The sequence below is a fragment of the Lactuca virosa genome, chromosome 6 (genome assembly GCF_052849685.1).
Source record: "Lactuca virosa cultivar CGN04683 chromosome 6, Lactuca_virosa_CGN04683_v6, whole genome shotgun sequence".
Taxonomy (NCBI): Eukaryota; Viridiplantae; Streptophyta; class Magnoliopsida; order Asterales; family Asteraceae; genus Lactuca; species Lactuca virosa.
In genome coordinates, this window is record NC_136431.1 from 165424472 (window position 1) to 165496560 (window position 72089).

The 72089-nt window shown below is 34.4% G+C and overlaps 2 protein-coding genes and 1 pseudogene across 2 annotated transcripts; all 3 read left to right on the top strand.

Annotated features, from left to right (window-relative positions):
• Nucleotides 1–7592: 7592 nt before the first annotated feature.
• On the top strand, nucleotides 7593–11763 carry LOC145120224 (S-adenosyl-L-methionine-dependent methyltransferases superfamily protein). The gene is made up of 9 exons (XM_079056034.1): nucleotides 7593–7851; nucleotides 8766–8879; nucleotides 8964–9032; nucleotides 9201–9220; nucleotides 9568–9620; nucleotides 9742–9772; nucleotides 9864–9942; nucleotides 11052–11191; nucleotides 11627–11763. Exons 1-9 carry the CDS (start codon nucleotides 7680–7682, stop codon nucleotides 11630–11632), a joined length of 684 nt encoding a protein of 227 aa, XP_078912160.1. The 5' UTR covers nucleotides 7593–7679; the 3' UTR covers nucleotides 11633–11763.
• A 3802-nt stretch (nucleotides 11764–15565) lies between these two features.
• LOC145122051 (putative DUF21 domain-containing protein At3g13070, chloroplastic) lies at nucleotides 15566–18955 on the top strand (annotated as a pseudogene).
• A 2933-nt stretch (nucleotides 18956–21888) lies between these two features.
• LOC145118883 (RING/U-box superfamily protein) lies at nucleotides 21889–25987 on the top strand. Its single transcript, XM_079054543.1, has 3 exons — nucleotides 21889–22200; nucleotides 22539–22621; nucleotides 25428–25987. Exons 1-3 carry the CDS (start codon nucleotides 21976–21978, stop codon nucleotides 25807–25809), a joined length of 690 nt encoding a protein of 229 aa, XP_078910669.1. The 5' UTR covers nucleotides 21889–21975; the 3' UTR covers nucleotides 25810–25987.
• The last annotated feature ends 46102 nt before the right edge of the window (nucleotides 25988–72089 follow it).

Here is a 72089-nt window from a genome sequence, read left to right on the forward strand (position 1 = left end):
CTTAAAACTCCTTAGAATGACCTTTTTCAAGGCTAGAAGGCAAAAATATTTCGGGTTGTCACACTTTTCAAAAGAAAGTTGGATTGTACTTAGACAATTTTGAGGGGATGAGTGAACTACATGGGACAATGTATGGATACTTTTTTTCACACTTTAAAATTGAAAACCCAATCGACATGCCACAATAATTTCCACACATTGCGACTTGGGAGGAGTTGTGGGGAGTCAATGATATGGGATTATGTACGAGTGGAGGGCATAGTGATGACGAGGACGAATGATGACTATCCTTTTATTATTGACATTTTATTTTATTTTGTTTTAATGTGTAAACTGGATGATACGGTTTGCTTCTTTACTTTACTCTAGGAATTTTGTCAAACTTTTTTTGTGCAGATTATAATTTATCGTACAAGAGAAATGTAAGTCGAGAGCGAGAGTAGACATATAGAGCAACAATTTGTCATAAGTGTGGGGTACGGAGAAAGAAGTCGTTTTTACAAAAAACAAAAAAGAATTGTTTTGTGAAAAATATGGAAATGTTGTTTGCGATGATTGCCACAACATGGTCGACACTTTCTCACGCCTTAGAAACTTCACAAGTCATGATAGGACGTAATTATCCTAGTTGCCACGACGTGGTCGACAATTCCCATGCTGTAACATCCCAAAATTCAAGACCAAAAATTTCATTTTTAATTAGGTTATTATAAAACCAACAGTATAAAAACATCCCATGTCAAAACCAAAGTGTGAATAATCAAAGCATGTTATCATAAAACAATATCAGAGTGTAATCCCAAAGATCTCATGTGCGGAAAACATGGTGTGATGTGCTGCGATCAAGCCGGCTCCTTTCCTTTGAAAACGAAGTACCTGAAACCAAAACTGTAAACTGTAAGCACAAAGCTTAGTGAGTTCCCCCATCATACCACATACCATATAACAAACATACTGTCAGGAAATTATGGGGTGCCTGACCTACCCATGTCAAGCCATTCTGGGGTACTTGACTTACCCGGGTCAAGCCGTTCTGGGGTGCTTGACTTACCCATGTCAAGCCATTATGGGGTGCTTGACTTACCCGTCGGTTTATCTCAACCGACTACTGGGGACTATTTCACCCCCTACCACTACCACATAAGAACATAACATAAACATACTGCTAGGCATGCATGGGTAATGACTACCCCTTCGGTATCTTTCAACCGATATCTGGGGACTATTTCACCCCTACTACTACTAGCACATATAATAGAGCATCCTAGCACATGAAGCATATCAGATAGTAGCAAACCTAGATAATTATCACAAAGACAATCATCTAGCAAACAACTCCTACTAGTGGGCCGACATTGTGGCCGTAGACCCACTTCTACTGGAAGGTAACTCACCTCACACTGCTGAAGTCCCGCAGACCCAACCCCAGCTGCTGGATGACAGGTTCCCGAACTGTCAACATCAAAATAACACCCAATTAATAATTGGGTTCCAATACATAACCATAAGACCATGCTTGGGGTAAAAGACTGATTTACCCCAATCTTAGCTTGATCCAAGCCCAAGGCCCAATCCAAAGGCCCAAAAGTCAACTATGAGTCAAAGCCCGCATATGGACCAAATTTCCAAATTGGGCCCAAACCTTTACATGGTTTCACTCTAAGGCCCAACCATTTATTCCAGTCCAACATTTGACATTCTAATGGCCCAATATCATATAATCAGTAAGGCCCAAACTATGGCCCATATATGGCCCAATTTTCCAAATTGGGCCCAAACCCCTTACATAGGCCTTACCCTAAAGCCCATTAAATTATTCTAGTCCATATGATTATTGTTGGATGGCCCATTAATAATCCAATTACCAAAGCCCAATGGAAAGGCCCAACTCAAGGGCCAAGTGAAATTAGGGTTTTCACATAAAATGATGATTAGGGTTAAGTGTTCCTACTTAACCCATTAAGGACTTAATCCATCAAGTCCAATATTGCTTAAGGTTGATTGAAAATGATTATTAATTAATATATTAAGTTTAGTGAATAATTTAAGTGCGGGTCCTGATCAAATTCCCAAAATTAGGGTTTCACATAAAATGACAACTAGGGTTAAGTGTTTCTCACTTAACCCATTAAGGACTTAATTCATTAAGTCCATCATTCTTTTAAATAAATCATATGGGGTGATTGGGCTTTATACCCAATTCGCATTCCAGTGGCCCAAATGTGAGTCCCGATAAGTCCAAGGCCTATAAATCTAATATTAGGGTTTTCTAAACCCTAATTAGGGTTTCCAACCCCATCTTAGCCCAATAGGCCCAATAGCTAGGTCTTTTGATCAATTAGGGTTCATTAGGCCCATTCGGGTTTAGTCCCTTTGTCCAAACATCCCAAACGAGTCACAATACAAACGAGGCACACCGCCACCCGACACGGCGGCCGGTGGTGGTTTTGAGTTTCTTTCCATTATTCCATTTTTTTGTTACAATTTACAATGAAAATACCAAAAGCAACACACACTAACTAACATTAACACACACATGGCGGCACATGGTGGCGGTGGCTTTTCCATGAACTCCAGCTAAACAAAACGCCCAAACACACACACTTCAAAAATAGTACACACTCCAGCCACCCACCTGGTGGCTCACGACGGCGACAAGAACGAATTTAGGATGGCAGCCACCACCTCACGGTGGTGGCGGTGATTTCTTTGGTTCCCAGTCAAACAGCCACACCCACGAAATAACACAAACCACTCGAACTTGAAGCAACAGCGCACTCGCACCCACGTGAGGCATGAACATGGCAGTCCTTGGGGCGATAAGCGATAACCGGAGCAACATGAGAGTTGCACAGGCGGTGGCGGGTCGAGGCTGGAACATAGCACATGAGGACAGGAAGCAGCAGTGGTCATTGGCGGCAGAAGGTAGCGGTGGGACCGCCGTTGAAGTAGTAGTGGTGATGCTCGATGGTACTGTGTCATTCCGGCGACGTGAGTTGTAGCGGCAACAGTGGAGAGAAGCGGTGGAACTATCGGCGGTGGCTGAGACTTCGACGGCAGGAGGGGTAGCGGTGGTCTTTGTCAGCCAGAGCATGGAAGTAGACGGGTGGTGCGGCGACTGGAAGAGGGAGGCATAAGGGTGGTGGTTGTGAGAGTGTTTAGGGTTAGGGTTGGTACCGGGGGTGACAGGTTTAAATACCCCGATCCCTTAACTAGTTTCCATAATTCCGAAAGTAGCTCCTCCTTTCCCCATTTCTTTCAAAATAAATCCAATATTTTCCATTTAAACCCTCAGCATTAAAATCCATTACAACTTAGGTACAAAATTTACCAAACAGCCCCCTATCCCCCAAAAATCTATTCAAATGAAGTCCCATAAATTCCCATTTAATCCCTGCCTTGAATAATACTTACAAAGTAAGTCCGGATTTTACACTTTAATCCCCGCCTTCTAAAATTATGACAGTTAACTCCTCGAGACCAACACATTGCTATATAATTATTAATTTTAGGGCTTTTATCCGTTTATTAATTAATTTATTTATTTATTTAATAAACGGGGTGTTACACATGCCGTGGGGGATTGCTTATTCGTGAAAATGCTTCGAAATTCTCCTACGTGGTTGACACTTTCCCACAAGGAAGCAGACCTCCAATTTTCAGTTTACAAATAAAGATGATGATATTTATCCCACAACTATTGATTCAATCTCGCTACTACTAACCCAAGGGAGTCTGTTCCCTTTTCTCCCTTTTTATTGTTTTTATTATCTTTTTCATACAATGAGGACATTGTATGAACTAAGTGTGGGGTAGGGGGTCGAAAAAGGATCTTCAAGCATAAAAGGTGAAACATGCTAGAAATTTAAAATTTATTGATAGGCTTGCAAAAAACAGTCTAACTTTAGTAAATATAGTCATTTTTTATACTATTTCATTATGGCTAGTTTGCTAGTGTTGTGCAGGATGATTCGATGCAAACTCTAAGATTTAGTCGAGCCAGTATGTTATAGTGTATTTGTGGCTTCTCAGTCTTAGTGAAATCATGAGACAAAAATGAAACCTTATGTAGTTTGAGGGACATAAAAAGTTTAGCATCATGTACCAGAATTGTATCCAGGAAAGCTTATGTAGTCATTGCACTCTAGACTAATACATTTAACTAATAAGGATTGAAGTTAAGTTCCCTTGCTTAAGCATATGTTTTTCTTTTTTAGTTTTGATAGAAAAAAAAGTGAGTTATTAAACAAAAAAGAGAAAAGAAATAGAAAAGAAAAAAAATTGCCAAAGTTTGTTGAGTGAATAAGAGCTTACAAAGTATGAAGATCAAGAATTATGAAGAAAGTTCAAAAGTTACAAATTTTAAAGATTCAATTTGAAGAAAGTGAAGAATAAGGCAAAATTGCCAAAAGCCTAAGGCGTATTATTCGAAGTTTTAATTTTTCATTCTAGGTTATTTTACCATATGTATGCTTGAGAACTTAGTCAGAAATTACCTTGAGGTCAAGAAAGTTTTCTGAGGATATATTCAGAGGGATGCATAAAATGATTGTTATTCAAAATAAGTTGGAAGCATTTATGAGAATCGTGAGTATTTAGGGCTTGGGAAGTAATTAGGTTTTAGACACAAATACATGCATTGAGGTGATGTGTAATTAGCGAGTTCAATTTGGATTGTTTTGTGTGATGTTGGTAGGCAATGTTCTATGTGATGTATTAAAATAAGTTTTGCTTGAGGGCAAGCAAAATGCAAGTGTGGGGTATTTTGATATTGTCATATTTAAAGTCAACTCTTGCTTGCAAAAGGACTTCAAATCTTCATGTTGTGAAAGTTGCAACACTTAAACCATTAAGACTATAATTAAGCCCAAAACCAAAAGTAGAAGCTTATGGTTGGGATTACGGTCTTAAATGGTTAAGTTATCTTTAAGGAGGTCATTTCTTCATCTCATTACATTTAAAAAGAAATACAACTAGTTTAACTAATTTACTACAACAAATCAACAAATGAAAAAAAAATACATATTTATCTATTACATCTTATGAATAAATAAATATCAACCAAACACAACACAAAGGTCCAAATGGCTTGTTTATACACAACAACATCTCAAATATTATAATAAACAACTCTTTGTTTTTTCTATGACAACTTTTATATAACCAAATGCATGAAAAATGGTTATATATAAAAATAAACAATTTTAACCAAGAAGTTGCCAAAGAAGACAAATATGGATTTTTCTTAACAAAAAGAAAACCATACTTGTTTTCCAAAAACCAAAGATCATCAAACATAAAAAATCATTCTAACATATAAAAGATGGCTCTAATACCACTGAAGGGTTTTGATACAAAATATAAGTTTGTTTTTTTTATAAAAAACGCAACGGAAGACTTAAAAAAATAACAAGTTTATTTTTAGTTTATAACAAAACCAAACCATCAAAGATCCATTTATAGAGGTTAGATTGAAATAAAAACAACCAAAGAGTTTTTAAAATGATAACCTTTGAAGCCTTTGAACCCACTTGGTTTTGGGGTGTTGATGAAGATAGCAAAAAATCAAAGAACATGATTTTCTCTATGTGTATCCACCATCAAGAGTAAGACACTTGGAATGCTCGTTTCTTCTTGTATTCTTGAGTGTCTTAAGACTTTAAGTGTTTAACTCAAATAAGCACTAAAGGAGAAAACTCAAGAGAGCTTCTAATCTTGCAACAAGCTTCAAAAGACAACAAGAAGAGGAAGAGTAGAGAGGATTCGACCATAGAGAGAAAAGAAGAGATTTCACTAGCAAAACTTGCCAAAAACTCATGCAAAACACTTTCTTATATACCCGTACAAGGTAAGGGCCTTATAATAAAATACTCTAAAATATTTGTAGCCTTTAGAAGCATGGGGAGACAAAGCATAGAGGTTGACAAGCAACCTCCATATTACTTTATTAATTTTGGTCGTACTTCTCAAAAATGGATGGATTCTTTAATTTTTATAAACTCTAAGTTTATAAAATATAAAATTTGTCTTTAGGTAAAAGACAAAAGAATCCACCTAGTCCAAAAGATTGTGCATGACTTATTAATTCATACCATAAGAAATAATAACTAGTTATACTCTCTTATAATTATTATTTTCACAAAAAAATTATTATTCCCTAATTAAAATACAAGAATTGATATTATTTATTAATAATTATATTAATAATAAATATACAAAATATGCAAACTTGATAAATGTATGACCGTATAGGATCATATATTATTAGCAATATCAGTCCATAATTATTCTTGAGATTATAGATTCAACAAATAGTATATGTCGAATGAAATGAGACCAAGTCAAAATACAATTTATCACTTGGATTGATCTGAGAATGATAATTAGGGCTAAATTGTAAAGACTACATGGACTTGTAAAAAAATTAATTACATTTTATACTCACTACTATATATACTATCTAATAAAGTAAATCGATGGAAATACAACCGGTTACATAATGACACATAAGAGAGCATGCATGATATAATTATAACAAACAAGCCCTGACTAACATATTCCATGTTAGTGCGTGACAACTCGTCTTCTGTAAAATACCAAAAGGAGCAAATCTTATGACAACCACATCATATTAGAAATTCAACATTATTAACTTGTTATCTTTTGATATCATATAAGCTAATCTAAACATTTTTTTTTAAAAAAAAAACTTCGTTTTACTATCACATAAGCCAATAAACAATTTTACATAAAAACATAGGTTATTTTAAATAAGTAATTCCAAACACTCCCTAACATTATCCAAAACAAAGATAATGGGACCTCCTAACTCAAAACCCCTTCTTTAATATTTGACTTAGCAAACAATGTTATTCGTCAGATAATCTCCATAAATCAATAACACTGTGAATCTTTTAAGTTTTTTAGAAATTTAGTCATGAAATCCACATTAATATGACCCGACTTGCAAATTAGGATCTTGACACACTTATGCCATAAAATCCATAATCACATGACCCTACTTCCAAATCAAAATCTATGTACACTTACGGACATCAAATTTCATTTGCGACCACCGCTAATTCAACTTTAAATCATGGTACATCTTCATGCTCCTGGGATGGATATAGTATTCAAATTTATGGTCATCATCTAATAACAAACCTCGAACATCCTCATGTTTTGATACACGAAAAACAAGACACTCAACCCACATATGTTAGTTGCTTATCTTACATAATCTTCATGTCATGTTTTGTCATCCTCAGAAACTACATGCTAATCCAAACATCCTAGGAAAACATCCTCAGAAACTACATGCTAATCCAAACATCTAGGACACCTTTTTTCCTAAGGCATACTATGAAAACATCATTGTTCGGACCCCACAACATCTACGTGTCGTATTTTTGTATTTAGGACTTCTATTTCCATCTAAAGAAGAAAACTTTGAACTAAATATTAATGACATTCCATGTAATTAATGTTGTTTATGGGAACTGTTGAGATTTTCATGATTTAATATTTTATTTATGGGAAATGACAAATATACCCGTCTTCGGATAGAGTTACTAATAACAAGAAAGGGGAAAAGTACGGACTACAGTTAATTTAAAGGGATCTTACATTCTTACTCCTCTTCAATTTCGATCACCGGAGTACTTCATCGACGAAGCCAAATGACTCAAGCTTATGGAGAGGCATGGTATTGGGACAAACGATACGAAAAGGAATCAACAGGAACTTTCGATTGGTACCAAAAGTATGAATCTCTGGCGCCGCTTCTACATCTCTACGTCCCTCAAACGACTGCTCACCGGCGAATCCTTGTCGTCGGTTGCGGAAATTCTTGTAATTTACACCACATCTCTCTTCATTTTACTGATTTTTGTGCTCGTCTTATTGGATCAAAGAAATAATTATTCCGATACCTATATGATATATCCACTGTTACTTTGATTCATTTTTTGATCGGCTAATTATGTATTAGCCAAAATTGAATTGTAGTTACGCGTAATTGTATACCGACGATGTGATTTTTGTCTAGGAAAAAGTTTTGTATGAAATTCTTCTTTTTAATCCATTTATATTGTAGAGTTGTACAAGATTCATTAGAACACTGGTTGTAATTAGGAATTGTGAACAAAATACCATGAGCTTTATGTAATTGATTGCACATATAGTATAGCCCTAGATAATTGAGATTTGATGATGAGATTGAATGTGAGTTGGACACTATATTTTGGGATTAGTTCCATTTAGCCTCATAATTGGCATCTTCATCGATTTAAGCATATGATATTTCTTGCTTTATGTTAAGGGCTATCAAAAATGTAGAGGACGCACTTTCCATGGACCTTGTTGAGTCAAAAATGTCAGATGCTAAGGTGACAAGAAAGTAGCACTAAAAGAAAACACATTCGCATCATTGTTTTTATCACACCATATAAATTGAATATACAAAATACATGCAAATCACTTTATTTCAGTAAAAAGCAACATACTTTACTGTTTTACTAATATAGGAAATGCACTTTGCTTTAATCCATTATAACAATTCACTTACCTTTCTTTACTAATAATAGCAATATATAACATGAAACTTATAAGCATTTTACAAGTTTTGCTATTGCCCACAATTTGTCCAAAAGAATATGATACATGTTATTCTATGTTGTTGATTTATTGATCTTGTTTGCTATATCTAGACATTATATTCCCTCTTTTATTTTTCTAAACTTATATTGATATATACTTGTTTGCAGCATTTAGTGAAGGCATGAGCAACGATGATTATACAAATATTGTGAATATTGATATATCATCTGTGGTTATTGAAGCAATGCAAAAGAAATACTCTGATTCCCCTCATCTTAAATGTACATTCTTCTCATAATATATGCAAAACACATGATTTTTTCTTCCCATTTAGCTTCTTTTTTTGGATTCATTGGCTTTATCAGATATTGAAATGGATGTTACACATATGAAAGCTTTTGAAGATGGTTCTTTTGATGCAGTTATTGACAAAGGTGAATCTTTCTTCTCCAATTTTTTTATTTAATTATTAAGATATGGTACTTTGAAAAATCTACCTAAATGCCATTACAACTGCCTTAAGTGGTTTTTTCTTTTTTATTTTTAGCATAAAATCATCATATTTGACATCTAATGTCTTCTTTTTCATATGCTTCTTCCAGGAACCTTGGACTCTCTTCTGGTGAGTTTCCTTTTTTTTTTTTTTGTGTTTCTAATTTAACCACTTTAACTATTTTCTATAGTGATTAAATCAAGTTACCCCCTTTTTTTACCATTTAAGAACCCCATTTTTCCTGATTAAACCTCAACTTTATTTTTTTTCCTGAAAAAGACCTTGCCTTTGTTAATTTTTTTTCCATCTGGCCCTTTTAGTAATTTTTTTTTTCCGAAAAAGCTTGTAAAATGTGAGGTTCAGAAAAAACTAAAAAAGTTGAGGTTTTGATGAGATCAACCCTTTTTTGAATTATGTCACTTAATTATTTTTTTCATTAATCACACTAATAATGGAAAGTCTCTTACAACATACAGTGTGGTCACAATTCAAAAACAAATGCAGCCAAGATGCTTGATGAGGTGGAAAGGTATATCGAAACAACTTTTATGTATTTTTTATTACTTAAAAAAAAAATTCTACTTTTGCAAATTTATTGGTTTTCCATTTTGATATGTTGATATATTGAAGCAGTTGATGACAAACTATAGGGTCCTGAAGAAGGGAGGAGTTTATATTCTGGTAAATAACTAATTGGTGCTGAGTATTAAAGATTTTCAAATAGTGACACACGACTATTTAAAAAAAATAAAAATAAAATAAAATATTGCAGATAACATATGGAATTCCAGCTTATCGACTACGTTTGTTAAGAGAATCACATTCATGGGCTATAAAGCTTCATGTCATAGGTAGTTTTTATAATATCTGTTTGAAGTTTTATAATTTATAGCAATCTACTTTTATATATTTGCTTATTATAGAATCCTACTTTCATTTTTATTACAACATTTTACATGGTAAGATCTAGGGTTAACTACTTAAAAGACCCTATATATATTGGTTTTTTTTTTCTAAGGAAACCCTTATGTTTTTCCATTTTTTTCAGGGTTAATCTCATAAAAGACCTTATATTTTGTGTTTTTTTTTTCGGATTAAACCTCAACTTTATTTTTTTCATGAAAAAGACCTTGCATTTTTTCATTTTTTTCGATCTGGCCCTTTGTCATTTTCTCAAAAAAAAGTTGTAAAATGTGAGGGTTTTTTTCAGGAAAAACTAAAAAAGTTGAGAATTTATTTGGAAACATTTAGAAGGTTGAGGGGTTTTTTTGGAAAAAAAAGACAAAGTTGAGGGTTTTTTAGGAAAAAAATGAAATAATATAAGGTCCTTTTTCATGAAAAAAATGAATATGAGGTTTAATCTGGAAAAACCACAAAATATAAGATCTTTTATGAGATTAACCTTTTTTTTCTATTTGGCACTTACATTTTTCCATTTCTTTTAATTTAAAACTTACATTTTTTTTTTCTTTTTTTAGGGTCCCTTACATTTTTCTATTTTTTGTGATTAAACCTCAACTTAATTTTTTTTTTCCTAAAATCCCTTACATCATTGATCATTGTGTAAAACCGGGAGATTACCAGTAAACCTTGCTAAAAGGGCCAAACCGAAAAAAATGTAAATATGTAAGGGTTTTTTTAGAAAAAAAAAAAAGTAAAGTGGAGGTTTAATCCTGGAAAAACCCAATATACAGGGTCTTTTATATAATTAACACTAAAAACTACCTTATTATAGCAAAGTTATATCCATCCAAAGCAATTTTCAATGTATAATGTGGTAATTAGAAAAAGAATTGAAAGTACAATGCTATAATTGGGTAGAGTAAATTTTTTTTTTAAAAGTAGATCTTGTAATAGAAAGATATTAAAGTAGGATGATATAATAAACAAATAAAAGGAAACAAGTTGTTTAGTTTTGGATTATATTTAAAAATGTGAGTGAAATTGTGTTTGGACACAGATAAACTTCTCCCGGGAGAATGTTCAAAGCATGAGACGTGGGAGCTAACTTGTCCTATTCCACTTAATAGTGATGGAAGCTTTAGGGAAAGTGGGCCCCTTGAGAACATGGATGTCCACTACATCTATGTTTGTACCAAGGTTAGCCTAATCACATCACATCACACAACACAACACAACAGATTGTATTGTGTTAGACATGCATCAGATTGGGATTACGATGTTAATATAACAAAAATTGCAATTTTTTGTGCCAACCAAAAAAGGTAGGGGCACGAAATCGCTCTCATGCTCTCGTATGTGCGAAAAGACGTAAATATCCTCTGCATCCTCATCCTTGAAAATAGCCCTAGAAAGCTTGTTGAGTCATGTCTTGTGTTCACAACACAGGACATGGTAAGACTGGACAAGCTTTTGAGGGATCTTTTTTATGATAAGGATGAGGAGGTCATTTATGTCTTTTGCACATCTTTTTGGGTGCAATTTTTGTTTAATTGACATCCATTGCATGTCAAATTCAGTAGAAGTTTGTTTAATGTTTTTACAGCATGATAATGGTTATAATTTTGAGTGTAGGTGTAAAGGGAGAAACAAATTTAAAGAGTTTGTTGAACACAAACAGCGTTCTTGTCTGTAATGAGGTTTGCTTAATTAATAAATACCGGATTCAACAATATATGTAAGTCGTGATATGTGATATGTCCGTTTTCATATTTTCGTTATCATTATTATTTTATTATATTATCTATAGTTGGTAATTTTGACTCATTATGTTTTATTTCTAACGGGTTATATGAGTTAAGCTTAAATATTTAGCTAAAAAGATGGGTTAAATGGACATTAAGATGAATATGAATGAAAAGGTATTTATTATTAAGAGGTGACATTTTAACTCCCCTAAAATTTAATTACTTGTTGTCATAATAAATGTTTCCTTAAAGATCAAACACTTTTCCATTAAAGATTTGATTTGAATAGGTGCAATGTATGAATTCTGAATTGTGTGAAGCAAAAATGCAAATAGAAATATAGCAAGAAAGTATTGGTTGCAATCTGGACAAAAATAACTCCGTTTAACCAGTTAAATACATAAAAAAGATGTTAACTATTATGTTGGTTTATAAATAGGTTGATTTGTTTAATTAAACAGATTAAAATTTTATATCTGACCCAACTTATGTAAGCAAACGGGTTAAGAATTCACAAACCAATCCAATTTTTTTAGTAAATTGATTGAAATCGGGTTGATTTGTTTATTTTTTTTTTCTTTCAGCACAACGTATTTAATAAATGGGTTAAATTCGGGTTCACCCATATAGTATTCTAAAAAACCCTTAAAAATTATAATCCTTCAAATAAAATTACATTAAATTTAAAAACTTCAATACTTATTTAAATTTGAAAATAATACGACCATAAGTCTATAAATTCATAACACAAACACAAATCAAGTGTTTATAACTATAAAACATTATAAATGTTTAAATTCTACGCAACTCGACTTTCATTTTCACAACTAGGCAACTCGACTTTCATTATAAATGTTTAATTTTTAAATTCTACGCAACTCGACTTTCATTTTCACAAACTAGGCTTTCAATAATGGTTACTATCTTGCATTCTTTGAGAAATTAAAACTAATCAAAATATAATAATCCATTAAACAATAATACTAAATAAATATAAATATAAATTAAAAATTATTTAAAAATATTAAACGAGTTTGCGGGTTGTAAACAAGTTCGAAATTTCAACCCTTACTCAACATATTTAATGAAACATGTTAGACGAGTTGATCTATTCAATTAAATGGGTTAAAAAATCTATTTAATTAAACAAGTTCGAAATTTGTAAGTTGTTATTTCCCCTCCTCCAGTCACTTGCTAGAGGTTGGTCTTATTACTATATTCGCCGGTTCCAAAAAAAAAAATCTTAACCCAACTTACTAATTATTGGGTTGAGTTCAAATTCGGAATGCCAGCCCTAGTATATACATGATGGAAAAGTTTTGAGAATTTCGTTAGATTTATTATTTTTTTTCAAAAAAAAAACAAACTTTTACCTATTACTTGTTATTTCAGCCCCTAATAAGTAATTTATTTTTTTCCTACATAAAAGACCCTTTTATTTTGTATTTTTATCTATTTTTTTTTGAAAATAAACATAACTTTAACATATTCATTGTTATTTCATTAATGGAGCTCGTTGCCAACAACTAACCCTATACTACTCTAACTTGCGTGCCTTATAAGCATTGATCACCTAAAAAAATAACTTATTTTAAAACCATAAGTCACGTTTATTCTTCAAGATAGAAACATAAACTTAGTAAAAAATATTGAAATGAATTTTTGTTATTGTAAGGATGAAGCTCGTCTACTTTCCTCTTGTACCAAGCTGTTTCCACAAAATTGAGTCTATTTTTAAATGTTGTCCCAAGACTATTTTCACAATGTTTAATAGTATGTTTACTCCGTCAGTTTTTCCAAGTAAGTTTTTTTTTTCTTTTACCTTTAAGCTTATTTTATCTCAAGTGTTTATCAATGTTTTACAATAACTACTATATTTATTTGAAATTGGATGTAAGGAGGGTCTAAGAACCGATTATAATCGAAATCATTCTACACGAAACTGTTTTTTTTAACTGGTGTTTAAAAAACCGAAACCAGATCAAACGAGTATATGTGTACCTTTACCATTGGGACATGAAGTAAACAAATGAGCTTCATCCTCATAATAACATAATTTGATTTCAACATTCCCTACTAAGTTTATATTTTTAACTTTAAAAAGAAGTCATTTCAAGGGACCCAATATCGTGTAGGAGAAAAAAAAGCAGAAATGTTATCTAGATCTTTAGAATCAATTATTCTTTTAGGTGATCAATGTTTAGGGTGTATGTGAATTAGGAGATATAAGTTTATATGTTGGTAACATGTTCCATTAATAAAATAATACGGAATATCTTAAATTAAGTTTATTTTGAAAAGAAAAAAAATTAGGTTTAAAAGGAAAAAAAATGCAAAATATAGTCTTTTTATGGGAAAAGAACTCAATTATATGTTGCAAGTTGCAAACCTTATTGAGGCTGAAATAACAAGTATTAGATATAAATTGGTTCTTTTAAAAAAAATCTAAAAAAAAGTCTTTTATGGAAAAATGTCTTAATATTATTGGTAATAAATATGCACGTAGATTGCAAGTGAATAAGGCTGAGGGGTGTCGTAAAGGGTTTACCGATGTCACCTACATTCCACAAAAGATTTAATGTTTTGCCTATGAAAATTTTGTGTATTAGGGTATGGTGCTGAAGATTCTCACAGGTAAAGAGGGAGGAAGAGAGAATGAGTTTCAATGGCAAAAGATGAGATAGTGGTGGAAGCATAACACCGGTGAAAAAATGGGAGAGGCGCGGTGTTCACCGCCGGTAGAACAGTCCTTGTCGGACTACCGACGGTGAAAACCGCATGACATCATATAGCATGATAATTAAAAAATAGACTATTTTGTGTATATTTGTAAAAATAACAGATTACGTTGTTATATACTACTATAATTTTTCCAAAATTAGAACATAGAATTAACAAATCGATCAATATATGAAGTTGATGAAAACTAGCTATTATATAAGGGATGACAAAAAAAAAATTACGATTTGCAAATGAAAATTTGAGAAACTGACCTATGCCCAAAATGTGATGAAGAATCCTCAAGAAATATTATTGATCTTTTATTTTTTAATCCCAAAAATACCTTACATATGCTTTGTCGCGTGTTTTGATGAAAGTGCATATTTTAGATATAGGTGGCACAAAGGAATATATATATATATATATATATATATATATATATATATATATATATATATATATATATATATATATATATATATATATATATATAGTGACAGAGCTTGAACCTTTGAATTGGGGGCCGAAAGTAAAATAAATATAAAAATTAGAAAACAGGGGGGGCCACAATAAATTTTTTTAGTCTTAGGCCTAATATGTAAAATTTTCAATAGTATATGGACTAGTTTTAAAAAAAAACAGGGGGGCCACAACCCCCCTAGCCCTTAAGAAGATCCGTCAATGTATATATATATATATATATATATATATATATATATATATATATATATATATATATATATATATATATAGAGAGAGAGAGAGAGAGAGGAATGATCATTTGAGAACTCAAAGTTTCCCGAGAACCCGAGAACCGATCGTGAGCCGTTAGATCAAAATAATAAAAGGCTAGGATGCTTTGTGGCGTTTTTGTAAATACTTTAAGAAAAAGAACACGGGGGCATCATAATTATTATGAATCAGGGGCATTTTAGTAAACAAATAATTCATACCTCTATCATCAAATTGAATCATGTCAACCCCCACCTACCTCTCTCTCTCTCTCATCCGACTCCTATCGTCGCATCGCCTCCACCTCCTCGTCGGAGATGACGTCTTCATCCGTCAAAACCCAATGTTCTGCAACTTGCAATCTCTAGAAATAATGTCAGTCAGGACCAACAGCGCAGCTTTTATGGCGCAAGCTATGAATGTTGATAATCCTCACCGTGAAACATTCCATAAGTTCTTCGAGTGTTGGATCGGCAATCAGAATTCATACCTTGAAGAACTTGTCTCCGTCTCTAACAACCACAACCCGACTGAAAATGACGACGTCGTACTGATTCCATTGATCGAGAGAGTTGTCAGGCATTACGAGCAGTACTACCAGGCGAAATCAAATTGGGAGAAACGAGATGCGATTTCGATGTTTTCGCCTACGTGGCGAAGCAAGCTGGAGGATGCGTTTCTGTGGATCGGAGGATGGCGGCCGACGTTAGCAATCCATCTTTTGTACTCGAAATCAGGAATTCAATTAGAGGCTAAAATCGATGATCTATTTTGTGGATTGAAGGCTGGAGATCTAGGAGATTTGTCACCAAACCAGATGAATCGAATCGACGGCGAAGTAGATACTGAGAAGTAACTTTCATTCTTGATAAGGTTTGATTTTAGCTGCACTTTTGGGTTTATTTGCCTTCTTTTCCATGGCCGAGACTTCGATCACCACTCTTTCACCTTGGAAGGTTTCTATCTCATGTTTGATTACCTACATTGATATATTGGTGCCTCAATATAGTATTATGTTCACAGGTGAGAGAGCTAGCTGAAAAAGAAGATGAAAATGGCGTCTTCAAGCTCCTTCGTACTGATATCATACGATTCCTCACCACCATTCTCATTGGCACAACGTAAACCTTACAATTTCTTTTCGTTTCCAATTAAATCTTGTTATTAACAATCATAATCTTGTTTCCAGTGTAGTCAACATCGGAGCTACTGCCCTTTTCACTGAAGCAGCAACAACAGTGTTTGGTGAAGCTGGTGTTAGTGTTGCAACTGGTGTCATGACTGTATGTATCCAAAACCTAATTTTCAAATCAATACAATAAAATTTCATCTTAAAAACCTAAATGATTTGGTTTTTAATTTAATTTCAGGTTGTTGTATTACTTCTCACTGAAATCACTCCCAAAAGTATAGATGTTTTTAATGCTACTGCTGTTGCTAGGGTTGTGGTAAGTGAATTTATTTGCATCTTATTAACAAAAAATTTGCATTTTAATATTATTTCAAATTAATTGATGTCTAAAATAATACATAGGTGCATCCAGTTGCATGGCTCTCAATTGTTCTATATCCAGTTGGAAGAGTTGTAACTTTTATTTCAATGGGAATGCTTAAAATTCTTGGGTTAAAAGGGAAAAGGTTAGCCATTTGACATTTCTTTCAAAATGTAAATACTAAACACTTTAAATTTCATTTAATTTTTTAACAATTTATAATTAAATTTTGCAAAAGTGAGCCATTTGTGACAGAAGATGAACTCAAGTTGATGTTGAAGGTTGCTGAGTTGAGTGAGGCCATTGAGGAAGAAGAATAAGTATGCATATCATATTATCATGATTATAAATTTATAATCCATGTCAAATTTTCATTTTTTTAATAGCAGAATAATATTTAAATTCAAATTTTTATTTAATACAGGATATGATTGAGAATGTGTTGGAGATAAAAGATACTCATGTGAAGGAGGTTATGAGTTATGACTCCTCTTATAGATGTAGTTGCAGTTGATTCTGGAGCAACATTAGTTGATTTTCATCACTTATGGGTGACTCATCAATACTCTAGGTAAAATTTTACAACAGTTTTTTTTTAAAAAGTAATTTTTTTATTTAAAAATAACTAATAATTGTTGAGTTGGACTCATAGGGTGCCAGTATTTGAGCAACGAATTGATAACATTGTTGGTGTGGCTTATACAATGGATTTGTTGGATCTTGTTCAGAAAGTATGTTGATTTTGAATTATTTTATTTTATGTTGTTGTTATTTATTAAGATTATATAATTTCTCTTGAAATTTGTGAAGGGAGATATGCTGGAAACTGCTATGGTGGGAGAGATTGCTCATAAGCCTGCTTATTTTGTCCCTGGTAAGATTGTATATTTGGTAGTCATATTATGATATATTCATAGATTTGTAAAATTATAAAACTTGGAGAAAAAAGAATCTTGTTAATTAGGTTAAAGTTTGCCCAAATTGTGATTTTGATGCATAAAAACTCCTAATTTAGTTAGAGAATTAGATTATTATCATAATTATTTAGTTTCTTTAAGGGTTAATCACAAAAATGACTAAAATAGGAGATGCATACTAACAAAATCACCATTTTTTTTCATACATATAACACAAAATAATCACCCATTTCACAAGTGAATGACATATGAATTACATTTGATTCACATGTAATTCACATATGAATTACATGTGATTCACATGTAAATCACATATGAATTACATGTGATTCACATGTAAATCACAAGTGAATCACATATGAATTACAAGTGAATCACATATGAATTACATGTGATTCACATGTAATTCATATATAAATTACACGTGATTCACATGTAAATCACAAGTGAATCACATATGAATTACAAGTAATTCACATATGATTCACATGTAAATCACATGTAATTCACATATGATTCACTTGTGATTCACATGTAAATCGCAAGTGAATCACTTATGAATTACATGTGATTCACATGTAAATTACATATGAGTTACATGTGATTCATATGTAGATTACATATGAATCATATTTAATTCACAAGTGATTCACATATAAATTACATGTGATTCACATGTAAATCACATGTAATTCACATGTAAATCACAAGTGAATCACATATGAGTTACATGTGACTCATATGTAATTTACATATGAATCACATGTAATTCACAAGTAAATCACAAGTGATTCACATATGAATTACATGTGATTCACATGTGATTTACATATGATGTCATATGTAAATGTGATTCATATGTGAATCGTATGTGATTCATATGTTAATCACTTGAAAATCACATATGTATTTTTGTCAGTGTTTTTGCATCAATCAATTTTTAAATTTTTTTTTTGTAGATTTGGAAGAAATTTTGGTGAATATTGAAGAAATGAAAAATGATAAATTGAAGAAAATAAAGAAATATTGACATGAAGACAAGATAACACTTTGAAATTTGTAGCATTTTTTTATATTTTATTTTGTATCGAATAAAATACTTGTACTATTATGTTTATAGATTAATTAATAAAAATTAGATTTTTTTATGATTTACTTACGAATATTATAGTATCAGAAATATGCATATATGCACCTAAAACTTTGATTTTTATTGTTAAAAAAACAAGTATTTTTTTTAAATATTCTAGTTCTTTTTTTTAATTTATTGATTTTTAAAATTTTACCTTTTAAAAAAAATACAGTTTTTTTGAAAAAATTGCAGTTTTTATTTTAAATGCAGTTCTTTTTTGAAAAAATGCAGCTTTCTTTAAAAAACTTGCAGTTTTTTTGAAAAAAAATTATAATTTTTTTATTTAAAAATGTAGTTTTTAAAAAAAAATTAAAGTTTTTTTTTTTTTGAAAAAATGCAGTTTTCTATAAAAAAAATTACAGTTTTTTTGAAAAAACTATAGTTTTTTTTGAAAAAAAAATACAGCTTTTTTGAAAAAAATACGGATTTTTAAAAATAATGCAGTTTTTAAAAAAAAAAAAAGTATTTTTCTCAAATTTTTTTTCATAAATTCTTGTTTTCTATAAAAAATTAAAAAATCTGCACTTTTTTTAAAAAAAAAATCGAAAAATACCATTTTTAAAAAAATCTGAAAATTTGATTTATTATGTAACTTTTTAAACATTTATATTAATATGATCAATAACACAAAAAATTAAACATTAAATGAGATTGGTAAGATGACGATCATGTCCTTAATGAATTAATTTTGATCCAACGCTCCACTTTTAGTTCTCAGGTTCTCGGGAAACTATGAGTTCTTAACCGATCTCAACCCTATATATATATATATATATATATATATATATATATATATATATATACTGTGCGGATATCGTATGCTATGAGAATGATAAAAAAAATATGTTGTTTGATAATATAAATACGTTCAATCTTACATAACTATTGTCATTAACACACATTCTCACTAATTAAATCGTCAATAAGGTTATTATACACTTATTATTATTATTCCCATTTCTGTTAGAATGTTGTCAGAATGTTTTTTTTGGTCGTATTCTGTCAGAATGAAAATGAGTGAAAAACGATATGTGAGAACAAAAATAAATAATAATTAGCGAGAATGCATGAAAATGACGATATTTTTGTAAGGTTGAACGTATTCGCATTGTTAAACAAATTATTCTCTTAGTAATTCTCATAGAATACGATATCCGCACAATAATTAGTTAGAATAGAATAACCTAAACTTATATATATATATATATATATATATATATATATATATATATATATATATATATATATATATATATATATATATATATATATATATACCCTTAAGGGTATATAAGTTTAGGTACCCAAACTCATCATACTACGTCGTTTTGTATCATATATATACATTGTAATTGTCCAATATTCTTATAATTCAACTTCTAATTTGATTTACTTTCAGGATTTTTATAAATTTCACATTTATCTTCTTCTTACATTATTTTTATTTTCAACTATAATATATATAGCGTAGTAGGTGTTCGGCAAAAAAATGTGATGTAAGAGGAAGATAATAGTGAAATATGAAAATCTTGAAAGCAATCAAGTTAGGGACTAAAGTTTAAGAACATTACAATGAATATACCAAACCAAACGATCTATTTTTGTGGGTTTGGGTACCTAAGCTTATATACCCTTAAGGGTATATATATATATATATATATATATATATATATATATATATATATATATATATATATATATAGGTTTAGGTTCTTTGGAAAACAAAAAAAACTCTAAAAAAACCCTAAAAATCATAAAAAATGCATAAAAAAAATACTTAGAGATCACAAAAAATATTTTTGAATTTTTTTTATAAAAAATCGCAGGTTTTTGTTAAAATTCGCTGAAAAAAAAATAAAAAATCATTTTTTTTTTGTAAAAAAAAAAATTTCAAAATTTTTTTCACCGATTTTGTATAAAAAGCTGCGATTTTTTCAAAAAAAAGTTTTGTGATCTCTAAGTATTTTTTTTATGCATTTTTATGATTTTTAGGGTTTTTTTTTTCCAAATAACCCTCCCTATATATATATATATATATATATATATATATATATATATATATATATATATATATATATATATATATATATATATATATATATATATATATATATATATATATAAGAGGAAGATAATAGTGAAATTTGAAAATCTTGAAAACAATCAAGTTAGGGATTAAAGTTTAAGAACATTACAATGAATATAACAAACCAAACCATCTATTTTTGTGGGTTTGGGTACCTAAACTTATATACCCTTAAGGGTATATATATATATATATATATATATATATATATATATATATATATATATATATATATATATTACCAAAAAATGTAAAAACAAGATTGTTCTATTCCGGTTTTTATTATTTTGAACACTATCGGATCCGGTTGTGGACAAATGAATGAATGCAGTGCAATGCAATGTGAAGTTAATTTCTAATAACATTTAGTCATTTACTCAAGCCAAAGACCCCACTGTGCAAACCTGACAACTGAAAAAGGAACCTATTTTGAAACGTATGTGGCAAAAAGTTGAATTAATAGATACCTAAAGATAAAACGTGTCAAGAAGGCCTTGAGTAGGTGTTGCATTTTATGTTATTCAAAATGGATACAACAGTAATTAGAGTAGTTTGCTATCGTTTTCAAGACCTAAGACTTCAAATGTAGTAATCCCACTCGGTAGACCCACCTTTTACTCTCGTGGATTGTTTATATCTTTAGCTACGTGCCAAAGGTTGTTTTGGCTCAATAAAACCGATAAAGCTTTGTAATCATTAGATTTTGAATTGAAATCAAATTTAATATATAAGTATGTGAGCTGATTTGTTGTTTTAAAAAGCTTTCAAATATTAAATGCTAAAGGTCCTGTGATTACTCTTGATGATATTTTCCCATCCAAATCCTCAATAAAGTTCGATTCCACCATATATTTACCGGTCTTCATCAAACCTTACTGTATTTGCTTCTTTAATACCATATTTCATGTCCAAGAGATACTTTGTCCAACCCCAAATATCCCACACCCCCACTTGCAAATATATATATATATATATATATATATATATATATATATATATATATATATATATATATATATATTACACTTTATGGTTAAGTGGCAAGATTCTTTAAAGATATAAAGCCATACCTTCCACGATGCTTGGTTTGTATTGCAGAGGGTCTATAACTTGTTGATAAGGAACTTTTGATTTGAAATTGAATAGCAGTGAGAAATGAGTGTTCCTCAAACTCCAAGTATCAACTATCATCCGTACTCCCATGCACTTCAAATTAGGGTTTATCAAGCTTTTATATTCTCCATCCCAATCCTCTTCTCCATCATACTATTCCTTTTGTTCTACTTGTTCTACCTCAAAAGAAGGGCTTATGCACTCTCTTCTTCTCCACCAACACTTCCACCTTCTACTTTCAATTATGCTACTTCTTTTATCCCCATGGTAACACATATTTGTAGTTTTACTTTCAATTATGTGAATCCATTATATTTGTTATTTGGTTGCAAACCAACTATTCTGCTCCTGAAAATTCATGGAAAAAACAAAGAAGAAGTTTGCAATTGGTTTTCTGTTAAAAATTAACAAAGTTGAAGTTTTTTTACAATTACAATTGCAATTTATTGTTGATTTGCAAATCAAAACAATTGTAGGATATACTTTCTTTTAATTGTTAATTTGATTTGATTTACTTTTCTACATGTAAACTCACCTATGACTTATAGTAATATGTTGATTTGATATTACTGGGCCTAATTATTGTTTGTTTAATAAATTTATAGAGTTATGCGGGATTGAAAGGAGATCTCAAGGATAAGCTGCCAAAGGTTCTCTTTGATGAAGATTTAAAGGCAAAGGATTCTGTGTAAGACCACTATTTGAACTAAACTTTCATAATTTTAAAAGAGTATATATATATATATATATATATATATATATATATATATATATATATATATATATATATATATATATATATATATATATATATATATATATATATATATATATATATATATATATATACTCTCTAAAGTATATAAGATTTGGTACCTAAACCCATCATATTACCTTGTTTTTTATCATATATAGATTGTGATCATCTAAAGTTCTTAAAATTCACTTCCAATCTTTTTAAAAATTTCACCATTATCTATCTCTTACATCACATCTTTCTGTTGAACACCTACCAAACCATATATATTATAGTTATAAATGAAAATTATGAAAATTGAGTTTTAAGAACATTAGGTGATTACAATGCATATATGATACAAAAACGACATGATATGGTGTGTTTAAGTACCTATGCTTATATACTTTGTAGGGTTCACTTTTATATATATATATATATATATATATATATATATATATATATATATATGTGTGTGTGTGTGTGTTAGGTTCCAAAGTGAACAAAAAAATATGGAGCCAAAAAACCAATAGTGTGTCGGAATTCAAAATATCACTATAATGATATATATTTACTAGTTTGATGTGCATGTATCGAATTATAACGAAAACCCAACTTTTTAAAAAAATATATTTAGGGCTTATTTTTATTGAAAAAAAGCTTAATATATCAAAATTAATAATTTGTTGCCCTCTATAAATATACATTTATATTGGTATATATTGTTTTAGTTTCGGCGCGTATTCATATACTAGTTGTGATACTCATGTATTAATGGGTTAATTTAAAAAATAGTTAAATTTAAAGGTCAAAATATTTGAAAACTTTGAATTTATAAGAAAATAAGAAAATAATGAATTATTATAATTTAAATGTTTTTTATCTTTTAAATTTAAACAAGTAATTTAAATAATAAAAAAAAACTAATGAGCTTTAATTTTGGGAATTTTGAAATTAAAATGCTAGTTTATTAATGAAATTAATATCCATTTATTGCTACATTTATTGTAATTATTACATTAAAATTTTATGTAAAATTTTATAAAATAGAAAATTCATAAATGACATATGGAAAAAAAAAATTCAAAATAACCACAAAATGACATTTGGCAAATTGAATGAGAATGTGACAAGTGGCAACAAAAACCTTCATTTATTAGAGAGAATAAATTTGAATTGTATCCGGTTCATAAAATAATCATTCCACGTTCTAATTGACAATGCATAATTATATTATTTTTAATAGATTCATTTTCAGTTACATTGTAAATCTGAATTATATATTATTTTTATACTTATTAGTCCACATTAATGATCATTATGCCCTTTTGCAATGTATCATTTACATATTTATGAATCTTAATAAATTTACTTATTAATCTCAATAAATTCACTTATTACTCTCAATAAAGTCATTTGTATATAATCTGTACATATGACGGTGATACTAAAATCTAAAAAGTAGAAAACAATTTAATTTCTCAAATCTAAAATCAATAGCATTATTTGGATTCTAATGTGAATTTAATTAGAATCACATATGAATGTAAATATTTATTTAAATTCACAAATAAATTTTATATATCTAGATTATCAATCATTTACATAGATATTTAATAATTATATTCGTCACTCGTATGTGAATTTAATAATTATATTCGTCACTCGTATGTGAATGACAATTATGTAAACTAAAAAATTGATAGACTACTCTTGTACATCATCATGATCATACACATTAAATATTAAATATTAACAATTAAAAATTTATATGTTAACTAGTAATTACTAAATAATCAATAATTGTTAAAAAAAAACGAGTACAATAAAAATTCAAATGAGAATTATATTAAATAAAATTAGTTTCAAATGTGAATATAAGCTTAAACTTCTAAAATAAGTTTGTTGTTTTTATATATAGATGTCTATTTATAAAGGACAAAAACTTAAATTTTTTGATATATTTATTTTTTTCAATTAAAAATAAGGGTATCCACAATGTATTGAACTGCATAAAGTTCAATGGGTTGTAACATTATTTTTCTACAATTTATACAATTCTATCATTTTTTTTCCTACATTGAACTCTACAAAGTTTAATAGAATACTACAAAAAAAAATTCATAACAAAATTAAAAAAAGACATTTATGAAAATATGTTATTATTTTATTGCATCAACCTTGTATTTAAGAACGTCACATACTCACATATATTTACCAAGTTCTTATTCCTTTGGATAATGGGATTCTAAATCACAACCTTTCCTTTTCTCAAAAGTGCCAATATATGGAATTATGATCATCATGATAGAATCTCCTATGAATGCCATTCATCTTCAGAGGCAGGCATATATGCTCTCAATCAATATCATTATATAATTATGAAAAAGAAATATATAAAGTGGGAAACAATAGTGCACTTTATACCTCATTATATGTTCAGATATTCACTTTATTTTCTTTATCCTAATCATGATTGTTAGTGGAATTTTGCAGGTGTTTTTAATGATTTTAAATATTTAAAAGCTACTAATCTTTATATATAAATATTAATATCTCTGAGTGGATCATACGTCTATTTAGTTACTAATTTATAGTATTTCAATGCTATTATACCAAAAAAACACTTTTTCATATTCTATTATTTCTATTTGTGATTAAACACCTTTATGTTATTTGCGGAATTGGTTAATAATAATGTCTGGAAGAGTCCTTGGGGAATTGATTATATTTATTTTTTTATATAATATTATGGCAGATGTTGTGTTTGTCTTGGTGAATTTGAAATGAATGAAGAGTTGATTCAAGTCCCTTCATGCAAGCATGTGTTCCACAAGGACTGTATTCACCATTGGCTTCAATCCAATTCCACTTGCCCACTCTGTAGATGTTGTGTCTTCTTAGCTGTGGGGCCTATCTCGCGACCTGTACGATCGCAATTTCAGCCGAACATCCATGAGCCCAATTTCAGTGGTGATGGCCCAGCAACTGAAGTTGTAACATCGGCAGCAGAAAGCACTAGCACGGCAAATGCAGCTAGTAGCAGTGTTAGCGACTGTTCAAGAGTCACCTCCACCTCTAATGACATCAACCATGTTGTATCTAGTGAACTTTCTGTTGTCATACATGTTGAAGCCTAGTAATACATTAAATACGTTATTCAGCTCATTGTATTTTTTGTGTAGTGTATGAGTTGGTTGTACTTTTTCCATAACCATGCAATCGATGTTGATGTCGATGCAATGGGATATGTATTGTAGAACCAAATATAATGAGAATTATCTTTAAGGAAAGATGTCAGATGACATCGAATTAAAAGAGAGTCCAACCATTTAAGTTTGTAATAATCTTATATGGATTAATTGTTGTGAGGAACTGCAATTTGTAGTGGGAATTGCAAGATGAAACCAACAAGATTAAAGGGAGATTGTAACATCTCAAAATATAAAACCAAAAATTTCATTTTTAATTTAATAATTATAAAACCATTTGTCTGAAAACATCCATAATATCAACTCATATCAAAACCACTGTATCAATAGTCAAAACATGTCATGATAAAACAATATCAGAGTAAAACTCCCAGAGATCTCATGTGCGGAAAATGTAGTGTCATGCGTTGCGATCATGCCGGCTCCTTTCCCTTCGAAGAGGAAGTACCTGAAACCAAAACTGAAAACTGTAAACACGAAGCTTAGTGAGTTCCCCCATCATACCACATAATAACATACTGTCAGACATATCTAGGTACCCGGCCTACCCTGTCAGGCATATCTGGGTGCCCGACCTACCCTGTCAAGCATATATGGGTGCTCGACCTATCCTGTCAAGCATATTTGGGTGCTCGACCTACCCTGCCAGGCATATCTGGGTGCCCGACCTACCCTCCGGTTTATCTCAACCGGTTACGGGGACTATTTCACCCCCTACCACTACCACATAATACATAGCATAAACATACCGTCAGACATATCTGGATGCCCGACCTACCCTCCGATTTATTTCAACCTGTTCCGGGGACTATCTCACCCCTCCTACCACTATCACATAATATCATAGCATACTAGCACATAAAGCATAACAGATAGTGGCATACCAGATAATTATCACAAAGACAATCATCTCTACTATAATAAGCTACTAGTGGGTCGGCATTGGTGCCTTCGACCCACTTCTACTGGAAGGTAACTCACCTCAAATGTTGTAAAGTAGCTGAACGGTCCTCTGCTCTGAAATCAACCCCACTCAAACTCATACACATAAAATATCTCCTTTAATTACCCTTTCATACCAATAACCCCTTAAGGGTCAACTTTGGTCAAAGTCAAAGTCAAAATCAACATTCTGGTCAAAGTCAACATTCCTAGTTGACTCAACTCGCCGATTTGGCCCTTCAACTCGCCGAGTCCCATAAATCATAAAACCCTGAAATCGCGATCCAACTCGTCGAGTTCTTTCACGAACTCGTCGAGTTCCTCCTATCAACAGAATCGGGACTTTCTTACTCAGCTCGTCGAGTTCGTCCTTGAACTCGTCGAGTCCTTCCTTTTACATAATCAGGACACTTCGACCCAACTCGTCGAGTTCCTCTATGAACTCGTCGAGTTCTTCAGTCTGTTAAGCTTTCTGAATGTATTAAGCCATTATTCTTCGAGTCTAAGTCTCATATTCCAGATCTGGGTCGAATACACCTCTAGGAGGGTAAAGTTTCCGACTTTACCTAGTAAGACCCATCCTAGAAGAAATGAGCCCTAACCCTAGCTCAAAATGGCTTAGTTCCAACTTCAAAAATCATTAAAACTTCAAGATAAGCCAAGGGGTCATAGATCTGGACTCTAGGGATAGTTTGGTCACGTAAAGTTCCTATCTTTACTTGCATGCATAGACTACTTGGCTAAAAAGGCCAAAAAGATGGTCCACAAGTTGCATGGGACTTCCATGGCTATAAAGTTGGCACCTTTATGCCATGAAGTCCCCTAAAGACCCCAGATCTGAAAGGTTTGCCCACATGGGACGTCCAAGTCCCAAAGATCAACATTCTTGGACCAAAATATGGAGAAAATATCCTAAAACTAGATCTAAACATACTATAGACAAGATAGGAGCTTTATACCTTATATGAACCACAAATGAAGCTCAACTTCTGGATCTACTCTCCTCCTACACGCCCTTGCTCCTTCTTCAAGTATCTTCTTCAGGAACTGGGTGTTACAAATCTCCCCCACTTATTTCAGACTTCGTCCTCAAAGTCTGCTGCGTCTGGAAATAGCTCTGGGTAGTGCTCTCTCATCTCATCCTCTGGCTCCCATGTCCATTCTGAGCCCTTGCGGTGCTGCCATTGCACCTTCACCAACTCTACCCTCTTGTTCCTCAGATCCTTCGTTTTCCTATCGAGAATAGCTACCGGTCTCTCGATGTAGTTCACGTTGTCATCCACCTGAATATCCTCTAAAGGCACCACTGCGGAGTCATCTACTAAGCACTTGCGCAGTTGGGAGACATGAAAGTTGTTGTGGATATGACTAAGCTCGGATGGAAGATCCAGTCGATACGCAACCCGGCCCACCCGGGCCACTACCCTGAACGAACCAATGTATCTAGGGCCCAACTTTCCCCGCTTCCTGAACCGGATGACACCTTTCCAAGGTGACACCTTCATGAGGACCGTATCTCCTACCTGAAACTCCAGGTCTGATCGACGTCTGTCGGCGTAGCTCTTCTGCCGACTCTGGGCCGTCTAGAGTCTACTCTGGACCGTTAGATCTTCTCCGTCGTCTTGAGTACCACTTTGGTACCCCCCCCATGACCCTCTGTCCAACCTCACCCCACATATCGGGGTTCTGCACTTCCTCCCATAAAGCATCTAGAAGGGAGGACGGTCGATACTGGCATGGTAGCTATTATTGTAGGAAAACTCTGCCAGGGGAAGGTAGGTATCCCAGCTACCACCGAAGTCTAAAACGCACACCCGTAGCATATCCTCCAAGGTATGGATGGTCCGCTCGCTCTGACCACCCGACTATGGGTGAAAAGCCGTGTTAAAGTGCAGACGAGTACCCAACTCGTCATGAAATTTCTTCCAGAATCTGGAAGTGAACCGTGCATCTCGATCAGAAATCACGGAAACTAGCACCCCGTGCCAAGCTACTACTTCTCTGATGTAGATGTCAGCCAGCTTCTCGGCCGAAATGCTCTCCTAGATCGGAATAAAATGGACACTCTTGGTCAATCGATCCACGATGACCCAAATCGAATCCACTCCCCGTGCGGTCTTGGGAAACTTCGTGATGAAATCCATAGTAATATCCTCCCATTTCCACACAGGGATATCCAACGGCTGCGTCTTGCCGTGAGGTCTCTGGTGCTCGGCATTGACCTTCCTGCAGGTCAAGAATCTCTCAACGTACCATGCTACATACCGCTTCATGCAGGGCGACTAGTAATCAGGACGAATATCTCTATACATCTTCGTCGCCTTGGGATGGATGGAAACTTTGGATTTGTGCGTCTCCTCCATCAGGATTTGGCACACACCGCCCGCGTACGGAACCCACACTCTACGATGTAGTGTCAACAGCCCGCAACTATCATAGTCGAAGGAGGAAATATGACCCACGATACGCTCACTCTTCCGGTGTTCCTCCTTCATAGCCTCCTGTTGGGCCTCCCGGATCCGCTCCAAAAGCGGAGTCACTACTGTCATCCTCAGGCAGATGTCTTTGATCGAGGCTGCGAATGCCTTGCAGCTAAGTGCATCGGCTACAACGTTGGCCTTCCCCGGGTGGTAGAGGATCTCGCAGTCGTAATCCTTCACCACGTCTAACCATCACCATTGTCTCATGTTCAGATTTGGCTGGTCCATCAGATACCTCAGGCTCTTGTGGTCCGTGTAAATGGTACAACGGACCTCATAGAGGTAGTGTCGCCAAATCTTGAGGGCGAAAACGACCGCCCCTAACTCCAGATCGTGCGTCGGGTAATTTGCCTCGTGAGGCTTCAGCCGCCTCGAAGCGTAAGCGAGGACGTGCCCCCTCTGTATCAACAATGTGCCCAAACCCGAGATGGACGCATCACAGTATAATACAAAATCCTCAACGCCCTCTGGTAGGGATAGGATCGGCGCCTCGCACAACCTCTGCCTCAAAGTCTCGAACGCTGCCTGCTGCTCAGGCCCCCAGTGAAAGACAACGACCTTCTTCATCATCCGGGTCAGGGGTATCACTATCTTGGAGAAATCATGAATGAATCTCCGATAATAGCTTACTAGACCGAGGAAACTCCGAATCTCGGATGGAGACTTCGGAACCTCCCATCTCATCACGGCCTCCACTTTGGCCGGGTCGACCAAAATACCGTTCTGGTTGACAAGGTGCCCCAGAAACTGCACCTCGTGCAACCAGAACTCTCACTTGGAGAACTTGGCATACAATCTCTCCCTCCTCAGGGTATCCAACACATCTCGCAAGTGCTCCTCGTGCTTCTCCTGCGTCTTGGAGTAAACCAAGATGTCATCAATAGAGAAGATAACTAGAACGTATGAGTGCACGGTATGCCAATATCTGTTATCTCCACTGAGATAATAGAATCATCTCCTAGTTCAGGCCGTCACTCAAAAACCTCTAGGAACCAGAGTAGTCATAATTATATCGGATCGGCTATGGTAAAGAATGGGATATCCATTTACCAATTAGTCGAGTCCTTTAACACGCTAGCATTCAAGTTGCTCCATTCAGAACCTTCTGTGGTCACAAGTACATATTCTATCTGCGAATAAAGTAGGTAATACGCAACTAGCTAGAGATCCAATTTCCACACAGCACCCTCGCTGATCTGGAATTCATCCGAGAAACTACCAAAAACAAAATACGAATCGGGAAACGCCATAAAGCTTCCAGAGCTAACCAGAGAAGCTACGGCTTCGATAAAAGAAAACCCTTGGAATTCCAGGATTGATGACCCTGTCATATGAAGGTCTCACCCTGGAAGGACAAGATGCGCTTGTGAAAGCGTGGAATACAAAATTCAAGGCACATAAGACCATTTGAGATTCTTACCAGAATCGGTCTTGTACTTTTAAACTTAAACTACCACCAAAAACTTAATGACATTCATCCCATCTTTCACATATCAAATCTAAAGAGGTGTTTATCCGATAAAACACTTGTTATTTCACTCAATGAAATCAAAGTCTACACTCTGTAAAAGAACCAATGAAAACCATGGATAGGGAAATCTGAAGAACTATGCTAAGTCTCATCCCGTTAGTGAAGGTTCGTTGGATTACAAACCAGGAACCTGAATTCACTTGGGATAGGAAAGATTAGACCTAGTCCATGAGTATCACTTTAGACTTAATTTCGGGACGAAATTCCATCTAACGGGGGGATAATGTGACACCAGTCAAATTTTGGTCAAAAATTAATTGATCAATAATTGTAATTGGGATTAACCAAGTGGTAGAGTTTGTAACAAGGTTTCCAAAAACATAAAGAACACTGAAATCCGAGTTATAACAAAGAAGTTATGACCAATCGAAAATCCGCGGTAAAACCGGCAAAACACTGTTCAGTGTAAAAGAGAATTTTCGATAAAAGGATTTTTAGCCTTAAAAATCTAAATGAAACTTGTATAATATGTTAAACCGAGAACGTTCATAAAAAGAACGTGAAAATCCGACTTCGTATGAGGAAGTTATGATTTTTCGAAGTTTCGGTTTAGCAGTAGACAGCTAAAAATTCGAAATATAAATCGATCGATATTTAGCCGACGCAACTTAAACGAGAATCGAAGGTCTCGTCAAAAGTAGCACAACGGTAAAAAGACAGACGAAAACGGACGTCGGATGAAGAAGTTATGAATTTTTAACGGATTCCCGTCCCGGTCTGTTTAAAATAAAAATATTAAAAATAAAATCAAAATCAGCCGACGAAGTCTAAACGAAAGTCGTAGAGTATGATTTTACCTACGCGTGCATATAAAGAACGTCAAAAACGGAGCTCGTATGCGAAAGTTATGATTTTCGCAAGTTTTTGGCACAAAAATCAAGAAAATATTGAAAATCGGGAAATTTTGCTGAGTCACACTTCAGACACGTCACCTCGCATGCGAGGCTTCCACGTGTCAACCGCTGATAGGTCTGAAACTTCACGTGGCACTTGCTGATACGACCAAGTCCGCGGTCGAATCCCTCTCGGCCACCTTCGCAGGAGACACCCCGCACCTCACGCTCGGACACCCCCCTCGCATCGTGGCACTCTCCTATTGGACCGCAGCCTAGCCAATCCGAAGACTCCATCAGTCAGAAGCTTTGCACGTGGCCTTCGCAGAAGCTGCCACGTAGCTGCTGAGTCATCCATGCCTTCGCCAGCTGCCACTTCGGACCGCACCTTCGCACCCCTATATAAAGGGTGCGAGACTCCTCGGCTAAGAAGGGTTTTTCACCTCATTTTTCACCCAAATTCACATTTTAACCCCCTCGACTTTCTCACGACCCCCGAAGGCCCCGGTATCAAGTCTAAAGCCTGAAGCAAGCCCCAGAGCCCCGGAATTCTCGAGAATTCATCCTCTCTCCTGTCGAAACTCTGCCCGGTTTGAGCCGGTTTTTCGTCAAACAAACTCTTTTCCGGGAAACGAAACGCTGCCCGAATCACCGCTTATCAAAGTGAGTTCATACCCCTATAATATACCTTTTTAAATGGTTTTATATGCTTTTTAGGGGGGGGGAATACAAGTTTAACACAATATTAAATTGTGTTAATAACTGTATGTGATAATAATCACACAAAGAATTTCTGTATGCTTTTAAGAATTACCAAATACTTTCAAAATAACGTGAAGCCATGTTAAATCCTTAAAGTCATGTAAAAACTCCGTTAAATTCTTTGAAAAATGTTTTATAAACTATTTCAAATTATAAATGCCAAAATCATGTTTATATATGTATAAATATATAAATAAGATTTGAAGGGCTTAGGACTAATGAATTATCCTATATCATTTTCCTTGTTTGGATGTGGAATTAGGGTTGTATTATTTGTCTGAAGGTCGTTTCCTTCTTAATTATATATATGTTATACATATATGAGTACAAAAGGTTACTCCTTTTGGTATTACCACCTTTGTATCAGGCTGAGCAAAGGTATTCATCCATAAGAAACCATGCTAATCAGATAGAACATATAAATTATAATATGTATAATTTATCATTCAAAACTAAAGATACAAGTATGATTTACAACTGTATACTTTCCAAGAAAATTACCAAAATTCATTCAACTATACCAAGATATGTATAATACCTTTAATATACGAACAACATATTAAAGAAGTAAAGATACATCATACCTAGTTTGCATTAACAAAGGTACGATACAGAGTACCAGGGTCAGCAAACACGTGGTAATGCCGGGTTTGCATTAACAAAGGTACGATATACAGAGTACCAGAGTTAGCAATCACGGGTAATAATACATCATACCGGGTTTGCATTAACAAAGGTACGATATACAGAGTACCAGAGTTCGCAATCACGGGTAATAATACATTCTGCCGGGTTGGCATTAGCAAAGGTACTATACAGAGTACCCGAGTTAGCAAACTCGAGGTAATAATACATCTTACCGGGTTTGCATTAACCAAGGGTACGATACAAAGTACCAGAGTTAGCATTCATCGGGTAATAATAATAATACATCAGAAATCTCGTTGAAACAATAAATTTGTGAGACCCTTCACGGTGTACTTATCTAAGTACGACCTTTTTAAGTCCTGCACCATTAGCCAGAATCTCTTGTAGGGAGAGCGTGAATTTGTGTATAGATCTATATGGGACTGACAATCTCGCACCTCTACTGTTCGCTACAGTTTGGCCGGCAGGCCTAGGGTGTCAAATATCATTCCAGTTCCGACGCCTGAAGAACGTCGTTGCAGGCATTTCCGTCATATTAGTATGGTTAATAGGACTCACATGGATAAAACAACGAGTGAATTACAAAGTAATATACTTCTCTTATAACAGTAAGAAAAGTTAATTACATCCCGACCAGATATACCTTCAGTAGCTTTTACTTACAGTAAGAGCTATGTAACATGAAATCAAGTATTATATTTCTGGTTTTGAACATTTAAAACCACAAGGCAGTATTTTGGATAATACAATACTCTCCAGGATTAATACTAAGGTTTTTACTATAGAACAGATATAACTAAGAACACTTTTACAAATGAAACAGTTTATGGGATTAAACCACTTATACCAAGGAAACGGTTTATGGGATTAAACCACTTATCAAATGAAACTTAGTTATTCAATCTTTGTAAACTAGTATAACATAAAAGACCTTTAGTGGTTAATTCTATAATTCCTTAGTTATTACATCAGAGTTGTACATAAGTAATATCCGATTGACAGTGAAATGTGTGACTTCCGCCTTACTTCCTGTTCCTTGTTTGGTTGTGGGCTTAGGGCAGATACACCCATTTAACTGTCAATTCAGTATTATGTTATGTATATTCAGTATAAACTAAGTAATTACAGAGGGAAACTATTGAGGTTATCAGTTAATCACCTCATGAGATATAGGATTTCTTGGAGAAACCAGTGAACTTATTCAAAGAACTTAGGGTATACTTAACAGAACTAAAATACTTATGAACTCACCAGCTTAAATGCTGATCTACTCTTTCCAAATAACTTGTATTCTCAGGAATCCAGTAGACAGGTACACTCCCGAAGATTTTGAGAAGACTACCTAGTACCGTACCGTGACTCTTGTCTTCTCCTGTACCTACTTCAGTGTTTGAATATGTAATGTGTAAACGCTTATGTAAAGCTTATACTTTATAATGCAATGGTTGTTTGTACTTTGATTACTATATTGCATGTGTTGTGATACTTACCTAATGTCCTCCGCCCCCGAACGTTTCAGCCGTTCTGGTTTGGGGGTGCGACACAAGGTGAACTGCTCGGCCTGATAAATCCTTTGTCTAACAGCTCCTACAGCTGTGTAGACAACTCCTGCATCTCAGGAGGAGCCAACCGATATGGTGCCTTGGCTATCGGAGCCGCACCCAGAACTAGGTCAATCCTGAACTCCACCTGTCTCTCCGGAGGTATCCCACGTAACTCCTCCGGGAACACATCCGGATACTCCCACACAACTGGCACATCGTTAACAGTTGCCTTACCCCCTCCTGGGTATCCATAACATATGCGACATAAACTGTGCAACCCTGCTGAAGGTAGCGCCTAGCTCTCGCTGCTGAACACAAAGTTGGCCCACGTTGCGGCCTCTCGTCCTGAATCACCAACTCTCCCCCACTTGGGTTCCTGACACGAACCAACTGCTACTCACAGTTGATCACCGCCCCATTAGGGCTCAACCAATCCATGCCTATGATGACCTTGTTCCCACGCAAAGGAATGGGAACCAAATCCAGGAGGTAACACTCATCATACATCCTCAAGACATAATGTATGTAAACTTCTGATGCCCGGACGGATCGGTCGTCCGCAATCTCGAGCTCTAAAGGACAATCCAACATGCCTGAAGTCTTAGCAAACCTCTTGCTGAGTGCAAGAGATACGAATGATCGAGTAGCCCCTGAGTCAAATAATACTTGTACTAGGATGTCGTTCACATGGAACGATCATAAATAAAACATATAGAATATAAATATCAAAACTGACATGTAATAAAAGTTAGGGAGAAGAAAACATACCCGTTACCACATTCGGTGTGGCACGCGCCTCCTTGGCGGTCAGCTGGAAGGCTCTGCTCCTCACCACTGGAGCATCTGTCTTGCCCTGTCGGCCATCCGTAATCCGTAGGGTCGCTGGAGTTGGCGCCGCCACTGGCGCTCCTGATGTCAATCTTGGGCAGTTGGCCTTTTTATGCCCTTTTGATTGCAATGAAATCAAATCAGGAGAATGGTGGGGGTAGAGGCTGTGCAATCCTTGACAAAGTGCCCAGTCTTTCCGCACTTGTAGCAGCCCGATCCCCCAGCTCTGCAAACTCCCTCGTGTGGCCTGCCACATTTCCCATAGTGGCTCCGGCCCTGCTGGCCCTTCGACCTCGAGTCGAATCCCTTGGTTTCTTACCAGAAACCCCATTCGTCTGCCCAGTCTTCGCCTTACTCTTCTTGATGTGCTCTATATCAATCTCCCTCACTCTCGCCCTGGCTATCATGCCATCCAAAGTCGGGAATGCCGAGTAGCTGACATATTTCCGAATGTCAGCTTTCAACATATCATGGTACCGGATTTTCTTCATCTCCTCATCACCCGCGTACTGAGGCACCAGTAAGGCCCTCTCCCTAAACTTCGTGGTAATCTCCTCCACTGACTCATTAGTCTGTCTCATATCCAAGAACTCGTTGGCTAGTTGTTGGATCTCCACAGCTGGCGCAAACTCAGCTCGGAATCTGGTCACAAAGTTCGACCAAGTCATAGCCTCAATGGTTGGAGCTCCCAAAGTATCGGTGACTGCCTCCCACCTGTCTCTAGCCCGCTCTCTCAAACAACCAACAACAAACCTGACCTTTGACCCCTCAGGGCAGAAGCTCGTCACCTGCGCAGACTCAATGTCTGTGATCCATCGTCTCGCCACAATGGGGTCCTTCACCTCGCTGAAGTCTAGCGCCCCGCATCCCCTAAAATCCTTGAAAGAGAGCATGAGATTCCCTAACTGGCTAGGTGCCATGTCACTCCTGAATACCCTAAGGTGATCCTTCATCAACTCAATGATACCCTACTTGATCGACCGGAAAATCACCGGGGCCGCCTCAAGGATGCCTCTCGTAATCTCGGATGCAATGAACTCGCGCAATCCATCATCAACTGGCTTGGATCCTGTACCCTAACCTGACCCATACCCTGAACCTCCTGCTCCGTGACGTGTCATCACCATTCCGAAACAAACCACACAATCATCAGATTCATACATAATATCGAGAGACCTCATGCTCACTACAAGTTCCTTGGTTTAATATCAGCTCTCCTTGATTCGAGTACGGATCCTCTGCTTTCAGTAGTACAGGCCCATACTACCTTCCACATTTATCCGTACTTTCCTCAAGAATTGCCTTGAGTCCACCAAGTCCCTTTCACTACTACTGCTCGTTGCACTAATCTCATCCTAGGCTTACCCTAGGGTAATCTCTGACCCACTCTCCGCCATCAGCTGCATAAGAGGTCCATGTTATCTCTCCCTAACTAGCTCGCAAATACCATTACATATTACTAAGACCAGATAATTCTTCGAATGAGAGGTCTATCCTACAATGGTTAGACTCAAACGAGAGATGCGAAATAGGGCTAAACCTAACCTTCTGAAATTATATAGTCCTCGTAATATGTAACTTAACGTATTCGTTTACTAGTTAATTAAATATAACTAGGACTCCTAAAAGCACAAAGCAAGCAAAATTCGGGCATTGAGTAACCAAAACCAAGCATATCCTAACTAGGCTATCATATCACTGACTAGTCAGCACTATCATGCAGTTTAATAAGCACATACAACAGGCACATAAGGCATCTTCCTAGATCCTTAGCCCCAGTCTAGCATGCAGTTCTCATACACGTACAGTAGGCATATAAAGCATCCTTCCTAGATCCTTATCCCTAATCTAGCATGCAGTTCTCATAATCATATCATATATCATAGCACACATGTATAGGTATCTTGGGGAAACTTACTTGAGCTCGGCCGATCGCACGCATCACACCCTTTGTTCTTTCTCAAAACCCTTAATTTCAATTTTTAGAAATATTGTTTTTCCTTGTAAAAAATTTTCAAACCCTCGATTTGAGTCCAGACACCCCCGAAGGTGTGTCCGAATCCCTCAAACCAAGGCTCTGATATCAACTTGTAATATCTCAAAATTCAAGACCAAAAATTTCATTTTTAATTTAATAATTATAAAGCCATTTGTCTAAAAACATCCATAATATCAACTCATATCAAAACCACTGTATCAATAGTCAAAACATGTCATGATAAAACAATATCAGAGTAACACTCCCAGAGATCTCATGTGCGGAAAATGTAGTGTGATGCGCTGCGATCATGTTGGCTCCTTTCCCTTCGAAATGGAAGTACCTGAAACCAAAACTGAAAACTATAAACACGAAACTTAGTGAGTTCTGTTGAATTAGGTGTCTAATCCCATAACTATAATTGGTATGTACTTGACCCGAGAGTAGCATGGTCCATTTGGGTTGCCTTCACCATAACAATATGTCATGATGGATATTTGAGAAAGAGGCTATTTATGATTTACTAATATATTATAAGTATAATATACTTAATTGAGAAATCATAATATTTAATTAGTATTGATCAATAATTAATTTGGAATTAATTTAGTGATCAAAAGAGACTAATTAAATGAACAGGGACTGATTATGTAAATCAGTGACATATATATTGTTTGGGCTATTGATCCATAATGGGCTAAGTTTATGTAAGTATCCATGAAGAGTTAGCCCACATCAGATATGGATCATAACCTAAGTGTGTTGATTAGGGTTTACCCATGACCCTTGGAATCCTACACTATATAAATGTTACCCCTTAGCCAAAATCGACACCTATGTATTTTAAGAGATTTTAGTGTGTCTAGCCTCTCTCTCAAAGTTTTCCTTTGTTCATGGTGTTTGTGAACCATTTGAGGCATCACACTTGAGGTGCTAAGCTCTTGAAATGCCAAAACTACAAGCTACAATAAAGAGGTATTATTCTAACTAGTTTTATGATTCATGTACCAAAATTGTATACTAGTTGTAGGCTTCATGCTTTGGAATTTTTATTGCATGTATAACTAGAGAAAACTTAGATCCAAAGCTATTAAGGTTGTTTCTGTACCATAGGAGTGTTATAGTACAAAAACCCCAACAGTTGTATCAGAGCCATGGGTAGTTTTCTGTTATATAGTTGCATTTGGAAATTGTTCAAAGTGGAAAAAAAAATTGAAAATGGCCTTCTGCCAGGCTGAACTCGCCAAGTCCATTGATGAACTCGACGAGTCCAAAGCCTGGCTCGACGAGTTGCACTGGCAGGTGGCAGATTTTCGGGTTTTTTGGCCTATTGGATTGGGATCACTACCACAAACTATTTTGTATCATAAAATCTGTTTTTTTCTGATATGGTAGTGATTATACTCATCCAATGAAAAGATAATTGTCAAAGTTTTAATATAATTGTTGGTTATATGATAAACAAAGTTACTTGTAAAAGGTTGATTTGATATTATCTTACTTTATGAGTTTAGTTAAATCAATCATGAATTATATGATTATTTTATTTGTTGAAATTGATCTAAATGTTTTTAATGAGTTCCATAACTTGTCCTCAAGTTATGGAACATGAAAAGTCTCATCCATTAAAATAGCATTAAACTCATAAGTTATGGAATTCAAGAGTCTTGGATGGTTACAAAACTTGTTATCAAGTTGGAATCCAAAAGGTTTTGAAGAGTTTCAAAACATGCCCTCAAGTTTTGGAATTTGAAAGTTTAATTAAAAGGTTTTAATTTGTAATATTGAATTCTAAAACATCTAGTAATTGAAAGGTTTCAAAAGATGCATCTCTTGGGTTCATAACTTAAAAATTAATTAAATAGTTTTAATTTTGAATTTTTAATAACCTAGATGCCTTGAATAGTTCAATTACACCTTATGGACTTTATTAAATTAATTAAAGTGTTTAATTAAAAGAGAAGTATAATAAATCCATAATAACATGGTTTAAGATTAATTAAATTAATAGTAAAATTTATTAATAGATTAAACCACCAAGTATTTTAAATGTGTAAAATACACCCATATACTATACAAAATTAAAAAGTTTAATATATTATATGTATAAGTGAAAGGCCAGTCTTACCGTTAGTAGGCCTCATTCACGAAGTCGTTCTATAAGGGGGTATAAAGTTACTGCCTATAAAATGGTGGTTTAATGAGTGTCCACTCTCACCCACCGCTTCCTTGACTGGTGGAGGGTCGTTAGCCGAACGGGTAGGATAGGAAATTAATTCTCATTAAAAGTATAATGAAAATACCAAGTAACTAAACACTTATAAATTCTCAATCTTAGTTACTTAGGAAAAATGTGAAAATGGTGCTATTCCATGAAATTGCACTTTCCACCTTGTTAAGTCGTTAGTGGAGCGTGTGTGGTTAACCGACACACTAATTTGGGACTGACAATGTGTGGCAAATGGTAGTTTGATGTTAATCATAGATCACTGGAGCATGTGTGGTTAACCGACACATTGATTGGATGATTTGTAACATTAAGTGTACCAAGCTAGTTTGCATGGTTATTCACACCTTGTTTGTGATCCGCGGCATCCCAGTCACAAACTTGAAGGGCATAATCGAGATTAAACATGCCATTGAAAAGTTCAATGAATCTCAAAAGAATCTAGGAATTTCAATTCATTTAAAACTTAATAATCAATTTCGTTTTTCATGGTGGGAATTGGTAAATCGGCATTTACCTACCTTCAAATATTTTACAATTGGATTACGACATCGCTCTTCCGAATTATAGAATATTGTGTTGGATCCTAGCCTTAATATTTCATGTTGGGTGTTATATTAGGGACTTAAATCAACTAACTTGAATTTCTCCCATTATAGATGTCTAGGTCAGACAACTATGGTCTTCCCGAATCTTATGGAAAAAGCTTTCCTCATGAAGATGATATTCCACAAGACAATCAAGGTGAAAGATTAATCCCTTCTTCGTGTTATAGTGGAACTTCACCTCCTCCAATAGTTCTCCCTGACCCACAAGTTCAAAGACTTGAAAATTTCAAGGTCACTCAAGCCCTATTGGCTAGCAAACACCAAGAGGGAAGGTCTGTTTGTGCACATGTCTTGGAGATGAAGTCACACATTGACAGGCTGGGAATGTTAGGAGTCGTTGTCTCGAGGAAGTTGGTTGTTGACTAGGTTCTTCAATCACTTCCTGAGTCATATGGTGAGTTCATTAAAGATTACTATATGACAGACTGCGACATGTCCCTTATCGATCTTACCTATTTGCTAATTGCTGCCGAATCAGCAATGATTTGGCGCACTGGTAAAGCAAATTTGATTGGAAGATCTACTTCCCAAACTTCCATGGACAATGACAATGGAAACATTGGAAGTCCAGAAAAGATTTCTCTTCCCAAGGGAAAGGGAAGGGCTAAGTCTGAGATTGTCCCATGTACCGTTTCGAAAGAGTCTGTTTGTTTCTATTGCCAAGAAAAGGGACATTGGAAGCGAAGCTGGCCTGAATACCTGAGAGATCTAAGAGATGGTAGAATCAAATTGTATGGTTCTACTTCAGGTAAGTCAACTATCTAACTCTATTAAGTTCCTATTTATAGATTCTAATACATGATGTGATAATATTACATTTTGATGTTTTGTAGGATCAAAGGAAGCTTAAAGGAAAAGCATGTTGAGTCTGATCGCGAAGAGATGGATTTCGATCGCATGGTTCGATGATCGGATTTTTGAGCTGATACTAGGAGTTGTGATAGATTGCTTAGGAATATTTAGAAACATAGTTTTCATATGTACTTGCATTGTAAGGACAAGATTTTCCGCGTTTTATAAATAAAGAAAGAATTTTATCTTATTTATATTTCCTTGCAATGACATTTGTCAATATTGATGTTTGTATGTTTCTATTTTTAGAAATATGGATTTGATTCTTTCGTTTGTGGTAGTGTCATAATTTACCAAATAAGGAAAGATTCTCATCACCCAAGTTTCAATTGGACAGAAACTTGGAATCATGCGACTTGTATTGTATGATGAATGGGAACCTTTATCTTTGGGAAATTAAGACTAATTCCTTGTTCACATGTATATGTGAGTCAAGTGAAGGACTAGGGGATCAGGTACACTTGGTTGTGCACTGGTCAGGTCTACCACAAAGAATGACAAGACTATTCGTCATGATTTACTAAAAGTTTTGTAAATATGGTTATGATTACAAGTTAAAGTGTAATTCTGAATCGTTGAAAAGTTTCAATGTATAGCAGGACGAATAAAAACAACCAATTAGGCAGAAAGATAAAAGTTTCTCCAATCTGAAAGGAAATGAGAGTACTTTAGTATCATGTTTTATGATCATTTTAATCATTATGAAAACCATATCACAATTGATCCTCTAAGGACACCTTAGTGCACTTGTATGGCTAAGAAGAGGAATCAGAAATTGTTAAAATGGTTAAATCAATTAAGGTGAATCATACTTCGTTCCAAAATCAAGTCTTAGAGTCATACTCCAAGATTGTGCCTTGAGTGACATAATCTTAAGAAGGTTTATAACACACTCATCAAATGTGGAATAGAAAAGATGTTTTCTTACTCCTGCACATTTGAAATTGGTAAGTTGTGATGTCTTGGATAAGACAAAGACCAACAAAGACCAATTGTGTGAAGTGTTTTGTCTTGATAAGAAACCGCACTAACTCTTGAATATTTGTTTGTCAAGTAATGTTTCTTGAAAAAGAGAGTCTTATATGTCAAGAGGTCAATGTGAGTCTTAAAGATCTTGAAAAGCTTCAAGAACTAATCAAGAATAAACCTATTGTTAATCACTAGCCCACGACTTGAGGTTTTAACCTATCGTGTTGACATATTCTTGTTTCTGTGCCCATTCCAGTTAAAGTTGATTGTGCATGTGAGTTCTATGAGTGCTCAATTGTTTGCATAACAACTTGGAAGCAATGGTAGGCCCTTGTGCTACCAAGTGGCAAGAAATTAAGATTGAACAAGTTCAGTTCATATGAGTTTGAATCTGCCATAGACCTTATCTAATGACAATGTGTCACACCCCCGAACCAGACGGCGGAAACGTCCGGGGGCTCATGTGACTAACAATTTAATTATCATCACAATGAATATACATGAATCATAACACATTCATCACCAACATTTCATATTACAACCAGCATTGTTCACATCAAGTACATTGTTATAAATACATAAGTTCAAATTATTAAAAGTGCGATGAGTGATGTTACATAAAATGAAACCATACACACTTGAAAATCTTCCAGCTTAACGATTACCTGAGAATACAAGTTATTTTGAAAACGGTCAACATATATAATGTTGGTGAGTTCATAAGTATGTTTGAGTAAAAGTCTTTGTATCTTTCGTAAAAACCCAGAAAATCTGATATTTTCTGTAAAATGTTTGAAAATGATGTGAAAATCATGTATAGATGCATGTGTGAATTTCATAGTAGTAACATATATGAATGTAGTTTAGATTTCTTTGTATTGTAAGTAAGTGATAATTGAATATTAGTATTTCCCCAGAAAATCCGATATTTTCTAACTTGTTATAATGTCGAGGTTCTTGTATCGTTTAATAAGTTGTTTGGTATTGACAAAATCGAAGGGTAAATCTCCGAAATGTTAAATTGGTATTGGAATCTCTTTATGAGCCGTTATAACCATACATGATAATGACTAGGTTGCCTGTCTTGGCATTTTTCCAAATGCCGGTATTTGCTCAAGGTTTTGTCGACCTAGACTGGCCTAGTCTAGCTGTAGCGAACAGCTAAGGCGTGGGGGTCACCCCGTATAGATCTATACACAAACTCTCGCTCTCCCTCCAGGAGACTCTAATTATAACTACAGGCTACGATTGTACACTCAAAGGTGCCAACCGACACGTCTCACTAGATTCTCAACCTTTCGTACTATGTTTAATGTTTGCGTGTATGTTGTATGTTATCAAATCCAAAGGTACATATATAAGTATACGAAGTTCAATAGTTATGTAAAGGTATAGTTACGATCTACTAAGCATGAATTTCAGTCCAAGCCCAATTAGCATGTAAATGGACCACAAAGGCCCAATAACATGTAAAAGGGTAATTTGGGCCCAATAGGCATGTAATTGGACCACCAAGGCCCAACAAGCATGTGACCCATAACTCGGGCCCAAATTAACATGTACATGGGTCGCAAGGCCCAATAAACACGTCATGGAAAATATTGGGCTCAATATACACTTGGATGGGCCCTTAAGGCCCATTGGCTACGTAATGTGAATATTAGGCCCAATAAAATTGCTATCGATGTATTTCGTCCGTTCGTTATTGTTTCGTTGTTTATTTTAGCTCGTGGTTTACCAAATTTATTATAAAAAGTCTCCTTTTTCGTAAAACAACATTTTTGGTCAACAACCTCAAATTTTCAATTAAGGCCCAAAGTTTTGTAAAAATGACACTTTAGTCCATAATTTGTAAAAATTTGTAATTTTGTCCCAAATGTCTAGAAATTCACGGTTTTAGTCCAAAAATATATATTTTGACATTTAAGGCCCAGTTTTGCAGAAAAGTGCATATTCAGCCCCTTGTTTGTAAAAATTTACACTTTCGGCCCAATTTTGATAAAAGTTACATTTTTGGTCCGATTTAGAAATAAATGTTATTTTCACCCCTAAATTGGGTTTATTTATGTTTATGACTCAAATTTTGCTCAAATAACATTTTTAGTCCCAAAACTTTCTCTTTTTCGCAATTTTGGGCTCAAAACCGTGAGGCCCAAAAGTTTGGCCCATTAAGCTAAAATTTACATTTTGGCCGAAAGCATGTTTATCAAAAAAATCCATTTTTATACAAGTAGAACCTATTTGATCCTTATAAAACATAAATGTCGCTTTTTACCCTTATCTTTTGTTTTCTTGACAATTTTGACCCTTAACAAAGTTTTTGCTTTAAATTTTTGTATCTTAAACATATAACACTTTTAACTTGATAATATGATGTGTAAGGTGTCTTAGTTCATGGATCTTAACTCAATGTTACTCAAGATGTCATGATTTGCTAAGATCTAACATATTTTTACAAAATAAACTAAGAAATCACACAAGACATGCATATAACACATAGATCTACACATTTTACTTGCATTCTCCCCCAAAAATCATGTAAAACCGAAAACAAGGGGGTATGAACTTACCTTTGCTTTGATGTTTCGGTTTTTGAAGAAGAGATGAAGAGATTTTTGGTCCTAGCAACACCTTGATGTAGATTTCGAGCTTAAGAAGTTTTCTAGGAGTATGATCACCAAAAGCTTGTTTAGAAGGAGTTTTTCATGGTAAGATGAAAGAAGATGTTTGTGTTTGATAATAACTTACCAAAGATTGGAAATACTTGATGAAGATCCTTAGAACTCTAGCAAATTTTCGAGATCTTGGAGGAAGGAGGATAATCTTTGAGAGTGTTTGGAGAGTGTTTTGAAAGAGTGTGTGTGTATGTGTGTTTTGCCTCTCGGTCGTAAGTAGAAGAGAGAGGGTGAGAAGAGTGTGCATGGATATATGGAACTTGTATAGATGTATGTGATGCATTAAGCTTGGTTATCCTTTAAACAAAAGTGATGTGTCATAGTGTGGATTAATTAGCCATTTCCCTTTTTTTATATAAATGGGCCGAGAATTGGATTAGGAAGGAGGAGGTGAATTAGTTTGGGCCTAATCTTAGTCTTCACTCGCAATTATAAAGCCCATAGGCAGGTTTTCGGCCCATTGGGCTCATTAAATGGTTCACGGCCCAAATAGAATAAAAGAATGGATTTATGGCTCACTAAGGTTAATTGGATTAGTTATGGCCCAATAAGGCCCATTAGGGTTAGAATGAATCATTCTAGGCCCAAATGGTCCAAAATGTTATAGATTTGTGAATTGGGTCCATTTAGAATCCAAATAGGGTTTCCAAGCCCAAAATAGTTGAATTGGATGTTTATTGGTCCATTAGGCCCAATAAGGAAATCCTAGTCCAATATGGACTCAAACCGAGATTCTTAGGGTTTTCAGACTCTTTGTTGAACATGAAAGGTGAATTTAAATGAGCACTGAGTGATATTTACTTAGAGTACATGTTTTACAATAGTTGAATGATTACACGAGAATAAAATTTCCTAGCTAAAGTGCTAGTTGTGACACAATGGTTAGAAATGACAGTTTCACATGGATAGGAACACATACATCATAAAAACTAAGTGTCATAAGGTTTCTCTTCAATTCATGAAAATGATTGTGAGGAAACAGATTTTAAGGAGATAGCAGTTGTGTTAATTGCATTCTCAAATTCGATTATGATTACGGCATCCCTCTTCATAGTTCGAATTGTGAGAAATGGCAAAAGGCCTAAACATTCGGGACTTATTACTGTAAGTTCTGAAATTGTTTAGACACACATGTGAGCTATCTAAGGAAAAGTGTATGAGTTTGAGGAGCCTAGATAAAGTCTTATCGAAGCGTATTGTATCAGAAATCTGAACTTTGGTAAGAAAGTCAACAAGTATTGATTTTTAGAAGTCCAACTTATTTTTGGGTACATGTCAAAGCTAGTGGGAGCATAAGTGTTATGCTAGTAAGATAATAATTATCATGCTAGTGGGAGCATAATTATTATGGTAAGTGTTGTGAGTTAGCAATGTTAATTATAGAAAACAAAGGTTTCAATTCGCAAAGTTGCAGAGTTTGAAAAGTTGTTTTGCTATAATTAAGGGGGAGGAACTCATACTTCATTTCAAATCTAAAAGCTTAGATTATGAAATTTTAATCAAATTTAGTCAAGGATATATATGGATGTTATGTTGCAATGGTTCAACATAAGGAAATTCTATACATGGAAATATTATAGCAAAAGACTGGTCAAATATCATGTCTTTATGTAAGACATTATGAATCGTGTCCCATATGCTTCGGGTATAGGATCGATTGCATATGCTATAATATTTATGTGTTCTGAATTTTCCAAATGCCTAGGGAATTAAGAGAGAAAATGGACCAGAACTGTATATGACTAAAGTTGTTAAACAATTGCTAAGGACAATCTAAGGTTCGCTAAGGATTGGTCACTTGTGGGAAGTTGGAAGTATAGTAATGAATGGACCATATTGATATAATTCTGAATCGATAGGATTCTATTTAGAATGGATAGTCATATGGAAATTATGGAAAAGTTTCCATAATGGGAGTTGGATATCAAGAATCTATGAGTAAGTTAGAAACTTTTATGCAAGAAGGATGTTCAAAGGAATGTGCTTTGAATATGATACTTCGTATCTATGAAATTGTCTTGTAACAATCTCCAATGGAAAGTTTTGTAATTGGCAAAGTCACTATGACTTGTGTACATAGTCATTACAAAAGGATCACTACATATAAGCTTAGAATCTAACAGATTACAGTAAGTGGCGAGGACTTGGTATTCTTACACTTACGATAAGGATTTCGAATTGTGAAATGAGTGTCATTGGAAATGTTTACTATTGACTATTTCACATAGTAAGGACCATAGATAAACATAGTGTGCATGCTTGGAGCATGAGATAACTATTGTTTTAATTCAAGTATTTAGTTGATAAATCGAAACATTATACAATGAATAATGTCTAATCAATATGGTGATTAAATAAAAGGTGTTTTATTTATATTCAAAAGTTTTGAGACCATATTGGATTCGATTATTCTTGCTTTTCACTTTGCATGTTTTGACTTTCCGAATAACTAGGTTATTCAAACTATCCACAGTCGATCATACTTTGGAAGTAGGTATCGAAGCTAGATTGTCATGAATGGGTCTGTAGATTGTCTAAAGGCGTTTAGACATAGCACAAGTTTGTTGCAGTGTTCATGAGTACTCCTGTAATAAGATTTGAGTATTGGATTAAACCCACACTCATTTGAATCACTTCATGGATTTTATCACGAGTGATCATGAGATGATAATATCTTATATATTCTTGAAACCAAGACATGTGAGTTGTAGTTTATAAGTCGGTTGCACGTTGACATATGTAAACACACCAGTAACTTGGTGTTATAAAACATATTGTTGTGTGTGATTTGATGAGTAAGTACAAGCAAGCATTTGATTCGAATTTTATCCATTCCTTTTACCCAATGTGGGATAAAAGTGATATCTGTGGGCCCCTCGATGATTTAGTAATGACAACCCTAAGCGCTTGACCAAGCATGGACTGATTTGATTTGTTCAATTAGTCGGTCGTCATAAATCGGAAATAGGGAAACAACACATGAACAGAGAGAATGATTATAATCCATGTCTCAGTTCATACGATATCTAAAATGGAGGAATATATGATCCCTTATCTAATGGACGCGTCATTGACTAGGTTAGAGTTCGACAGCGGCTTTTGAGAGCTACGATTGCTAGTCGGGATTTTGGAGTCGTACTTGCAATAATAGTTATTAGACTTATCCAAGTGGTAGACTGTTGGATTAGGTGTCTAAGCCCATAAGTATAATTGGTATGTACTTGACCCGAGAGTAACATGGTCCATTTGGGTTGCCTTCACCACAACAATCTGACAGGATTGATATTTGAGAAAGAGGCTATTTATGATTTACTAATATATTATAAGTATAATATATTAATTGAGAAATCACAATATTTAATTAGTATTGATCAAGAATTAATTTGGAATTAATTTAGTGATCAAAAGAGACTAATTAAATTAACAAGGACTGATTATGTAAATCAGTGACATATATATTGTTTGGGCTATTGATCCATGATGGGCTAAGTTTATGTAAGTATCCATGAAGAGTTAGCCCACATGATATATGGATCATCACCTAAGTGTATGGATTAGGGTTTACCCATAACCCTTGGAATCCTACACTATATAAATGTTACCCCTTAGCCAAAATCGACACCTATGTATTCTAAAAGATTTTAGTGTGTCTAGCCTCTTTCTCAAAGTCTTCCTTTTTTCATGGTGTTTGTGAAGAATTTGAGGCATCACACTTGAAGTGCTAAGCTCTTGAAATGCCAAAACTACAAGCAACAATAAAGAGGTATTATTCTAACTAGTTTTATGATTCATGTACCAAAATTGTATGCTAGTTGTACCAAAATTGTATGCTAGTTGTAGGCTTCATGCTTTGGAATTTTTATTACATGTATAACTAGAGAAAACTTAGATCCAAAGCTATTAGGGTTGTATGTGCACCATAGGAGTGTTATAGTACACAAAACCCAACAAGTTCCCCTATCATACCACACAATAACATACGGCCAGGCATATATGGGTGCCCGACCTACCCTGTCAGGCATATCTGGGTGCCCGACCTACCCTGTCAAGCATATCTGGGTGCTCGACCTACCCTGTCACGCATATTTGGGTGCTCGACCTACCTTGTCAGGCATATCTGGGTGCCCGACCTACCCTCCGGTTTATCTCACCCGGTTATGGAGACTATTTCACCCCTACCACTACCACATAATACATAGCATAAACATACCGTCAGGCATATCTGGGTTCCCGACCTACTCTCCGGTTTATTTCAACCGGTTCTGGGGACTATTTCACCCCTCCTACCACTATCACATAATATCATAGCATACTAGCACATAAAGCATAACAGATAGTGACATACCAGACAATTATCACAAAGACAATCATATCTACTGTAATCAACTACTAGTGGGCCGGTATTGGTGCCTTCGACCCACTTCTACTGGAAGGTAACTCACCTCAAATGCTGTAAAGTAGCTGAACGGTCCTCTGCTCTGAAATCAACCCCACTCAAACTCCTACACATAAAATATTTCCTTTAATTACCCTTTCATACCCATAACCCCTTAAGGGTCAACTTTGGTCAAAGTCAAAGTCAAAGTCAACATTCTGGTCAAAGTCAACATTCCGAGTTGACTCAACTCCCCGAGTTGGCCCTTCAACTCGTCGAGTCCCATAAATCATAAAACCCTGAAATCGTGATCCAACTCGTCGAGTTCTTTCACGAACTCGTCAAGTTCCTCCTATCAACAGAATTGGGAGTTTCCCACTCAGCTCGTCGAGTCCGTCCTTGAACTCGCCGAGTCCTTCCTTTTACAGAATCGGGACACTTCGACCCAACTCGTTGACTTCCTCTATGAACTCGCCGAGTTCTTTAGTCTGTTAATGTTTCTTAATGTATTAAGCCATTATTCTTCGAGTCTAAGTCCCATATTCCAGATCTGGGTCGAATACACCTCTAGGAGGGTAAAGTTTCTGACTTTACCCATTAAGACCCATCCTAGAAGAAATGAGCCCTAACCCTAGCTCAAAATGGCTTAGTTCCAACTTCAAAAACCATCAAACCTTCAAGATAAGCCAAGGGGTCATAGATCTGGACTCTAGGGACAGTTTGGTCACGTAAAGTTCCTATCTTTACTTGCATGCATAGACTACTTGGCTAAAAAGGCCAAAAAGATGGTCCATAAGTTGCATGGGACTTCCATGGCCATAAAGTTGGCACCTTTATGCCATGAAGTCCCCTAAAGACCCTAGATCTGAAAGGTTTGCCCACATGGGACGTCCAAGTCCCGAAGATCAACATTCTTGGACCAAAATATGGAGAAAACATCGTAAAACTAGATCTAAACATAATATAGACAAGATAGGAGCTTTATACCTTATATGAACCAGAAATGAAGCTCAACTTCTGCATCTACTCTCCTCCTACACATCCTTGCTCCTTCTTCAAGTATCTTCTTCAAGAACCGGGCGTTACCGAGATTATCAATTAATGGGATCAACTATTTCCTTCATTGTGTATGTTGTGATGGTACACCCTACAGGAAAGAAAAGGACAACAAAGAAATCTGGAAACTTAGGATTAGGTAAAGTCTAAGAGGGATACACCTAAAATGCCCAACGTCAAAGACAAATAGGCTTTTCACGTTACTTAGGTGCTGTTTGTTTTTTCAAAACGAAAATTCATGAAATCTGCTGACCACCTCTGCAATCCTATGCAGCAGAAGAGGTATACCAAACGGATGCAATCTATAATAAGAAGTTTGTTTGTTTTTTAGCATCTACAGACTGTTTTAGTAAACTGAAATTTAAATAAAGTGATTTAACAAACTGAAAATAATTCTCAACATCGAAATTTTAATAATTCTAATCTTAAAACATGGAAAGAATACTAAAAAAACATGTAAAAAAACAAAAATATAAAATTTCTAAAAACAAAATCTAAAAAAAAAATGTAAAAGAAACTATAATTTTAAAGAACATAAAAAAAGAAAAGAAAAAAATTAAGAAAATATTTCAAATAATGTCTATAAAATTCGTAAAAGAATCACACATGTTAAAAAAATGCAACCGAAACTGAAAATATTATTAAAAGAAGCGGTAAAAAATTAAGTTATAAAAATTATGGAAACTATAAAAAGAAATTGTATGAAATCCATAAATAAAAGTTTAAAAAAATTCAAGTTTTAATAAAAATAGACTTTTCACATTATTTAGGTGTTGTTTGTTTTTTCAAAACGAAAATTCATGAAGTGTGCAGACCACCTCTGTAATCTTATGCAGCAGAAGAGGTGGACCAAATGGATGCAGTCTATAATAAGAAGTCAGTTTGTTTTTTAACATCTGCAGACTGCTTTAATAAACTGAAATTTAAATAAACTGATTTTTCAAATTGGAAATAGTTCTCAACACTGAAATTTTAATAGTTCTAGTCTTAAAACATTGAAAGAATACTAAAAAGAACATATAAAAAACAAAATCTAAAAAAATGTAAAATAAGCTATCAGTTTTTTTCTAGAAAAAACAGAACATAAAAAAAGAAAATAAAAAATTAAAAAAATATTGCAAATAATGTCTATAAAATTCGTAAAAGAATCACACATGTTAAGAACGATACAACCGAAACTGAAAATATTATTAAAAGAAGCGATAAAAAAATTTTAAAAAAAAATCAAAGTTTTTTTTTTTAAAATCAAGTTATAAAAAATTGTGGAAACTATAAAAAGAAATTGTATTAAATCCATAAATCAAAGTTTAAAAAAAAAAAACAAAGTTAAAAAAAAAACGTTATACCAAATTTCTAAAAAAATCACTTGGAAAAAATAAAAGTTGAAAAGGTTTGAAAACACAAATTAAGTGTTGTGCCGCACATAATACGCGCAGAGATTTTGTAGTCTAAAATCTTCAAAACAAATAAATTGTTGCGAGAGGTCAAATGTTGCGTTTGTGCTACGCCGTGCAGCAAAAAGTGACTTGAAGAATATTTTTTTTAAACAAACAGTATCTTAGACTTTAAAACCCTAAATTATGTATGTGTTGTACTAATAAATGTTTTATAATGATGAGTGATAGTTAGATTATAATATTTCCTAATCCCTTATGTGTAAAAGTATATTAATAGTCTATAATGATAACCGATAGGAAAGTTATAATATCTCATTGTCTAGAGTTCACACTACAAATAAAATCACATTAAAATTTAATGACACAAATTTTTATTGGCATGAAGAATTGTTGTAAGGTTGTATGGCGAAGTCCTATAAAAAGTTGTCTGTAAGTTGTCAATATTTTATTATAATTAAACATGGTAATAAAAGTAAACATATGGGAAATTTAAAAAATTAAATGTAATAAATAATATTTTTTGATCTTCGTCTAATTAACAAGTACTTGGTTTTTTTTTTGCCAGAAAATTTTCTCACCCTGTGCACATGTAACTAGTGTTTCTAGTAGTTTTAAATTTAAACTAGAAATTTTGGTTCATATTGTGCTGAATCCAAGTTTCTTTTTGCAATTAAGGGAATGTGGCAAGGGTAAAAGTGGAAAACCGCTATATTACAATGGAACAAGTTTTATTTTGAAAAACTGTTGAAGGGATGGATACAATCAAACTGCATATGTTTCATTATCAATGTGTTTAAGGATCCAAATGACCAAATAACCTTTTTCTATCGGTAATTTGGTACGACATTATCATGGCATTAGCCATGTTTAACAGGATTTATGTAACAAGATCTGAGAAGATGCTACACAATGCGAAAAGCCATACAAATTTATCTGATATTGTTTTGACATTCATGTATGCATCATCTGAAGAATGCCCTTTCCCATCTTGTTTAGGAAAAGTGGAAATGGATACTCCAGTTCATTCACCTCAACATCCTAGAAGGTATCTATTGGACTAAAAATCTTATTTATTATCATTTTTCAGTATTAAAATGGAGAAGTATGTTAGAAATAAACATATATTTCATAATTGCTTTGCTTATGATCAAATATGGACTCACTTCAATAAATTGATTGGATGGTTTCTACGAGTATACTTTAGTAAATTTGTAGACAATTTTGATGACTAGTCATTCTTCAGCTACTAGTGAAGCACATGAGACTTTTCTTGATACTATTTACACAATTAAACATATATTCGATTTAATTTTTAAACACATTGTACATTTGCCTTAAAAAAAATTATTTTTTATATTGTTTCAGGAATGCAAGGATACTCTTGGATTCAATCTTGGCATACAAGGATCACATAAAGGTTTACCTTTTTTGACTTTAATAAGGCTGTGGGGAGTGGTGCGGTATTTACCGCACCTTTTGCCACATAGGCAGGGGAACACCGCCCCCTGACTGCGGTTTGGGTGCGGTTTAGAGCGCAGTGTGGTAAAAAATGGTCGTGTTTTGTGATTGGTGGGGAGAATTTGACCATTTTGTGATTGGGTGGGGAGAAAAATAATGTTTTTATTTAAATTTTTTTTTTTAAATAAAGTGTGACACCATTCTTTGGGTGTGGCAAAGAACCACACTTTTGTGGTAAAAATGACGTGGCGCTTATATGGTAACAAATGGAGTGCGGTTTCGGTGGCACCACTCCCTCCAGCCTAATGTGGTAAATTACATTTTTATCTATTTGGATAGAGTTGAAAACTATTTTGTGATTGATTTATTTTAGGAACCGATGTCGTCAAAATCTGATGCAACTTTTCAGGATGCAAAGAGAAAGTTACTAAAAAAGGAACAGTCAAAACGTGTAATAGTGATGTCAAGTCTCCCTATTCACACTTTTTTTTTTCACTACAATTACAATGTTTAGGAAAATATCGAATTATACATTTTTACTAAAATTTCATTTCTGATTGCCCTTTGTCTGTTTGTTTAATGCGAATATGGTGGGCTTATGAAAGTAATTATCTTGTGTATATATTTTTTAGTAAGTTATTCTTTCCTACTGCCTTATAATTTAACATTGTCCATTTATTATTTTAATTGTCATTATTCCATATTCTAATGAAATAAAAAAAGAATTAGACCTAATTTTTGAATATTATTTTTTGGTAAAAATTTGTGTCGCTAATAGTAGGAAGAAGACTTTTATTTTAACAAAGTGGCAAAAAAAAAGTGACACTAAAACCCAAAAATATTGTAATGACACAATAAAAAAGTGACACCAGAACCCGAAATGTTGCAACGACACAACCAAAAAGTGTCACTAAAGCTTTTTAGTGGCAGCGCTTATAGTGTCACTTTTTTTATGCTGCTGATTACCAAGGGTGCTTTTAGTGACACTTTTTTTGTATTTAGTGGCATTTTTCTGTGCCACTAAATGTCATTTTATTTGTAGTGTCGCAACAACTTCAAATTTAGAGACATTTCAGCATTTGGTTTTCATTGCAGTATCATTTTCAACATCGGGTCTACTACTTGGTTATTATGTATTTTAGCATTATACTACTGTTTGTACTACCTCATCGTTTCCGAGCATTTATGAGGAAATTGTTGTAAGTAAAATTATACTCCTTCCACTTATATATAAAGTGGAGGAATGGTCATTTTAGAGTATACACACGTAATGTAGTCATTAAGAATTAAGATAGAGAGAGATTGTTGGTTGGGAATTATATCCCAAGTCTATTTTGTGCTCTTTATTGTATTATCTCTTTTATCCATGATACATTATGAGTTAACTTTTCTATATCATCTTATTACTCTATTATCTTCAATGTTATACATATCCTGCCACATATGGCCTAACTCAATATTCTTCAGCTTGACATGCATATTAATCCACTTCACACTTCCAATTCAAGAACACATCACCATGCAAAAAATTTCACACTTCCCATTGTGCTCAAACGCATCCAATTCCACAACCAGTCAAGTTAATCTTAAATATTATATGTGGAATTTGATACTTAGATGTTTATTCAACTTCCATACATATAACTCCTTCGCCAATCAACATTGCCTCAAATCGGCCATCATATGCCTTGCCTTCTTGGAGATACCCTCTAGCGCCTCCTACATATCAAGAAAAGTCTTTTGGTAGACCACCAAATTCATCAAGTGTGGTAATCATGTCATCCCCGAATTAGCCACTTTATAGATTGAAATTGCAATCGAGCCCAACATAATTTCCCCGTCAAGAACCTTATACACATACCTTTTTCTTATTTTCATTGTCATTAAGGTCATTCAAGTCCAAAACTCCTGATGATATCAAGTTCTTCCTAAGCTCCAAAATATGTATAACACTTATGAAAGTCGTCATTAAAAAATCATGTAGTTAAATGTTAATTGAACCAAAGTTGACCATGTTGCAATAACATATTGGTATCCAACTCATGATATATCATAAACTAACTTTTTTTGGCACATGTGAAATGAACAATCTAAATCCAAGACATAAGTTTCAGACCTCGAAAAGACAACACTAGGAATTCATAAGCACCAACTCCTCTAAATTAGTATCATCATCTAAGATGTTGCATTCGACCTGTTTCCCTTGTTCTTTGGGAACTAGTTTTTCTAATAGCTAATTTCATCGCATCGTAACAAATACCTCACGAGTATGGGCTTTTTATCCCAAGATCTTGTCTTTCCATTCCCCTATCTGAATTGATCTGTGTTTCAACTTGAAATACTCAACCTTATTAGTTGAGACTCTAAAACACTCCTTAAGTTATGTTCCCAAGCTCCCTAAGGTGAAAAATTGATCAAACTTCCTCCAAAGTGATTTTGTTCCTCCACAGTATAAAAGAATTATGAAATTATCATATGTCGGTGGTAAAGAGACCATGAAATTGAATATTGCATCCTCATCGTTAAGTATAACAACAACTACTTGGGGCCATATGTTGTGACCTTTAAGTGTAAAGATTTAATCAAATGAGGTTCATTAGGGAGATAATAGTGGTGAATCAGATGTTTAAGAATGTTGTTTGATGATAATTAAAGATGAAAGCCCACTAAGGTGAGAGTTGATGTTGAATGATAATTGAAGTCCTTTACTATATTAGAATTTCAGAATTGCTTGTCTAAGGATATGTAATTTAGTTAGTTGGTATGATTACCATTTATTGATTGTCAAATTTATTTAAAATGATTAGGATGTGTAAATATTATACATTTCCATTTTCATGAAACGTTATAACATTATTATTTTATCTTATTTTTTGGACATAGGTAAAGCATTTAGATTATCTAATGTATTGGGATTATCTAACATATAGGATTTTATAATGTGTTGGCTTATCTAGGATATTGAGTTTATCAAAGATAATACATTTATTTATGTAACGTCCTGATTTTTCATAACAAATTTTTCATTTTTATTTATTTGTTCAATTAAATCAAAGTATAATTAAATTATGTAGAAAACATGATGTCGATGTGTGTGTACAACCAAGTCTTGCCCTTCTCACGATCCGAAGAAGTACCTAAAACATTTTTACTCAACTGGGTAAGCATAAAGTTTAATGAGTTCCCCAAGATATTGTATATCATAATACATATACATGTATAAAAACAATGGCTCACGACCTTTCTTCGATCCACCAATAATATGTGTATCTTAAACTACCAATCTACCTGTCATTTCGACTTCGACATGAGTATGTGTGTATCTAAACTTACGACTTACTTGCCATTTTGTCGTTAACATGAGTCTATAGGTTCCCAACATTTCGGCGTTCCGTCTTCAACCACTCACTTAACCGTAGCAATAAACTCAAATACAATAACATTTAAGCACATAAGGACTATACTTTTGGCTCTACTCAATAACTTTAGTACGATTGTTAGGACATGTTTTGTTGGTTTGAGCTATGCATTTATGTTTTGTAGAATCTATTACTCATTGTTTGGGGTCTTTATGGGTTTTCGGATGGATGGACCGAAAACGTACCGTTTTCGGTCCATGTGGTGTTTTCGGCCGCAAACTCTTTTGATGTTACTGTTCCCTATAAATAGTGTTCTAGCTTGTCAGTTGTCAGTAGTTGTTTGCGGTCTTAAGTGTGTGTTTTGCATCCATTGTACCTGACGTTTTCGGTTGATATAAAACGTGTGCATTTGGATTGATCTTGCCTCTAATCCTTCTTGTTCTTATCATTTTGGCTTGTTCATTGTGTTGATCACTAGTTGGTTCTTAGTTTTAGGGACTTACAATTGGTATCAGAGCCTATCTAGTATCAACTTGATCAAGTTTGTTTTGGCTGATTCGGAATCTGTTTGAAGCTTCTTATTGCAAATCATTTGTTGTTGCTGTTGTTGTTGCTGTTGTTGTTGCTGGGTTTTTGCTATTGATTGTGAATTCAAGGCCAAAAGGATCAAGAAACTGTTTGAAATTGTTATTTTCATCAAATTCTGGGCGTTTGCGGTGGAGCGTGATTAAATCGTTTTCGACTGCAAATTGTTTTCGACTGTGAATCGTTTTCGACTGCAAATTGTTTTCAACTGTGAATCGTTTTCGACTGCAAATTATTTTCGGCCGTAAACCGTTTTCGGCTGTAAACCCTTCTTCGGTTGTGATTTTCTTTGATTTTTGAACAAGTTTGTTTTTATTAAAAAAATAATAAAAAAATGGAACCTCAACACAGTGCAATTCATCAAGAACTAGATTCAATCATGGGAACTACTACGAGAATTCCGAGTCTCTTATCAGCAGAAGGATTTCCTGAATGGAAATATAGGATCGAAAAGTACATCAAAATGAAAGATTTTGAGATTTGGTCAACCGAGTTGACTATGGCCGATCCCTTTCCATTGGGAAGAGAGAGCTTTACTGGATATCCAATGTCATCATTGTCAATGTCCATAAAGTTTTAGGAAGTTGATCTTAGCAAATAGATAAGATCATTAAGGGTCTTGTCATAGTCTGTTTCATAGGAGTCCCAAAGGAACTCACTATGTGACTTAGAAAGTGATTGATCATCAGCTTCCTCTAGACTTTGACACCCAACTCTCCCGGCTTGTCAATATGTGACTACATCTCCAAGATGTGATCACACATAGACCTTTGCTTGCCAATAGGGCTTGAGTGACCTTAAACTTTTCAGGAACTTGTGGGTTAGGGAGAATAATTGGAGGAGGTGAAAGAAGTATGATTTCCATGGGACATCATCTTCATTTTAGGAAAACTTGTTTCAAGAGATTTGGGAAGATCATCTTTTGGGAGATATTCAAGATAGTTGATTTAAAGTCCTTAATATAACACCCAATATGAAATATTAAGGCTAGGACCCAACAACCTATTTATAACTGGAAGAGGGATGCCGTAATCCAAGTTATAAAATAGTTGAAGGTAGGTAAATGACGATTTACCAATTTCCACCATGAAAAACGAAATATAATTAAGTTTTAATTGGATTTGAAACTCCTAGATCTTTTGAGATACATTGAACTTTCAATGGCATGTTTGAATCTCGATTGTGCCCTCTCAAGTTTGTGACTGGGATGCCGAGGATCACAAACAAGGTGTGAATAACCATACAAATTGACTTGGTACCCTCAACAATATTACCTAATCGATGTGCCGGTTAACCACACACGCTCCACCGATCTATAATAAAGTTAAGTTACCCTTTGCCACTCTTACTAGTCCATGTTAGTGTGCCGGTTAACCACACACGCTCCACTAACGACTTGGTAAGGTACAAAGTGTAATTTTATGGGCTAGCACCAATCTCACATTTTCCTAAGTAACTAAGAATTGGAAATTTATAAATGTTTAGTTACTTAGTATTTATCATTAATACTTTTAATGAAGGGAGAATTATAGTCTTTGTCCTACCCGTTCGGCTAACGACCCTCCACCAGTCAAGGAAGCGGTGGGTGAGAGTGGACACCCATTAAACTGTCATTTTATAGGCAGTAACCTTATACCCCCCTTATAGACCGGCTTCGTGAATGAGGCCTACTAACGGTAAGATTGACTTTTCTTATACATATCTATATAATTAAAATTATAATAATAGTATAAGGGTTGAATTTTAACTTTTAAAATTCTAAGGGCTAACTTGGAATTAAAGTATTCATAAGTGAAACTTTTCAAATTCCAAAACTTGAGGGCAAGTTTTGAAACTATTCAAAACTAATTAATTCCATGACTTATGTGTTTAAATTAGTTTTAATTAAAAAACTCTTCAAGTTCCATAACTTGAGGACAAGTTATGGAAGACTTTAAACTAATAAAAGAATGTAACTTTTCTTTATTTTGTAATTTATGGAATTAATTAAGGTTACACATTTTATTACTTAATGAAGTGACTCTTTAACCTCCATAACTTGAGGACAAGACTCTTCATTTTTGTAACCATTGCCAACTTTTATGAGTTTTATGAAACTTAAATGTGACTTTTCATATAACTTGAGGACAAGTTACAAAAACACATTTTAGAATCAACTCTTAGATTAAAATGGATTGAAAACACATAATCAATTAACTTTTCTATTAATCTAAGCAACTCATAAGAACAAGATAATTCAAATCAAACTTTTTCATGTAATTAGCCTAATCACTAAACTAATACAAAACATGAATCTATTAACAATTATCTTTGAAATTGGATTAGTATGAACATTACCACATCAAAAACAAGTTTATAAGTTCAAAAACATCTTAGGGTAATGTTTCTAGTCCATTTCTAGCCAAAAAACTCGAAAATATGCTGTCTGGGGCTCCTACTCGTCGAGTGTATCAACCTACTCGCCGAGTAGGATGATTTTCTTCATGGACTCGGCGAGTTCATCAGTGGACTCGGCGAGTACAGTGCCCAGAATGCCCGAAATTCGACTTTTTCAGCATTTTTCAGCAATTTGCATCAAGTATAATTGAAAACAAGCCTAGGCTCTGATACCACTGTTGGGTTTTGAGCATTCTAACACTCCTAAGTGTACATGCAACCCTAAATACCTTGGATCTATGTTTTCTCTATTATACATGCAAATATGATTATCCAAGGTATTATCCTAACTAGCATACCAAAACATTGATACTAGGATACTAAAATGGATAGAATACATACCTTGTTGTTGTTGCTTGACTCCATGAAGCTTGAGAGCCTAGTGCCCCAAGTGTGACACCTCAAATGGTTCACACAACATCATGAACTCTTGGAATAACCATGAGAAGAAGACATACATGTTCAAATTGGCTAGCCCTCAAAATATGTATCACTAGTGCCAATTTCTTGAACTAAAGGGGTTCTTATATAGTGTGGCTATTAGGGTTACACCATGTAACTCATGACTTTACCCATTCCTTATGCTCCATGGGTTTTAACCTCCATGGAGTATCCATGGATCACCACATGGGTTAAACCCAACATAAAGGAATCTTGGATCATAAGCCCACATATATAAGAATGAATGATTTACACAATCAATCCCCATATATTTAATTAGTCTCTTTTTGATCACTAAATTAAGTCCAAATTAATTCTTGATCAATACTAATTAAATAACATGATTTCATATTAATATATTAGAACTTATAATATATTAATATGTCACAAAATGTCTTTTCCTCATAAACGGTCTATCCAAATGTTCTGATGCCATGCAACCCAAATGGACCATGTCGAGTCGGGTCAAGTACATACCAATTATAGTTATGGACTTAGACACTAATCCAACAGTCTCCCACTTGGATAAGTCTAAAACTATTATTGCGTATGACTTCAGGAACCAACTGGCAATCGTAGCTCTCAAAAGCCGCTGTCGAACTCTGACCTTGTAGATGAACTCTGACCTTTGTCAATGACTTGTCCATTAGATAAGGGATCATATATTCCTCCATTCTAGATATCATATGGACTGAGACATGGATTATAATCATTCTCTCTGTCCATTTGTTGTTTCCCGATTTCCGATTTATGACGACTGACTAATTGAACAAATCAAATCAGTCCTGGCTCGGCCGAGCACTTCCATTTGTCATCATCAAATCATCGAGGGGCCCACAGATATCGCTTTTATCCCGAAGGTAAAAGGAATGGATAAACTTCGACTCATATGGCTTGTTCTACTACTTGTTGAATCATACACAAAGGCACGTTTTATAACACCGAGTTACCGAATGCGTTTTCGTGCAATCAATGTACAACCAACTCATAGTAACAACTCATATCTCTAGGTTTGAAGAATATAAGATATTATCGTCTCATGATCACTCGTGATAAAATCCATGAAGTGATTCCAATGAGCGCGGGTTGAATCCAATACTCAGAACTTATGAGCACTCATGAGTGTTGTAGCCCCTTGTCCAACATCTTAGACCTCTACAAGCCAACCCATGACAGTCTTGATTCATATCTACTTCCAACATATGACCGACTGTGGATAGTTTGAATAACTTAGTCAATCAGGAAGAACGACCTAGTTATTCTGGAAGTCAAAACATGCAAAATGAAACACAATAATAATAGAATCTAATATGGTATCAAAACCTATGAACATAGATAAAACACCTTTTATTTATCACCATATGATTACACATTATTCATTGTATACTGTTTCAGCTATCAACTTTATTCTTGAATTTAAAACAATAGTTGTCCCATGCTCCAAGCATGTACACTATGTTTTCTAAACACTAGTCATGCCATACACCAAGTATGCATACTATGTTTGTCTATGATCTTCACTTTGTGAATTAGATCAATTGAACATAACTCCAATGATCCTCTTTCACAGTCCCAAATCCTTACTGCAAATGCAAGAATTCCAAATTCATGCCATTTACTGAAATCTGTTAGATTCTAAACTTATATGCATTGATCCTCCTGTAATGATTATGCACAGAGTCAGAGAGACTTGACAACAACCATTACAGAGCATTCCAAGGATATTAACTCCTTGGAAACATCCTTCTTGCATTAAGTTTCCTAATCTTACACAGATTGAATAATTTCCAACTTTGAAACATTTCCATATTCCATTTTGACTATCACTTCTGAACAAGAGTTGCCTCCTTACAGATTATGTCAATATGGTCCTTCCAGAATTATCACTATACTTCCAACTGTCCTTGAGCAACCAATCTTTGGTAAACCTTAGATTGTCCTCGACAATTGCTTAATCCTTTTAGTCATATCCAGTTCTAGACCTTTTCCCTTCTTAATGCCCCAGGCATTTGGAAAATTTTAGAAAGGATAAATATAGCACATGTAATCGATCCTATATCCGAAGCATATGGGACACGAGTCATGATGTCTCACATAAAGACTAAACCAGTCTTTTGCTATAACATTTCCATTTCTATTTGCCAAGTTCTCATAATTCAGATTATGAAAAGGGATGCCGTAATCATAATCGAATTTTAGAACGCAAATAATGGACCCATATATAGAATTTCCTTATGTTGAGCCATTCCAACATGAAATTCATATATATATATCCTTGACTAAATACGACTTAAAACCTCAATCTAAGCTTTTAGAACTGAAATGAAGTATAATTTCCTCTCCCTTAATTATAGCAAAACAACTTTTTCAACCCATGCAGCCTCACGAATTGAAACTTTTGTTTTCTATAATTAACATTGCTAACTTGCAACCTTTATCATAATTATCATGCTCCCACTAACATGATGATTATTAGCATAACACTTATGCTCCCACTAGCTTTGACATGTAATCAGAAATCAGCTGGACTTCTAGAAATCAATACTTTATTGACTTTCTTACCAAAGTTCAGATTTCTGATACTAGATTGCTTTGATAAAACTTTATCAATATCATACACCTTATCTTAGATAGCTCACAGGTGTGTCTAAACAATTTTAAGAACTATGAAAAGGGATACCGTAATCATAGTCTCGATTGTTTAGACCTTTACCACTTCTCACAAGTCCATGTTAGTGTGATGGTTAACCACACACGCTCCACTAACGACTTTGAGAATGCAAATATCACAATTGCTATCTAGCTAAAATCTACTTAGTGAAAGTGTTTCCTCACCATCATTTTCATGAATCGGAAAGAAACCTTATGACACTTAGATTTTATGGTGTATGAGTTCCTATCCATATGAATTTTGTCAAAACCATAATCACAAGACAAGGTTACTGACAAATCCAAACTCATATGGATTGAACTCAATCTTAATTTCTTGCCATGTGGCAGCTCAAGGGCCTGCCATTGCTTCCAAGTAGTTGTGCAACCAATTGAGAACTCTCAGAACTCCTATGCAAAGCCAACTTGAATAGGCACAGACATGTCGACACGATAGGTTATAAACCTCAAGTCGTGTGCTAGTGAAGAACTTCAGGTTTTATTCTTGATTAGTTCTTGAGACTTTCAAGACCTTTTAAGACTCCCACTGTCCTCTTGACATATAAGACTTTCTTGTCAGATGTTCAAGAGATAGTGTGGATTCTAATCAAGACAAACACTTCACACAATTGGCCTTAGTTGGTCTTTGTTTTATCCAAAACATCACAACTTACCAATTTCAAATGTACAACAGTAGAAAACTTTTACTCTTACATTTGACAAGTGTTTTAAACCTTCTTTAAGACATGTCACTCAAGTTACAATCTTAGAGTATAACTCTAAGAATTGTTTTTGGAACGAAGTATAAATCATCTTCTTGATTTAACCACTTCAACAATTCATAGCTCCTCTTCTTAGCTACCAGAATGCACTTAGAGGATGAATTGTGATAAGGTCTCTTAATCATTAAGATGATTATATAACATGATACTAAAGTACTCTCCCATCTTATCAGATTTGAGAAACTTTTATCTTTCTGCCTAAGTTGATTCTTCTTATTCGCTCTCCATACATTGAAACCTTTTCCAATGTCTCAGAATTACACTTAAGCTTGTAAGTATAACCATATTTACTGAACTTTAGTAAATAATGACGAATAGTCTTAACGATTATTTGTGGTGGGCTTGATCAGTGCACAAGAATGTGTACTCGATCCTTTACTTGACTCACACATCCATGTGAACAAGTAGTTAGTCTTAATTTTTCCAATGCTTGAAAGTTCTTATTCATCATGCTATACAACTTGCATGATTCCAAGTTTCTATCCAACTGAACCTTAGGTGATGAGAATCTTTCCTTATTTGGTAAATTTAGACACTACCACAAATGAAAGAATCAAATTCATATTTCCACTCTTGCTCTTAATGGAATCTTATAAGCAACAAAAATTTTCACAAATGCCATTGTAAGGATATTTTAAAATAAATAAAATCAAAAAAAAAATTTCTTTTATTTTAAAACTTTGCGGAAAAACTATCCTTACAATGCAAAAGCACATGAAAACTTTGTTGTTATTTATTCCTAAGCAATATATCATAACTCCTAAGAAGTAGCTCAAAAATCCGATCTTCAAACTATGTGATAGAAATTCATCTACGCGATCAGATTCAGCATATTCTTTCTTTAAGTTTCTTCACTTTTTCTTTGATTCTTAAAACATCAACATGTGACCCAGTCACATCATGTATCAAGAATCTCAGAATAGAAACTTATCAGAGTTAGATAGTGGACTTTACCTGAAGTAGAGTCAAACTTATTGACTTTAACATCCTTTGGTAAATTTGGCAGCTTCGCAACTAATGCCCCTTCCTTTGGCAATTTAACATATGGACGTATTGGTAATGGTACATGTGACTATCACAGACTTAGCCTTTCTCTTTACCATTTGGTCAACCGAGTTGACTATGGCCGATCCCTTTCCATTGGGAAGAGAGAGCTTTACTGGATATCCAATGTCATCATTGTTAATGTCCATAAAGTTTTAGGAAGTTGATCTTAGCAAATAGATAAGATCATTAAGGGTCTTGTCATAGTCTGTTTCATAGGAGTCCCAAAGGAACTCACTATGTGACTTAGAAAGTGATTGATCATCAGCTTCCTCTAGACTTTGACACCCAACTCTCCCGGCTTGTCAATATGTGACTACATCTCCAAGATGTGATCACACATAGACCTTTGCTTGCCAATAGGGCTTGAGTGACCTTAAACTTTTCAGGAACTTGTGGGTTAGGGAGAATAATTGGAGGAGGTGAAAGAAGTATGATTTCCATGGGACATCATCTTCATTTTAGGAAAACTTGTTTCAAGAGATTTGGGAAGATCATCTTTTGGGAGATATTCAAGATAGTTGATTTAAAGTCCTTAATATAACACCCAATATGAAATATTAAGGCTAGGACCCAACAACCTATTTATAACTGGAAGAGGGATGCCGTAATCCAAGTTATAAAATAGTTGAAGGTAGGTAAATGACGATTTACCAATTTCCACCATGAAAAACGAAATATAATTAAGTTTTAATTGGATTTGAAACTCCTAGATCTTTTGAGATACATTGAACTTTCAATGGCATGTTTGAATCTCGATTGTGCCCTCTCAAGTTTGTGACTGGGATGCCGAGGATCACAAACAAGGTGTGAATAACCATACAAATTGACTTGGTACCCTCAACAATATTACCTAATCGATGTGCCGGTTAACCACACACGCTCCACCGATCTATAATAAAGTTAAGTTACCCTTTGCCACTCTTACTAGTCCATGTTAGTGTGCCGGTTAACCACACACGCTCCACTAACGACTTGGTAAGGTACAAAGTGTAATTTTATGGGCTAGCACCAATCTCACATTTTCCTAAGTAACTAAGAATTGGAAATTTATAAATGTTTAGTTACTTAGTATTTATCATTAATACTTTTAATGAAGGGAGAATTATAGTCTTTGTCCTACCCGTTCGGCTAACGACCCTCCACCAGTCAAGGAAGCGGTGGGTGAGAGTGGACACCCATTAAACTGTCATTTTATAGGCAGTAACCTTATACCCCCCTTATAGACCGGCTTCGTGAATGAGGCCTACTAACGGTAAGATTGACTTTTCTTATACATATCTATATAATTAAAATTATAATAATAGTATAAGGGTTGAATTTTAACTTTTAAAATTCTAAGGGCTAACTTGGAATTAAAGTATTCATAAGTGAAACTTTTCAAATTCCAAAACTTGAGGGCAAGTTTTGAAACTATTCAAAACTAATTAATTCCATGACTTATGTGTTTAAATTAGTTTTAATTAAAAAACTCTTCAAGTTCCATAACTTGAGGACAAGTTATGGAAGACTTTAAACTAATAAAAGAATGTAACTTTTCTTTATTTTGTAATTTATGGAATTAATTAAGGTTACACATTTTATTACTTAATGAAGTGACTCTTTAACCTCCATAACTTGAGGACAAGACTCTTCATTTTTGTAACCATTGCCAACTTTTATGAGTTTTATGAAACTTAAATGTGACTTTTCATATAACTTGAGGACAAGTTACAAAAACACATTTTAGAATCAACTCTTAGATTAAAATGGATTGAAAACACATAATCAATTAACTTTTCTATTAATCTAAGCAACTCATAAGAACAAGATAATTCAAATTAAACTTTTTCATGTAATTAGCCTAATCACTAAACTAATACAAAACATGAATCTATTGACAATTATCTTTGAAATTGGATTAGTATGAACATTACCACATCAAAAACAAGTTTATAAGTTCAAAAACATCTTAGGGTAATGTTTCTAGTCCATTTCTAGCCAAAAAACTCGAAAATATGCTGTCTGGGGCTCCTACTCGTCGAGTGTATCAACCTACTCGCCGAGTAGGATGATTTTCTTCATGGACTCGGCGAGTTCATCAGTGGACTCGGCGAGTACAGTGCCCAGAATGCCCGAAATTCGACTTTTTCAGCATTTTTCAGCAATTTGCATCAAGTATAATTGAAAACAAGTCTAGGCTCTGATACCACTGTTGGGTTTTGAGCATTCTAACACTCCTAAGTGTACATGCAACCCTAAATACCTTGGATCTATGTTTTCTCTATTATACATGCAAATATGATTATCCAAGGTATTATCCTAACTAGCATACCAAAACATTGATACTAGGATACTAAAATGGATAGAATACATACCTTGTTGTTGTTGCTTGACTCCATGAAGCTTGAGAGCCTAGTGCCCCAAGTGTGACACCTCAAATGGTTCACACAACATCATGAACTCTTGGAATAACCATGAGAAGAAGACATACATGTTCAAATTGGCTAGCCCTCAAAATATGTATCACTAGTGCCAATTTCTTGAACTAAAGGGGTTCTTATATAGTGTGGCTATTAGGGTTACACCATGTAACTCATGACTTTACCCATTCCTTATGCTCTATGGGTTTTAACCTCCATGGAGTATCCATGGATCACCACATGGGTTAAACCCAACATAAAGGAATCTTGGATCATAAGCCCACATATATAAGAATGAATGATTTACACAATCAATCCCCATATATTTAATTAGTCTCTTTTTGATCACTAAATTAAGTCCAAATTAATTCTTGATCAATACTAATTAAATAACATGATTTCATATTAATATATTAGAACTTATAATATATTAATATGTCACAAAATGTCTTTTCCTCATAAACGGTCTATCCAAATGTTCTGATGTCATGCAACCCAAATGGACCATGCCGAGTCGGGTCAAGTACATACCAATTATAGTTATGGACTTAGACACTAATCCAACAGACCTTAGGTATGAAACCTATACTATTAGGAAGGGCCAAAAACCACTAAAGGAACAACTAGAGGCCAAAACCAAGGACTTTAGACAGCTTCAGGAAGACTATAGCAACAAATGTGAGAACTATGACCATGCTAAGAGACAGCTTGCCAACTTGACTGTCTGTGACAACCCGGAAAATTTTTGCTTTTAAAGCTCAGTCAATCAACTTAACTGAGTGTCAGACTCATTGGTAATGAGTTCTAGCCTGTTTAAAGGTCATTCTAAGGAGTTTTAAGCCTAGTACACTTAAGGAATGAGTGTTAGAATGTACCTGATAGAGACACTGTACAAAGAATCAAGCCTTAACCTCTTCAAAAAGAGTTCATGGCCACAACACTTGAGTTTACGGCCGTAAACTCAAGGTGGGCCGTAAACTCCCCCTTATAGGCTCATATTCTTCATCTTCCTTCATTATCTCATTTCCAACTCAAGAACACCCCATTTCTCTCTCAACTATCATCACGATTTTCATTCTAGATCTTCAAAAGTGTAAGTATTCTTTCCTTGATTTGTTGTTACACTTCATCTCCTAGTTACCCTCTTTGATTTCATCCATGGAAATCATTCTTTTCTTAGGTCTTTAAGTTTCACCAAGAACACACACCAAAACCAACCATTTCAATCTTCTAGATCGTAAGTACTCTTCCCTATGCTTCATATCTAGTTAGGACTCATGCTTAGAGACTTGAAAACATCACAAACACAAGATCAAAAGGAGTTTACGGCCAAGCCATCTCCCATGGCCGTAAACCCCTTTAAGGGTGCCATTTTGGCCATAAACCCTCCTAAATGCAAGGCTTGTGACCTAGAACCCTTCCTTGATGAAAATAGGACCTTAAACTACTCTCAAATGCATAATGACCATGAGTTTACGGCTGTAAACTCCTTTGGGCCGTAAACTCATCAAAAGCCTTCATTGGGTTGGTCTTTTTCATCCTTGTGTAGAGCAAAAGTCCCTAAAGTTTCCCTAGCATTCAAACCCACACTTATGCATGTTTGACCATGAGTTTACGGCCGTAAACTCCCTTGGGCCGTAAACCCATGGTAGTAAACTCATGTTAGTGTCATTTCACTTTCCTTTGATGAATCACATGTGATTCCAACACTTGGACAAAGTGTTTCCTAGTCCCGGAAGGTGTTTCCTTTCATATAGTTGCTTATAAACACTATATTCATGCCAATATATGTCATTTAGGACTTATTGTGTCTCGGGACTTCATTTGTGGAACTACTCATCCTTACACGCGTATTCGTTGAATCACCCACATCAGGTGAGTTCATACCCCGTAATGAATCTTTTAACTGTTTTAAATGTTTTAAGGGGGGGATACAAGTTGAACACAATGATAATTGTGTAATTGTTTGTAATAAACATCTTTCAAAATGTTACTTATGTCATTTATAAGTTGTCAAAACATTTCAAAAACTCTTTTAAAAGTTATGTTACTTTATAGTTTAACAAAACTCCGTTTTTAAAGGTATCAACATAACTTCGTAGAAAATGAGTCTTTTCAACAACAGTACAAGTAAATTACTAGTAAACTATAAGGGGTATAGTTTAGGGGTTCAGTTCATGCTAGATACAAGAGTAGATACTATGATGAGAAACAAATAATAACATACAGAGAGAGAATACAATGATGAGAAACAAACAATAACATACAGAGAGAACATACAATGATGAGAAACAAACAGAACTTACAATATACAGTACAAAACAAACAAACTAAGTTGCTATAGCATGAGAACATACAGGATCTAATTATACCAATGAATCACTAACTCATTGTTTTAAACAAAAGGTGATAGTTATATTGGGTATACATGATCATCTAACTTTAAAGTGAATTACCCGGCTTGCAAGAATTTGCAGAGGTCGCGTTTGGTTCCCTTAATCTCTAGACAGGGAGAGCGTTTAGTAGGGGTTCTAGCTTTCACATTATGACCAGTATAAAAAAAACATGTTTTAAGGTCATAAGTACATCCGCATGTCATTATAAACGACAACTGTGTGCTTACTTTTCCCATTACTTTCATAAAGTGACAGTACCACTTGAAAGACAAATGAAAACTATTTTCGAGTTAAGATAGTTATAAACTAGGGAAAACTTACATTTTTACAAACGACAAACAAAACAGTCGAGTCTAGCACATAACAGTAGATGCCTTGGTAGAAGGCTACGTTTAATAGAAAGGACCATAATGCTAACCTTATGATTCCTTAATGTATACATCATAGGATATATATATACCAATAGGATCCGACAAGTAATAGGATGTGTGCTCTCCGCTTCATTTCCTGTTCCTTGTTTGGTTGTGGGCTTGGAACGAATTCACCCAATCTATTTTCTATTCGATTCTAGATATATATATGCTTAGTATACATTAAGTCATCATAAGGGTACCAGGTATGGGGCAAGTCATAGGACACAGAGTCAAAGCACAGTTTTTCTAGTAACAAAACATACTTTCCAAATCAGAACTTTTGGTACACAAAACTAGAAACTTGACCAGTAAAGGGTTTAATCCATTTTATTAAACCAGTAAAACTTAAAGGACCTTAGGTGATTAACTCTATAATACTTTAGTTTATACATCATGGTTATATATCATTAATACCCAATAGGTAGTTGGATGTGTGCTTCCCGCCTTACTTCCTGTTCCTTGTTTGGTTGTGGGCTTAAGGCAGATTCACCCAGTTAACTTTCTATCCGATATTAGATCATATATATCCAGTATAAACTAAGTTATTATAAAATTAGTCACTGTGGTCACCATTTTATTATAATAAATAAGGGTTTTCTTAAAGAATCTTTTCATTAAATATAAAGGAACCATTACAATTAACTCCATGAGTAACAAGTGAATACACCAGGGTTATATACAACAATGATCTAACAACCAATGGGATGTGTGCTATCCGCCTTAATTTCTGTTCCTTGTTTGGTTGTGAGCTTAGGGCAGATGCGCACAGTCGATTGTTTGTTTACTCTGAGTCTTATATAACTTGTATTCATTTAGTACGCATAGAAAGGATTGTAGAGTCATTTTTACTTATCTTTCATTAAAGTAGGAAATATAGGATTTTCTAGAGGAACAGACGAACTTTTCTAAACAGAACTTACAACGTACTACATTTTCCAACTACATTTTACAACAACTTTCTACAACTTACTTACATCACTAAAATCTTATGAACTCACCAGCTTAATTGCTGATCAACTCTTTCAAATAACTTGTATTCTCAGGAGCCTAGTAGACAGGTACTCGTGCTGGGAATTCAGAAGATGGAGCATAATAGCTTCAAGTCTTGTTTTGTTATTTGCTTATGAAGTCTATGTTTTGTGAACACACATATTGTAAACACTTTCTTTCTAATGAAATGGTTGTTCATTACTTGCTTACTATAATGCATATCTTGTGATACTAAACATGACGTCCTCCACCCCCGAACGTTTCCGCCGTTCCGGTTTTGGGGTGTAGCACTGTCGTACTTGACACATTGAAGATTAGATTTGCAAATGAAGATTTTAATTTCAGAAAGTATGATGTGTCATGTAAGACAGTTGAGAGCATGATAGAAACACAATTAAAATGGCAGGACAAGAAGAAAGTAGGTATCGGGTATGACAGTGTTCCTCCTCCTTTTAACCATACTTACACTAACATTCCTCTATCTAAAGAAGGAATAGAAAAAGAAGCATATCTTCAGTATGGCAAACCTTCTGTGGTGGTGCCAGAAAGTAGCTCTCAGGTGAATGATACTAATGCTTCTACTTCATATGCAGATTCACCTTTAGTTCAAGGCAAGCAGGCAGCTGGAGAGAGTGTTTCTGATAATAATTTTGTTTTGCAAACTGATGTTTCTTATTCAAACAATGATGTTTCTGCTTCTAACTTGAAAACTGATATTTTAGTTTTTGATGATTCTGTTTTGAAATCTGATGATTCGGATGTTTCTGATAAGTGTGGTGATGTGTCTGATAAATCTAATGAACCTGTCACTAGCAAATACATGCCACCTAAGCCAGTCACACAATCTGAATTATGCACGTGCACTTGTGGGAAAAGTAAAGAACTCAATAAGGACTCTAAATCAGGAAAGAGCGGTACCAGTTTCTATATGAAGAAACAAACATGTTTCAATTGGGGAATTCTTGGTCATATTGCGAGAAATTGTCCAAACCGTCAATATGCTCCTTATTATGCTCAAGGTAGAAAGCATGAGTCACGAGGAAGATCTCTTAAGAGAAAGTCCTCGAGATCTAATTCTGTTGACAGTGATTGGAACATCAATAAAGAAATAAATCGGGCTGATCTTGAAAAGAACAAAAGGTTTTTAAACAAAAATACAACAGGTACTTTCACGAGACCGAAATTGGTTAAGCCAAGATCGGTATCGTCAAAGTCATCATCCTGGTCTTCCTCTAGTAAGAGACGGATACCCAAACGATCCAAATCAAAGAAAAACATTTCAAAATCACCTGTTAATGTTTCTAAACCTAACTATAAATGGGTGCCCAAAAACTCAAATGTTCAATCACCTCAACATCCTTTATGTGCATCTGGTAATCAATCTGTCTTTAAAACTGAAAAGATTAATTATGTTGTTAACAAGGGAAAACCCAGTGTTTCTATGACCTGGGTTCCAAAATCTAATGAATTCCACACATCGTGCAGGAACAGCTACGGAGGAATATCGTCAGACCTTGGTATGTCGATAGTGGTTGTTCCAGGCACATG

What these genes read in the sequence shown, in the direction of transcription:
- LOC145118883 (XM_079054543.1), top strand. Translation starts at nt 21,976, where the DNA reads ATGAGTGTTCCTCAAACTCCAAGTATCAACTATCATCCGTACTCCCAT. An exon ending in CTACTTCTTTTATCCCCATG is followed by an intron (nt 22,201 to 22,538) that starts GTAACACATATT and finishes ATAAATTTATAG; the next exon opens with AGTTATGCGGGATTGAAAGG. An exon ending in TTAAAGGCAAAGGATTCTGT is followed by an intron (nt 22,622 to 25,427) that starts GTAAGACCACTA and finishes ATATTATGGCAG; the next exon opens with ATGTTGTGTTTGTCTTGGTG.
- LOC145120224 (XM_079056034.1), top strand. Translation starts at nt 7,680, where the DNA reads ATGACTCAAGCTTATGGAGAGGCATGGTATTGGGACAAACGATACGAA. An exon ending in TGATGCAGTTATTGACAAAG is followed by an intron (nt 9,033 to 9,200) that starts GTGAATCTTTCT and finishes TGCTTCTTCCAG; the next exon opens with GAACCTTGGACTCTCTTCTG. An exon ending in TATAAAGCTTCATGTCATAG is followed by an intron (nt 9,943 to 11,051) that starts GTAGTTTTTATA and finishes GTTTGGACACAG; the next exon opens with ATAAACTTCTCCCGGGAGAA.